This window comes from Xyrauchen texanus, chromosome 12 (assembly GCF_025860055.1).
Source record: "Xyrauchen texanus isolate HMW12.3.18 chromosome 12, RBS_HiC_50CHRs, whole genome shotgun sequence".
Classification (NCBI taxonomy): domain Eukaryota; kingdom Metazoa; phylum Chordata; class Actinopteri; order Cypriniformes; family Catostomidae; genus Xyrauchen; species Xyrauchen texanus.
In genome coordinates, this window is record NC_068287.1 from 30,592,877 (window position 1) to 30,664,965 (window position 72,089).

A 72,089-nucleotide genomic window follows, 5' to 3' on the forward strand; every position below is an offset into this window, starting at 1 on the left:
ATTTGCATAAATGTCATTAACTTCCTCAGTTTATGCCATACAAATTTGATGGAAATGGTGTTTTGAAAATGACTCCTGACTGTGGAATGGATTCCTAGATTACTTTCACAGCAAGCAGCATTTCCTTGGCTGTTGTGCACAAAACAAGGTGTGATTTGTTGGCCAGGTTTGCTGGCAACACACGCTGCCCTTACATAATATTGCAGTCCAGACAGTATGGTTTGTAGATATATTAACAAAGCAAACCTAAGCTACACCGGGGAGGGGAGCTACAGACATAGACACAGAATAAGATATGGTTCGCTTTTATTAAGATGGCAACAGTTGTCTGACCAAAGTGCTTTAGAAGAGAGGTCACATCTGTTTGGCAAGCTCTGTGGTCAGAATGGTGAATGTCAATTTCACATTGTATCAAGGGTTTACGTGATACTTACAGATCATCTGCAGATCTTTTCGAGTGTCAAGTGTTTTAGAGGGGTACTAAGGCATGACTGAGTGAAACTGAATTCAAAAGGACAGTCAGGAAAGCAACACCACCACCTGCCTGTTTACCAGTGTGTTAAGCTTAATTTGCTATGGCTTTCAAGATGAGTTTCTATGTTGCTCTGTTTCATGAGCTGATTCATCTTCTCATCTCTTCTCAACTTAAAGATTAATATTTTAAAATCAGCAACCATAAGAGTTTTTGTTGCTCTGAAATCTCAAGATGTTGACACATGTACTGCAGGGTATAATTGGTCTAAAGGCCCTCTGGGATAAAAGGCACTTTTGATTTTATTGTCTCCCAAAACACTAAACAGCAACAAAACTACCCTTAACAACACACTGCAAAATATTCCTGAACCACGAGATCATGGATCCTTTTCACTGACCTATTATGACATGTATATTTAACAGCGTAAACGTAGTAAAAAAAATGATATTTCCAATTTTGTTATATTATATATAAAATTATATTAGGGTATTATATTACCCTGTAATAAAATTAAATTAAATCACTTACCACAGCTGCGATTAGGCTTCTAACACAGCTGCTTCGGAAGTGACAGATAATTTGGCCTAATTCTCTCTTCTTACTGCTGTTATCCAGCATTGCATATTTTTCTCATCTTTTTCAAAGCTGTGAAAGTGTAATCATTGATTTTTTATTTTGATGTGGGCGCAAACGGGTAAGTAAAATGTAATTTGCTGTGGCCTCCCATTCAAATTTACTCAACTATACGTCTACTTCCACTCTCCAAATATGTGAAAAGGGTCTAATTTGATCTAATATTTAATAATTTGTTAATGTTTAAAATATATGTAGCTAATGAGAATCCCTGAAATTATCAAATTTATTTTTAAACAAAATACTTATTTGTCACTTTCAGTTTTGCTCAAGGTGGTTAAAAAAAGTTTTTAAATAACTGTCAAATAAGTGAAAGTATAGTGTTTGGGGTAAAAAGCCCCGTTGCAAGGGTTCCCATAAATACCCATCATATTTCTTAATTGGGGCAAATAGATTTGTAATGAAAAATGATCAAAGTAGGTTCACATTGACTAATCCAATCACAATGGAGATACATTTTTTAAAGAATATTTAACATTTATGAAATGCCAAATGTGATTAAAATTAACAGAAAATGTTTAATCCTTTTCTGGGTGGGAAGCTTGATGATAGAAATATGAACTTCAAAGCGTCTGCTAAATTTGTACTTGGTGGAAATTGTATTTAATGATAATGATTGATGAGAATGATGAGGAACTTCACATCCCACGACAACTAAGAAAACATTAGCTGCACCCTACTGTGGGCTCCATCCTAATGAAGTGTGTTAAGATGACCACATATCAGAAGGTCTAAGCCACACACTTGCACAAGTGGGCTGCAGCAGCTGATCTCTTAACATGGTAAAGAAATCTTTAGAATGAAGCCGTTATAAATTATATAATTTGTATTACTGTGCCAGGGCATCTCTGTACAGCATTGCATATTAAATATACATATAAAGAAATCCCAATTATGACAAGTTCATTATCAAGATCTGAAATCTTTACAAATAGCCTACTGCAAAGAAAACAATGTTTACAAAATCAACAATGGCTGGACCAATTTTATTGATTAAGGAAGAACTATACAATTGTATGTGATGAATTCTTGTTGTGAGTGGTCTGTCTGAGATAGAGGTCTGTTTTTTTAATCAATAAAAGCTGTTTTTTCACAGTATGCACATTTTTCACATTTCACATATTTAAAGACCCTATGGGCAATAAAACTGATGTTTAGATTAATGAGCCAATAACCACAAATATTGAATTCTCACTATAAAATAGACCGATAATCACATTAGCTATATAAAACTGTTTCCACATAAGTCATATTAGGGATCCTTAATATATGGATGGGGTGTGTGTGTGTGTGTGTGTAGAGAGAGAGAGAGAGAGAGAGAGAGAGAGAGAGAGAGAGAGAGAGAGATCACAACTGTTAGACCCGAGTAGCCTACTTCAAAGATGCCTCAGAGATCTTCCTCACTGCAGTGACATCTGACGGCATGTTACGCTTCACGCGTCTTTAAAACCTGCACGCGCCCATCTGAAGAGTGACGCTCATTTCTTATGTGTAAATCCAACCTGTCGCTGTCATTGTGGACCGGTGAGCAGAGGTGAGGTGAGGTGAGCGCAACCGCTGCGCTTTCCTTACCACGTTCTCCCATCGTCCTCAAAGCAATCAAATATTTTTCAACCCGGTTTAGAAGAACTCATGAAGAACTATGAAGACCACTCGAAAATGCCGCGCTCTGCTCTCTGTGGGTTTAAATCTGTTAGCTCTTTTATTTTCAACGACGGCGTTCATCACGACCTACTGGTGCGAAGGGACTCAGAGGGTCCCCAAACCCAACTGCAGTAAGGAAAGACGGCATAACTGTATTGACTATGGGGTGAACGAGACAGACCCTAGCAAAGTTCACTATAGCTGGGAAACGGGTGACGACCGTTTTCTGTTTAGGCACTTTCACACGGGGATCTGGTACTCGTGTGAGGAGAATATCCACGGAGGAGGTGAGAGTTCGATAAGATTTCAACCGCCACTACATTTAAATTCTAACTGCATTTCTTGAGACTAGCCTACTCTCTGGGCTTTTTTATTTATTTATTTTTTTATGTAATTTAAATGTCAAATAAGTAAAAAGGAATTACTTTTAAACGTAACCCTTGTTCATTTGTTAAAGATTGTTAAAAAATAATGCGAAACGGGGCGTTCACTCCGAACAGTTCTTGCGTTAAAAAGACGCAGCGCGACAATTGTAACAGAACGCAGGTATCTCGAGACTCGTTTCTAATGATTTTGATCTTGAAACGGCGTCTAAAAAATCGCGAGACTGTCAAAAAGGCGTCTGTCTAGCGCATTTTACATATAGCGTAAACGTTCGGTGTGAACAGCCCCTATTGCATTCACTTGCTTGCTTATTTTGTCTGCGAGGAAAATTTTATTTTTGCTAGAATATCGTATTCTGTCTAAATAACGAAGTGGTATGTATGCTTTTAAATATTATTTTTATATCTTCTGGTATTTTTGCGCAGTGTGGAAACTTCAACAATGTGAATGTGTTTCGCAACGGATGTAAACGACAGAATGATTGCGCGCCACCAGCTTTGGAAACATCTGTCAGGATTTACTCTACTCTCGATGAGTTTTGAGGAACTTTATAAAGGACACCTTTAGGTAACAACGTTCCCTGTCGAACAGTGTAGAATAAGTAGCTCTTGGACAGCCTGTTAGCTTCATATTGAGGATGCCCTTATTTTTTCGCAAACTCAGTCAGGTTATTGTCACGAATTCTGTTTAGAACTTCAGGGTAGTGTTTGTTAGTGGAATGACAAAAGATTAAAGGACATCCTGCAAAATGGATTTGAACATGCATTGTCATTCTCTTTATCTGTATCTCTTTCCTTCACACGTTTAATTCAATGTTATTTAATTGGTACTGAGAACCATTTTTAATATTTATATCCAACATTACAGAAATTTGGTGCTTCAATTCAAACATTGAACAGCAGTTGGACAGAAAAAGACAATTCTTACCTTTGGCCTGCATGATGGGCTTGTATGGATTGATTAAGATATCAAATAGAGGAAAAAAAGGGCTTTGTTTTCCAAAAGAAAATGTTTATTCATTATTCACTCAGTAGTGCTCTCTCTGAGAGACTTATGAGAAATAAGAGAGAAATATGCAGTTTTAATATTTGGGTTTGACAATATGATGCTATTCTTTATGCAAAGTTTGTAAAGACTAAAAAAGTCAATATGATTTCAGTTTGTCAATGCACTGTAGTATGAGGGACTTAAAGGACTTGGAAAAAAAATATTTTGTTGTGTATTTAAAATAGCAGACAATATTAAGTTCTTTCTACATTTATTTTAAGTGTGAACTTGAAAATATTGAGTAAATTCTATATTCAAACATGTTAAAATTAATAGCTTATAGTTTATGAGTAACTATTATTTATTGGTTATTATTTTTATAATGTGTCATGTATTAATCCTAAAGTAAAAAATCTTGTCATATTTATTTGCTAATTTGAGTCAATTTCACTGTTAAATAAAATATGTAAAATTTTACATAACTTTTCGAAGCTGGTCCCAGCATGCACAGGGCTTGAATAATTAATGAGCTTAATGTTGGCAAGTTTATTTACACATTTTTTAAATTAATTTTGTTTTTACATTTGGTAACTTTTTGTTTTGTGCATTTCTTATTTCATTTTCTACTCCAAATGACCCATTCATGATCACTATAATTACCATTTGATTGTCACCATCATGGTGTTTTGTACACTAAGTGTTGAGGTCTGTATGCACAGCTTTTTATGTTGTATTCATTGCTAGTAATACAGTGTGATGTGGTCTTATAAGCTTCATTAACATGCAGGTTTATAATGCAATTATTATATGTCAAGGCAAATTGGAGATTAAACTGTAGCTTGGGTAAATAGTATGTTTATTATATTTTGATAATGCAAATATTCAGAGAAATTATTATTGCAGCTAGACATGAGAAGTACCAGTTTGACCAAAGTGTGCCATCGCTGCTGACGGATGATGTTACACTCAACCATAAGTACATACACATTGCGAAGCAGAAGAAACTGTACCTACGTCTTGGCTTCATGCGAAACGTCAGTTCCTTGCACTGTTTTTCAACTTTGGTGCTCTCCCACTGCAGAATCTACAGCCCCAAGTCAAAAGAAAAAATATTTCCTCGAGTTGTGAATGTCCGTTTGCAGTCTGAATTGAATGTTGGTGAGATAAAAAGACCATATCGCAAAATAATGGCAAGGAAACACGTCTTTTATTGAGTTTGTCGTCGCAGAAGGAACATATCAACATCAAGCGTGCTCAGTGTCCAATTTAAACAAATTACTCTTATGAACCGATTCTTTTTAGAGAATATATATATATATATAAACACATTAAAACATCACATTTCTTTGTGAATAATCTGAGATTTGATTCCTTATACAGTTATGGACAACATTTTTGGCACTCTTGGTAAATATGAGCAAAGAAGGCTGTAAAAAATATCTTTATTGTTTATGCTTTTGATCTTCATTCAGAATATTCACAAAAATCTATCCTGTAATGAATATCAAACAATTGAAAAAACACCACAAGTTTTATCAAAAAATTATTTGGACAAATATATGTTTGGCACAATTATTGACACCCTTTTATTCAATACTTTGTGTAACCTCCCTTTGCCAAGAGAACAGCTCTGAGTTTTTTCCTATAATGACTAATGAGGTAGGAGAACACACGGCAAGGGATTTGAGACCATTCCTCACAGAATCTCTCCAGATCCTTCAAAATCTAAGGTCCACGTTAGTGGACTGTCCTCTTCAGTTCACACCACAGGTTTTCTATAGGGTTCAGGTCAGGGGACCGGGATGGCCATGGCAGAACCTTGATTTTGTGGTCAGAGAAGCATTTTTTGTGTGTGTGTTGATTTTGATGTTTGTTTTGGATCCTTGTCCTGCTGGAAGATGCAGTCAGGTTTAGATTTTGTTTATCTGTTGGTATTTGATAGAGTTCATGATTCAGTGTATTCGAACAACATGTCCAGGACCTCTGGCATAAAAACAACCCCACAACTTTCAATGCTTTAGCTATTTTCTTATAGCCACTTCCCACTTTGTGAAGCTCAACAACATTTTTCTCCACACCATAACTATATTCTTTAGTCTCACCCATTGTGATGGAGGACTAAGGGAATTTGGCCTGTGTGTTACCTCATATTTTTACCCCTGTGAAACAGGAAGTCGTGGCTGAACAATTTCATGTTCCTAGTCTCTCAGGTGTACTAAAAATGTAAAATATGAATGGGAATATACTTCAGATATATATTACTCATAAGAATTTGTAGGGGTGCCAATAATTGTGGCAAACATGCTTTGGAGAAAAAATATTTATTTAATTATGAGATTGTTCCCCCCTTTCAATTAGTTTACTTCAATTAAATTATACATTTTTTTATATAGGGTATTAGTTTACACGTAAATGTAGCCATACAGTAGACTAAGTTGCATGGATTAAGTTTCCCTGTGGGAGGCTTCCATATGTTATGCAGTACATGATTTTTTAAAAGGAAAATTAAAAATGCGATGTGTTCTAATGAGATGTTTCTTTATATGTTACTAAATTAATTTAAGCACTATGTATTGTACATCCTATTTGTAAGTAAATGTAATTGAATTTACTGAAATGTTTAGGTTAAATTTACACTTTGATCAATATTACATCATAACTTAATCAGATTTTACTTAGTTTTATACCATTAAGATTTAATTGTGTGCAAAAACTTGAGAAATACAGATTATGCAAATCTTACTAGTAATTGTTTTCAGTGCAGGAAAGGCATCCAGTCATCAGACAAACACAAAATCAAGGGTTTCAATGTACAATGACCAGTGTTGTCACTGATGCTCTGTCAAAATGTCCTTAATGCACAGACAGAAATAGAAAAGAAGTACAGTATTGTACTAAATTTAATCCAAGAGACTTTGTCAAGGGAGGGAGAGAAGGTCAGTGTATGATTGTGCTGATGGAGATTAAGTTGTAACTTGATGAGTTTTTTACCCTATTTTTGTCAGCTTTGTTGATGTTGCCACTCTCTAGGATCAATGGGATTGAGGATTAATCTGACAACAGTGTCAGACAGGCTTTGTGCTGCAAACTCATCACACATTCATGCAAGCAGCTCAGATGAATCTCTGCTTAATGATGTTTCATCATCATTGCCATAATATTACAAACCTATTACATTTGTGTATGCATTCTTACCATGCAGACACTTCTGTATCAAAACAGCAAGTACATATATTTGTGTTGTTGTTGTTGTTGTTGGTGTAGTGACAATACTGAAGATGATTCAGTTAATTGAGTTGCTTATTCAAGTGCAAAGACAAAAGCCAAGAAGAGCTTAGTGCTTTTATACCAAGTGCTCTTGTCAGTTCTTTGAACATCTTGGTGAGTTTATGATTCTTTATGAAAATACAGAATCAGTTTAAATGTGGAATATTATATTAATTTTTAGCTCAGAGTGTAAGGTGGTGGAGTCTATGAGCAGACAACTTAAAAATAACATAGAATCTATTCTTATCTCCTCTGTGGAGCATTGTTACATTTGAGATAATTGTAGATTCTCAGGTAGACTGGTATCATAATTGGGAAGTATAAAATGCAATTACTGTAAATTTGCAATGCTCAATGATTTTATTTACAAGCTGTATATTGCATTCATTTGAGCTTGTTCAAAACATGTTTAACATGCTGATTATAAATTACGTTCCCAAAAGGCATCAATAAGTGTAAAGAGTTATGTTTATTTGAACCTAATTTGATTTGCCCCCATTGGCCCTTATCAATCATGGCCTCCCAATAATTCCCATCCCTGAATTGGCTATTTAACTGTACTCTCTATTTTCCACCAAAAGCTGATATGTGGTGAGCGTACTGGTGCGCTATGGCTGCCATCGCATCATTCTGGTGGATATTGCACATTGGTGGTTGTTGAGGAGAGTCCCTGTTCAGTATGTAAAGCACTTTGAGTGTAGTGTCAGAAAAGCGCTATATAAATATTAATTCTATATTAATTTATTCATGTTATGTATCAGCAATAACCAATGCCCCATTTTAACTGAAAAAGTCTCAAGAATTATATTTTATTCAGAGAAATATTATAGTCAAATTTAAAGACAAGATGAAAATGTGGAGCAGTAATTAATAATAAGTACTTAAAGATCTTTTCTCTGTGCACAATGCCTGATCATTTAGTATCACAGAATAATGCTAATGGCCACCAAATCATTTATTCTCATTACCAATGCTTTTACTCTCCACCAACCCTAGATAGCAGATTAAGCACATTAGAAGCCAATCAAAAGCCAGGGCTCTTTCAAATGGGGTATTGGAAGAACAGGAATGGTTTGAATGAAGATGATTAGAGCTTTTAATTCCATAATGAGTGGGCCAGCCTGTCATTCTGCTCGCTCTGGGTAGGCATTGGCAAATGGATCGCATGTTTTTTTTCCATATGTATTTGATGCTAGGGAGAGCCTTATCATTGCACCACATGTTCCCTAGATAATATTTAGCTGTTAAAAGCATATAGATATAAATATAATATACAGTATGTAGCATCAATGTTATTTCAAACAGTTCTGAAACATTTAAAATACCTCTATTTAAACATGAATGCCTAGTCTACAAATAAGTCTGTATATTTAAATAAACTGACTATAATTGATCATTGTAGAAATGTCATGTCATTGAAATGAATTAAATGATTACCACAAGTGACTCACCTAACTGGGGAAATAAAGCCCACTAGAAATTCAATTACTCACGTTCTTGCATCACTAGCCATTTTGGAATTGCTTAATATATTTCTCCTGGTGCAGTGAGATTCCCTTATTTAAACTGAGTAGAGGTTACCATGGGCCAATTATTTGCCTGGCAGAAGAATTAAGCTCCCTCCAGGGCCGTATTTACTAAGAGAAAAACTCAGGGAAGATTTAACAAGAAAAGAAGTGCACTTAGAAGGTTCAGGATATGAAAGCCGGAATATGAATCCCTGTCCTGTTCAATGCAACATAAAGTGCAATCAGTCAAATTCTAAACCTAGATGGTCCTGAGTTTATATCTGGTATCACTCTGGGTACCACTAGTGGCAATTCCTTCATCCTTATTTTAATGTTTCTAATGATGGAGTTTCACTGTTGTGTGTCAAATTGATTGAGGGTGCTATTTATCAGCATTCATTTGAACCTTTTTTGTACTTTGGCCAAGTTAAAATGCTAGAGTAAATCTTGACTTCTGAAGGTAATAAAACTTTGAAATGCTTGTGTGGCTTGTTATGTACAGTAGATGATGCAGTACATAAAGTTTTGTATACTGACTATATGAGTGCTGTCTGCATCTGACAAGCCCGGAGTTATGACTGTTCTGTCTGCAAAGTTGTGTCTTGCGGTAATGTGAACAGATTAAATGTATTTTCTGAACTGGGGCACAGTGCAGCAAAATTTCACCCCACTTATTGTTATTGCTGTAATGTCAGGGCCAAATATATGAAACACAGTCACAATATATGAATTATTTTGGGAAATTATTAGTGCAGCTTTCGTTGCATACTTGTAAGATTTTCATCATAAATAGTGAGAAATAGTGAAAAAGTGTTGTGTTTATAATAACTCCACTTTAGACCTGGGGCTATTCTAATATTTCAGCCTTATTTCTGCCTCATACTTTATGTACTTGAGATGTTATGGCTTAGAGAATTATTACTTGTTTTGTTGTGTGTCTGTTTTTCAGTAGTAATATCAGCAACAGTGGCATATTTGGTTGGATTTTATTGTGTTATTTCATTTCAAAAAGCAAATAAAATAACAAAGTGGTCAAAAAAACATAGATAACCATCTTTCCATTTACCTTCAGGCAACTATCCGTCCATGACAACAGCGGAAAATTACTAAAACATACTAAGATCTAAAAACAATTCTAAATGCAAATGTAACAGTTATAATGATGATAATAATCACTGAAATATAAATCATGGTTTGAGGTGAACATGTTTTTTTATTATTTTATGATTTAATCACAGATGTATAGTCTATATATAGAGTGACCCTGCAGAGTTACATTCACAACGAACTGCTCTGTGGAAATTAAGCGAACTGAACTCAATTAACCTCCTGAGGTGAGTTGGTCTGAGGGCATTTGCAGCATTGTCATAGACGATACTATTCTTGGCAACAAAAAAAAATTCAGATGACTGAAATAAGTGTGAGAATCCTGGGAATGGTGGTGGCGTAGTGGCTAAAGAACAGGGCTGTTAATCAGAAGGTCTGTGGTTCGAACCCCATGGTCACCACCATTGTGCCCTTGAGCAAGGCACTGAACTCAAGGTTCCCGGGGATCGTCCCTGTAATAATTGCACTGTAAGTCGCTTTGGATAAAAGTGTCTGCCAAATGCATAAATGTAATGTAAATGTAATGTTCCACACAAGACTGCATGCCTTGAACAAACAGTGCATCAGATGGCTTTTCTGTCATCTGTTCTTAAAAATACAATAAAGTGTGTTTCTTCAAGAGCATGTCTGTGAGTCTAACAGCACTTCTTGTGTCATGCCGAATCCAAGACGTCTTACAGTTACCCAGTATGCACAATATATTCACTACCTGTAATTAAATGTCTTCTGTCAGTGCGCATACTTTGCTGCCTGTATAATTTGATACGTTGGTAAAGAACTTTTTATCATGGGTTGCATACTCTTCATCAGGCAACTATTCTTACCAAAATTCGAAACACTGCCCCCAGTGACCAAAGTGGTTAGTGATGTTGGGCATATGGGCATATGTGAGCTTTATTTTCTTGGTGAAATGTCCATGGAGCGTTGCAAAAACCGAGTTGTGAATTTAGATGTTTTCAGCTGTACAGGGTGTAATACAATGAAGAAGAATTCTTATTTTATATTTGGATTTAACTGAACACCCAAACCCCAAACCTAAACCTAACTATCCGTGGAGTGAAAATATAATGGATGAAAAATGCAACCTCCAATTTGCACTCGTCACTGATAATGTTGCCAATGGTACTGGAACTCTCAGAAACAACATGCCAACTTCCAGTTTGATGATGTTGGAACATACCAAGGTTGATACTTAAAGGGATGGTTCAACCAAAAATACAAATTCTGTCATTAATTACTCACCCTCATGTTTTGTATTACTTTTTTCTTCCATGGAGTACAAATGGAGATGTGAGGAAGAATGATAGCTTCAGTCACAATTAGGGCTGCACAATTAAAAATAATCGAGATTACAATTACAGCTGCTTCAGTTAACTAATCGTGAAGTGTAAATTATGTCTTTCAATTTAGATCTATTCCCGTAGTGTCAAGATTTTTTATTTAAAACATTTTTGGGTCCATTATGTGCATGAATGCAGCAGATAACCAGAAAATATGTTTAAATTAGTCTATTTGCATATCAGAAATGACATAGTATTCTAGTATTGTTGTGATGCGCCCTTTCTGTTTATAATTTACTCAAAATGTAAAACAAAAGATGCAAACACTTGTTTTTTATGCAAACAAGCCATTCAGGAACAATTCTCAGCGTGTTCTGTATGTGTAGCCTACATAAAGTATATGGCATGCAGTTGCACTACCAAAAGTATTTAATCTAAACGAATAATCGCAATTTCAATATCAAGCTAAATAATCAGCAATAAAGATTTTCGTCATAATCGTGCAGCCACTCACAACTCACTTTCATTGTATGGAGAAAAGATGCAATAAAAGTGAATGGTAACTGGGACTAACATACTGCCTAAAATTTCCACTTGTGTTCTAACATGAGGGTGATTAAATGATGACAACATTTGTATTTTTTGGTGAACAATCCCTTTAATCTGACAGTTTTTAATGATTGGAAAATGGAGTATTCAGATTAAAATAACCTCTGCCACATGTTGCCGCTGTGTTCCGTCAATGTGAAGAGAGATCACATTAACAGATTTTTAGGGGGCTGAGATGAAAGACTACCATGAGGCGCAGGAGTTCTGTTCTGTTTCTCAGCTTTTTTTTAATTTTATTTCTGTCTTCTCTCTTTTAGGCACAGCTTAGGACCTTCAATCCTTCTCTATGGACTAGTTTATCATTCAAAGTTGCAGAGTAAAGTTTTATCAAGCAATAGCCCTGAGCCTCAAATTATCCTCCCCAATTTAATTAAAAGTCCAAATTGAAAGGGGCAGAAAAGATGCACCAGTAGCTCTACAAGTGTCTTTCAGTTCTAGCCCAGAGACTCATAGGACTGTCTTTTTAATTAAACAGTTTAATTTGTTTACTCATTTTTGGAGTATACAGTATCTTTCATGGAGCACTAAGTCTAGAGGTGTGCAGGCATCTACAGGGCTTCTACACTTTTAGATGACAAATTTAACATGACATAAAGAAGTCAAAAGTTCTCGGTTGTGAAATTAAACATTTCTTATTCAGAAATAACAAGAAGAGATTTAATTGTTGTGACTTTCTCCTGTCCCAGCTTAAGAGACAATTATACGTAAGTACTTCATACATTGATTTCCCCAAAAAACAAACACTGTAAACACTGTGGCTCTTTGGTGCAATCAGAAAATTGCTCTGTTTGTTTGACAACCAGCCAAACATAGCAGCATTGGCTCAACAAATGGTGTGAGTTTTGGCCAGGCTAATCTGGAAAAATGGGGTAGTGGTCAGGAAAACGTCTCGGGTTATGACTATAACCCTTGTTCCCTGAGAAGGGAACGAGACACTGCGTCGTTGAAAACGACTCTTTGGGGAACGCTCCTTAGCGTACGCCTCTGAATTATGAATGAAACTATTCCAATCTTGATTGGTGTTGCGTCATGACGTAACATGTGACGGCATAACCGGATGCATAAAAGTGACGCCGGTACACATACACATTAGCCTAGCGATGAAGCAAGCCGCTCTCAGGCCTTGAGGGGCGTGGCAGGACGACGCAGTGTCTCGTTCCCTTCTCAGGGAACAAGGGTTATAGTCATAACCCGAGACGTTCCCTTCCGAGGGAACTCGCACTGCGTCGTTGAAAACGACTCTTTGGGGAACGAATGCCCACTAGGCCACGCACCGAAAAAAAGGCCTGCCCTAGGGTGAAACTGAACTCAGGCACTCAGCTAGGACGAGAGCACACGTGCGCCAGGCGTACTAGGGAGGTGCAGACTGTAAAACCTGATGAAAGTGTGCGGGGTAGCCCAACCGGCTGCCTCACAGATCTCCTGGAGGGGTACTCCCGATAAGAGAGCCCTAGAGGACGCCATGCCTCTAGTTGAATGAGCCCTCACGGCCAAAGGTGAAGGCAAATTGCGCACCTTGTAGGCCGAGATAATAGCCTGAACAATCCAATTACTAATGGTTTGTTTCGAGGCAGGGAGCCCCTTCTTAGGTGACCCAAAACACACTAACAGTTGGTCCGACCTCCTCCAAGAAGAGGACCTCTCGAGGTTAAACACTCAAATATCTGACAGGGCAGAGCAAATGGAGCCTCTCTTCTTCTGCCGACACATGAGGTGGAGGATAAAAAGCCTGCAGGACCGTAGACCGTGCCGTGTTAGACGGCACCTTAGGCACATAGCCAGGTCTCGGGTGTAAAATGGCTTTAACTCCGCCAGGGGCAAACTCCAAGCAAGCTGGCGTCACTGCCAGGGCTTGAAGATCACCCACCCTCTTTAGAGAGGTAATAGCTAAGAGAAAAGCCATCTTGAACGTCAGGTCCTTGGGCGAAGCCGACTGAAGGGGTTCGAAGGGGGCCAGGGATAACCCTTCGAGAACCACCGCCAGGTCCCAGGCAGGAACCCTGGACCTGGTTGTCGGTCTCATCCTCCATGTACCATGGAGAAAACGAATGACCAGCTGGTGCCTCCCCAGAGGCCCATCACTCAGTGGTGCATGGAACGCCGAAATGGTAGCCACGTACACCTTAAGTGTGGAAGGGGAGAGACCCGCAGAGAAACGATCTTGAAGAAACTCCAGAACTGAAGCCACCGGGCAGTTAGCTGGATCTAATTCATGTTCTCTACACCAAGTGGAGAACACATTCCACTTGAGGCCATATAATCTCCTAGTAGACGGAGCCCTAGAGCCAAGTATGGTTTCAACCACCCCCGCTGATAGACCAGCATTTAGGTACTGAACCCCCTCAGGGGCCAGACCCACAGTTTCCACAGCTCTGGACGAGGGTGGAAGACTGTGCCCCCCGCCTGAGACAACAGATCCCTCCTCAGAGGAATCTGCCATGGCGGAGCTATCAGGAGTGAAATTATGTCTGAGAACCATACTCGGGCCGGCCACATGGGGGCAACCAGAAGTAGACTGATGCCCTCTTGGCGGACCCTTTCCAGGACTCCCGGGAGCAGAGCGATCGGGGAAATGCGTACAGGCGAAGCCTCGGCCAAGCCTGTACCATGGCGTCCAACCCCAGTGGGGCTGGATGTGAGAGGGAGAACCAAAGTGGACAGTGGGACGTCTCTCGAGACGCGAATAGATCCACTTCTGATGGTCCAAATTTGTCCCATATCAACTTCACCACCTCTGGATGAAGTCTCCATTCCCCGGGCCTCAGCCCCTGCCTCGACAGGATGTCTGCTCCCTGATTCTGAACCCCGGAATATACATGCTCTGATAGACAGTATTTTCCCTTGGGACCAAAGAATTATCTGATGCGCCAGTCTGCACAGAGGGCGCGATCTGAGTCCTCCTTGTCGGTTCAGATAAGCTACCACTGATGTATTGTCCGAACGTACTAGGACATGGTAACCTTTGATGTCTGGAAGGAAGCTCCTCAGAGCCCTGAACACAGCCAACATCTCTAGACAGTTTATGTGCCAAGAATGATGATGGTCCTGCCACAGACCCCTGGCAAAAGCGGCCGTCCATGACCGCGCCCCAGCCAGTGAGGGAGGCGTCTGTCGAAACGGTTTTCCGGCGACATGACGCTCCCAACACTGGCCCTAGGGACAGGAACCAAGGTTTCTTCCACATTAGCAGAGAACGAAGGCATCTGCGCGTTACTCTGATTATACGAAATGGATTCCCCTTGGGGGAAAACACCTTGGCTTTCAGCCACCACTGGAGGGGCCTCATGTGCAGAAGGCCCAAAGGTATCAAGTTGGATGCCGCTGCCATGAGGCCCAGCAGTCTTTGAAACTGCTTTACAGTGATGGCCTGGCCTAGTTTTAACCCGGACACCATCGCCAGAACGGACTCGATACGTGCAGGAGACATGCGTGCCTGCATCGTAACCGAGTCCCACACAACACCCAGAAACGTTGTGCACTGGGATGGTTGTAACACACTCTTTTGTGTTGAGTCTCAATGCCAAACTTCGAATATGGCCAAGGACGACATCTCGATGCCGAACCGCCATTTCTCGAGACTGGGCCAGAATGAGCCAGTCATCGATAAAATTCAGTATGCGGATGCCCTGAAGTCTCAGAGGAGCAGGAGCTGCATCCATACATTTGGTGAATGTGCGGGGAGAGAGTGCTAGGCCGAACGGAAGAACCCGATATTGGTAAGCTTCGCCCCCGAAAGCGAACCTCAGGAACCTCCTGTGACATGGAAGGATGGGTACATGAAAATAGGCGTCTTTTAGATCTATCGTGACAAACCAGTCCTCGGATCTGATCTGACTCACGATGACAGGAATGGTAAGCATTTTGAACCTGAACCTCCTCAAAGGCCGGTTCAAAACTCTGAGATCTAAAATCGGCCTCAACCCCCCATCCTTTTTTTTTTTTATATGCAGGACCCATGCAGATATGTTGGGAAGATGATTCCATGCCTCTACAAAATCTACTACGGGAACCAGCCTCTCGAGGCTGGTCTCGGGTGTTTTTCGAGCACTGTTCTCGACTTCCTGAAGCGAGATACCGGCAGGATTTAGTCGATACAGTCCTTGTGACCACAATTGATGTGTGTTTTTTATTTTTTGACGCGAACGGCACGGTGTGCGTTCGCTGGAAATTGATGTGGCCCGAAGCGTCAGAGACGGCGGGAACCGACACCGATTTCCTGAGAACTCCGCGCTGCGAGAGCAACCTCGGTTGCTCTGCAGCGGGGGAGACAGCCCTCCGAGGTTCTACCACCTCGGTAGGACCTCTTTCCCGAAGCTTCCACTAAGGGAACCAGCCTCTCGAGGCTGGTCTCGGGTGTTTTTCAAGCACTGTTCTCGACTTCCTGAAGCGAAAGACCGGCAGGATTTAGTCGATACGGTTTCTGTGACCACCATTGATGCTTGTTTTTTTTTTTTTTTTTTTTTTTACACGAACGGCACGGTGTGCGTTCGCTGGAAATTGATGTGGCCCGAAGCGTCAGAGACGGCGGGAACCGACACCGATTTCCTGAGGACTCCGCTGCGAGAGCAACCTCGGTTGCTCTGCAGCGGGGGGGGACAGCCCTCCGAGGTTCTACCACCTCGGTAGGACCTCTTTCCCGAAGCTTCCACTAAGGGAACCAGCCTCTCGAGGCTGGTCTTGGGTGTTTTTCAAGCACTGTTCTCGACTTCCTGAAGCGAAAGACCGGCAGGATTTAGTCGATACGGTTTCTGTGACCACCATTGATGCTTGTTTTTTTATTTTTTGACACGAACGGCACGGTGTGCGTTCGCTGGAAATTGATGTGGCCCGAAGCGTCAGAGACGGCGGGAACCGACACCGATTTCCTGAGGACTCCGCCGCGAGAGCAACCTCGGTTGCTCTGCAGCGGGGGGGGGACAGCCCTCCGAGGTTCTACCACCTCGGTAGGACCTCTTTCCTGAAGCTTCAACTAAGGGAACCAGCCTCTCGAGGCTGGTCTCGGGTGTTTTTCGAGCAGTGTTCCCGACTTCCTGAAGCGGGAAACCGGCAGGATTTAGTCGATACGGTTCTTGTGACCACAATTGATGCTTGTTGTTTTTTATTTTATTTTTATATATTTTTTTATTTTTTGACACGAACGTTCGCTGTGCGTTCGCTGGAAATTGATGTGGCCCGAAGCGTCAGAGACGGCGGGAAACCAACACCGATTGTGTGCGGCCATGTAAGCCCTACTTATTAAAGCAGATGTATCTCTGCAGGGCTTACTAGGCAGCGCCGGGGTTTTAGCCCATATACCGTGCCCCCAAAACATCGTCTGTAATCAAACACTGGGGCTGGAGATACGGGACGAATGCGGTTTACCCCCGATCTCGTTTTAGATATCTTTGTGGAGATCGGAGAAAAACGGCAAACCCCGGCGCTGAGTTTGTGATCTGTGCCGCAGGAAACGCACGTCTAATTTTCAACTTGCGTTCCCTGCTCATTTTGTGGCCAGCTGATATTCAGTCTGGCCACGGCACGCGTCACAACCTCAATCAGCTCCTCATAAGCTTGGCCAAAAACTGGCGTGCTTGGCTCACGGTCGTCCACATCGATGCTGAGCATATCCACTTCCTCGGAAGCAGTGAGCTCAAGCAAGGGGACCTGATCATGGGCAGAAGAAGCCGCGACGCGGGCTTCTGCACCACTCACAGTAGGCTCGGGATCCTCAAACGAAGAATGAGAACGTGCCGCAGCAGTCTCATTCTCATCTGCAAAATCCCGCTGCGAACCCCGCGATTTCAATCGCCGCGCTGCCTCAACAGACGCGGGACCAAAACCGTGGGGAACGCGAGCCTGACCGTGCTCATCGAAGCACGCCAACCAGGAGCGCAGCACTCTCATGGGTAGTGCTTCACAACTTTCACAGGCAGATCCCTCGAGAGCTGCCTGTGCGTGCTGTGCTCCCAAACAGTTCACACATAAAGCGTGCGTGTCCCTACCCGTAATGAAACGAGGGCAGGGGTGCACGCACTTCTTGAACTGTTCGGTGGCCATAATATTTTTAAATCAGACAAACAACACCAAATAAGACAAACAATTTCAACATAGAGCGCTTGCTGAAGAGCGAAAGCTAATGTGTATGTGTACCGGCGTCACTTTTATGCATCCGGTTATGCCGTCACATGTTACGTCATGACGCAACACCAATCAAGATTGGAATAGTTTCATTCATAATTCAGAGGCGTACGCTAAGGAGCGTTCCCCAAAGAGTCGTTTTCAACGACGCAGTGCGAGTTCCCTCGGAAGGGAACTGATTAAACACAGTGATTATATTTGCAAAACTGGTTGGTGCCATTAGAGACACAAACATTAGACACTTTTACAGCCCAAGAAACACCTCAAGACACTTCAAGTGCTAGATTTACCCTATTCCAGGGTCAAGTAAACTGTAAATAGCTCAGTCTTTTCACTGGAAAGCAGCACTGTAAAGATGAAGTTGAGTTCTTTGACTCTTGACTTTGTGATTGGTTTACAACGAGTTGGTGGAGCACAGATGTTAATTCTTGGATGTCTTGTGTCTTTGCAGGTGAGAAATGCAGGAGTTTTATTGATCTGGCCCCAGCATCGGAGAGAGGTGAGTAATGGCTATCATTAGAGTAGCGTTCAGGTTTGTTTGACAGCACACACCGAAACATGCAAATGACAGATCTGTTGTCTCAACCTTGAAGCATCCCTGCTTTATTATTTTACGCATGCAACCTGTGTGCTGCACGTGAATGTGTGAGCATGTGTATGCATTTGTGATTTTATGTGGATGTGTGAGTTCACATTCTTTAGGTCAGTGTGGCTTGAAACTAAATGCATGATGTTTGAAAATTGTGAAGATTATTTGTTGTGCAGTTGGAGTTGTGGCTTCATAGTCAGTACATGTGGTCTAACACATTAAACTGTGGTGCTTATATAGGTGACACTAGTTTGAATCTGACTTATGGGTGAGGGGATACAAATTTGAAATAAATACAAAAATACAAAATTTAAGATTCAACAGGTCAAATTCTTGGAAAAGTCATCTTTGAATCCATATTGGAAATCCTTGTCCATACAATTTAAAAAATAAATAAATAAATGTTATTGCATTTCCTACAAAAATGTATATACTGACTTGTAATGTGGTATAACCATCAAGTAAAGGTATTGAAATACTTTCCTTGCACCTTGAATATACATGAGTGAACGTTTTTCAAATAGTAATCTTATTTAAAAATAAAATAGTTTCAATAATTTTTTATATAAATAATAATAAAATATTATTCTGCATTACTCACACCAATATTTCTTCAAGAATCTCCGCTTTTAATGAGATGTATTTATTTATTTATTTGTTTACTGTGTCTGGACAGTTACACCACGTGACATTTTTTACTTTATGCCCCAGAAAAAAATATTAAAATTTGAACTCTGTAATTTAAAACATGTTCATCATAGAAATTCTACATTTAAGTAATTGTTGTGTGTGAGTTGCATTTTTGAATGTATTTTTGAATAATTTAATGGATCTGGACAAAAAACAAAAGAATTAAAAATATTAGTGTCATGTCATTGACCCTTATGAAGGTTCCAGATCAGGTTTTCTATTCGTTTCCCCATAATTTCCTGTTCCATGAATGATACAACACTATGCTGCAATAACATTAGCCTTTCTTGTTTTGAACAGGATTATGAATGGTTCCAGTAGCATTTCCACTTGAAAAGAATTCGGCACGGCATGATTACAAACTGTTCTCGGCCCGGCTTTCTTGGCACAGTTAGCTAACCATGCTTAACCTTCCTCAACTGTACTGGTGGAATGCTTTAGTGCGTGGCGACTCATGGTAACTGATAAAGGATGGGCAAGGGGGTGGGATCCAGCTGAACAGTGAACATAAAGTTTAATGGTAAACTTAAACCAACATAAAACAAACATAAACAAGCACACACATGCAGAATGGCCACATGCGTCTTTCTCTGTCTGGCTACCCTTTATCTCGCTCTCCTGCTGATAAGCTTATTCAGCGGCGACCGCGCATCATCACTGCCTGGCCACGCCCTTCTCCTCGTCACACTCCTCCCCCACCCGATTCAGACCAGAGCACCACCGGTTTGACCAACTTTATGATCCTTCTTTGTGTTCGTGTCCGGTGACATGTACAACCCCATCAGCAAATAATGATAAACCTCTCACCTTTTTCTCTTTTCTTTACTTCTTGTGATATGGGACATGTCTTTCCTGTGCCTTAGCAGAGTAAAAAACAGGGGGAAAAGCAGTCTTAAAAACTGGAATATGCTATCATCCTGCAAGCGCAATTGCTACAATGTTTACCTCTCATGCTGTCACTTAATGACATATTTGTTACATACCTTTACGCACTACAGTGGACAAAGAAACTGTAAACATTCCAACTAGCCTGGATCAGCATGGAACAGCACGGTTTTGCAACGAAAACCGTTTGGCCTTATGGTGGAAAAGTAGCTATTCTTTTGTATTGTTTCATAATTTAAACAAATGAGTGATCTCATATGGACAATGTTTATTTTTCTAAGGTGCGGTATGTAAGATTCAGAAACCCTTGTTATTAATGACACCTGTGGCCGTTAAGTGAACTGCAGCCAGCTACATGTTGCTAGTGCCCGCGCTCGTGCACATACTCCATAGGGACGTGAACGAGTGAGCATCAGCCAAATGATCCACCGGCATCATGCTGACAGATGAGGTAGCATAATTAAAATTACACAGTTATGATTGTTTTACTACAACTTTGAGTCTAAACTAAAACTACATATCAGCTAACATACCATACTGATACACACATACAGCTACATAAATTGACAGTTTACTGTTGCACTGCAATGTTATGTTGCACTATTGTATGTTTTGTATGTCATATGTTGTACTATGAATAAGAAACCAGCGTATTTGCTCAAATTTATCCTGTATACCTGACATTTAGTATAAAGACAAGATTGTTGAAATTATTTGAAAGTTACGAAGCAAGGTAGCTTGCAATTCGTCAGCGTTAGCAGGCAAGATCAAGTTAGCTAAAATTACACAGATAAATCCTTATGGCACTACATTTCACATGCTTTGCAGTTATGTAAGCTTTCCTGTACAATAAGAACAATGCTAATTCAGGGTCAGTTTTGATCCTCAAACCGAAAGAAGGTCCATCCAGGAATCAAATGCCCTGCCGATGTTCACTCTAGATTTCGCTCGACCATGATCATGTTCCCACTTAGCCAGACTGGATTCAGTAATTGTAATTTTTTTTGGCTTACTCTGAGTTTGTGTTGGAGTCGGTGTTGTGCTGGGAGGTGGACCTTTGCTGGATTCCATCTCTAAGATAACATTACCTAGTGTTGCAGTTTGTTGTTGTTGTTGAATAGTGGAAAAGAAGATATTACTGTCTGAGGCAAGGCTCTCGGGAGCGTGCATAAACGTCACATCTTATGGATTTTCTGGGCAAAACCGACCCACTCCCTTGTATGAAAATCAGTATACAGCTTTTAATAGGCAAAATAGGAAGTCTGGGAAGGGCAAATTTTTTAAGTTGTGTTACAAGCTGTTCACACATTGGCAAAAAAAAAAAGGTGAATATTATATGAAAATTGTGACATATTGCACCTTTAAAAAATATTTTATAACAATGTGTTTCTTTACAAAAATATTTTTCAAAGGCCAACTTGAATTTATGCATATTCATGATGGCAAAGCCTTCATTGGGGAAATTTAATGGAATTTCATTTCAGTTTAGGGCAAAAAGGGAAATAAATTTTGCTTGCAAATTACATCTGCCACAGTTTCAAGAGACAATATTTGCAAGGGAAATTACACCATTCCCTGTTCCCTTTAGATGTTACAAGTTATGACTCTGATGGTCTCCAATGCTAGTCAAATTTGACACATACATGCCAAAACTTATGGAAAAAGCCGAGTACATTTTGATTAAATGTTTTCAAATTCACCTCTCTATTTAAATGTTTTCTTGTATACAGGCTTGTCAAGAATTGTTGGTGCAAAAATTAAAGAGAACATTTTGATTTATGACTGTCAAATATGCTCAGGTCAAGCCGACAGAAGTAATTTAGCTTGCTTCTATCTCTGTCATCCTCTTTCGATGAGGCTACAACTATATGATCCCCTCAAACAGTGCTTTTCTCTGGGACTGCCTCAAGGAGCCTCCAAGAAAATTGACACGTTGTTTATAGTTGCCTCTGGAGAATGAAAGGCAGACTTTCAAAGGTGCCCCACTGTGTTTGAACTCTTGAAGACAAACACTCCAGACAATAATACTGCATAATGCCATCACATTTCAGGTTAGGATGCTTTAATCGCTCACTGGCTGCTTTGCTCTTAAAGTTTGCCATTTTTTCACCATTACGGTGAGAGATTGCATCGGGAAGCCAGAATCTTCCCTAAATTTGGTGTGAATAAAGGATATTCTAGGTTTTCACATTCAATTGCATTGGCCTAGACTGAATGTAAAGTTGAAAGTGAGTGAGATAGTGTTGTGTTTGCTGTGTCTCAGACCAAAACAATCCTTATTCTCTCTGCTGGAGTGCTCCTCTGAGGAGGCTGTGTGGCAATTGGGAATTCTGCTAATTAGGAGCTGATGGCTGTTCCGGAAACACCCTAGAGTCAGTCTGATCAATACAGATAGATGTTTCCTTAATCTCTCAAAAATAATTACAAAATAAATAGAAATTGCTAAATAAACCCTCTTTTGAGAAACAAAAGCAGCTTTAATTTTCAAATTGCATATGGTGCTGCCATGTCAAGTCTGACTGCCTCTAATGAGAACGTCATTTGGGAGAACATAAAAGTGTTTGTTTATTTGTTTATTTCTCCTTTTTGGAGTGGGGTCCAAAAATCTGAAATCACTTTGAAAATCAATTTAAACCTGGAAATAAAAAGGGATTTTTAAAGGTTTTAAACAATTAACTATTGTGTAAAATGAATATGAAACATTTTGAATACTTTGTACAAAAGGTCAGATTTTCTTACTTCAACTGAAGCACAAATTATGCTCTTTGGAACATTCTCAAATCATGCTGGAATAACATTGGTCATGTTTTGCACATAACTTGTGGAGTCCATAGTCATTAAAACAAAAAGTGGGCACACATTTTTATATTTTTAGTTTTGATCTATTGGAGCAGATATTATAGAGGGATACTCGTTTAATCTATACTTAGTGAACTAAAAGCAGACATCTGCTCTTTACAAATTGAACACAACGTAAAGAAGGATTATGCAAAAACATTTCCAATGCATACCCATTTTACATTGATACAGACAGAGACTGGGGAGAGTTGATAAATTATCTCTTGTACCTGACTGTATGAATTAAACTGACAGACAGAATTATGGGGCAACAGTAGGACATTTTGCTCACCAGTGTGCATGTGTGTGCGTATTTCAGGTGTCCTTTGGCTGTCAGTTGTGTCTGAGGTGCTATACATCATGTTGCTGGTTGTTGGCTTCAGTCTGATGTGCTTGGAACTTTTTCACTCCAGTAATGTGATCGATGGACTCAAACTGAACGCATTCGCTGCAGTCTTCACTGTGCTGTCAGGTAAGCCTCCACCCTTGTCCCCACCTCACACACTTAGAGAAACTAATTATGCATTTCTGTATTGCATTTATTACCTTCATGAAGGCATACTGCCTTGTTCTCACACTCATTCGGTTGCAAATAATGGTGATACAAAATGTTCCAGGCTTGTATAATGCAAAACATATTTTATGTAAAATTGAACTCCTTGTAGAACTTCAGAAATTATTTAGTAATCAGTAATTCTCTTCCAGTCTTTTCAATGGCACCCTCTCTGTAAAACTTCAGCCCTCATCAGACATGACATCCAATTGGTTGCCAGCGAACACCTAAAAGACAGAGTTTCAAGTTTTATAATTGACTAAAAAGTCACCTATATTAGTGATTTCTTTCAGTTAGTGGTGACAATTTAGGCATGGTATTCCAAAGGAAAAACAAAATCACTTTCTGCACTTTTTTGATTTGGTAACACAGTTCTGATTAATATCTTAGATGACATCACCAAACTCAAAGAAAGACAAACAGAAACGGATAATAATTTCACACACAAGACACACTGATTTAAGAATAAGATGATGTGGAAAACACAGTGGTCTCCACAGACTACATCTCATCCTGCAGCCTATTGCGATGTGGGTAAACCCCAGGAATCTTAAAGCCAGAACAGCTGTTGCTTTTTAATTTCTGAGTCTTTGGTTTGCTTAATACCCCACAGCTTTGTTCATTTGGGGCCTTTATGGTCTTTAATTCTGTCAGCAGCATCAGTTAAGGGCCTCAGAGAGAGTGTCTTTCGATGAGCCAGTGGAGTCAGCTGACATGTTCACATAGGCCCAACATAAGACCATCAATCAACATAGATCATTCTGTCAAAAGGTGTATACAAACCTTAACCTATTGTATCATATTTAATGATAAAAGATCTCTTCATTTCTTTTAGGTTAACTGATGAAGTATGTTAGCATGACAAAGAAAATATTGAAAATTTCCTTGATTAGCGAATTAATGCGCTTAACCATAAATTAGTGTTTCTAAATTGGTGGGTTGCGGCCTAAAAATGTTTCACAGATTGGGTTTGTTATGTTGCAGGCAGCAGGAAACAATGTCAAATGCAAATAGAAAATGCAAATTTCCTTGTAATTGTGCATATTTATGAAAGCAAAATAGATATATAGACTTTTAGTAAAACACTTCCCATATGTTTTTTTTATGTCAAAGGCTATGCGTACAATCAAACTCTATGATATTTTGGCGCAAATGCCTCTGCCACTTTGTAGAAGCTAGCTAAATTAGAAAGATTCAAACATAGGCAAGTTGCTTGACATCACCACCAAAACAGGGCACTCTGGGTGCCAAAGGCTTAAGAAACAGAGTCAGCCAAGACCAGGCCATCAAGAACCAAGGCAACCAGGTTAAGTGGGCATTGTCCAAGGAGTGGTGGAGTTTCTCATTTTTCTTTGGTGACGCTTCACCTGTGTTATGTATACCTTGTCTTGTTTCACTGTTGCCCTTTTGTTTGCCATTTTTGTCACTTTTGCACTCCTTAGTTTTCACTTTTGTCCCTTGTTTAACTCCATAGTCTCCTTGTTAGCGTTCGTGTTCTCTGTCATTGTTTTCACCTGCCCTTGTTAATTTGCCTTTGGTTTCTGTTAATCACCTTGTCATCTAGTTTGTGTTCTGTTTGTTCATTGGCCCCTTTGTCCCATGTTTTTGTATTTATATCCTGGTTTTTGGTTCAGTCCTTGTCTGTTGTTGAATGTTTGTGAATGTTTGTTGTTAGCCTGGTACGTGTTCCCTGCCCGAGTTCTCTGTTTGTTTTCATCGTGTTTAGTTTTCAGTTTTATATTTTATTTCCCCATTGAGGGTTGTTCCTTTGTGTTTATTTGATCATTCAATAAAATCTAAACTGCATTTGGATCCGCATCTCCTCGTCTGCCTCGTTGCTCAAGCGTTACAGAACGACAGAACACCATGGATCCAGCGGTTTTACGTGCCAGATACCACCTGCTCTGCCTGAGGCAAGAGGACCGTCCGATTGAGGCCCACGTCCGCGACTTCCTTGGTCTTGCGGCTGTTGTGGACTTCCCAGACACCTCCCTTGTGGTCTTCTTCAGGGAAAACCTGAGTGGCTGGCTGAAGGAGCGGCTGCCGCCGGCATCACGCGGCTGGACTCTCCGCGACTTTCTGGAGTTGACCTTATTGTTGTGCGGCTCCCCGTTCACTGTGGGCCATGCTGGGAAGGACCCTACCTCCCCACCTACTGTGGAGACTCTTCAGCCGTCCCAGGCTCTCCCTGTTACGCCTGCCCCGGTCTGCGAGCCAGAGCCCACGCCTGCCCCGGTCTGCGAGCCAGAGCCCACGCCTGCCACGGTGAGCGAGCCAGAGCCCACGCATGTCACGGTGAGCGAGCCTGCGCCCACGCCTGCCCCGGTCTGCGAGCCAGAGCCCACGCATGTCACCGTCAGCAAGCCCACGCATGTCCCTTGCCATCCACGGCCAGCGAACCTGAAGCCACGCTGACCAGGAACAGCATCCCAGCTTCGCCAGTCGCATCAGCCCGGAGGAAGAGAAGGGGAAAGGTCTCTGCTCTCCAGCCTCCGCCTGCCGCAGCCCCGTGCCCTAAACCCCTCTTGGCTCTGCCCTCAGCGCCCAGCGAATTCAAGCCGGCGCATACCACGGTAACCCAGCCAGAGCCTGTCGCCTCAGAGGTCAGTGAGCCAGTGCCTGTCGCCTCAGAGGTCAGTGAGCCAGTGCCTGTCGCCTCAGAGGTCAGTGAGCCAGTGCCTGTCGCCTCAGAGGTCATTGAGCCAGCGCCTGTAGCCTCGACCGTCCCTGAGCCAGCGCCTGTAGCCTCGACCGTCCCTGAGCCAGCGCCTGTAGCCTCGACCGTCCCTGAGCCAGCGCCTGTAGCCTCGACCGTCCCTGAGCCAGCGCCTGTAGCCTCGACCGTCCCTGAGCCAGCGCCTGTAGCCTCGACCGTCCCTGAGCCAGCGCCTGTAGCCTCGACCGTCCCTGAGCCAGCGCCTGTAGCCTCGACCGTCCCTGAGCCAGCGCCTGTAGCCTCGACCGTCCCTGAGCCAGCACCTGTAGCCTCGACCGTCCCTGAGCCAGCGCCAGTAGCCACGACCGTCCAAAGGCCAGCGCCAGAGGTTGCGCCCGTCCAAGAGTCAGCTCCTCTCGAGCTTCCCAGTGCTCCGCCTTCCGAGCTTCCCAGTGCTCCGCCTTCCGAGCTTCCCAGTGCTCCGCCTTCCGAGCTTCCCAGTGCTCCGCCTTCTGAGCTTTCCAGAGCTCCGCCTTCCGAGCTTCCTAGTACTCTGCCTTCCGAGCTTTCCAGAGCTCTGCCTCCCGAGCTTCCTAGAGCTCTGTCCTCCGAGCTTCCCGGGTTTTCCAGAGCTCCGCCTCCCGAGCCTCCTAGGGCTCCGCCTCTCAAGTCTGTCGAGTCTTCCAGGGCTCCGTCTCTCAAGTCTCTCGAGTCTTCCAGGGCTCCTCCTCCCGAGCCTCCTAGGGCTCCGTCTCTCAAGTCTCTCGAGTCTTCCAGGGCTCCTCCTCCCGAGCCTCCTAGGGCTCCGTCTCTCAAGTCTCTTGAGTCTTCCAGGGCTCCGTCTCTCAAGTCTCCCAAGCTTTCCAGAGCTCCTCCTCCCGAGTCTCCTGGGGCTCTGCCTCTCAAGTCTCTCGAGCCTTCCAGGGCTCCGCCTCTCAAGTCTCTCGAGCCTTCCAGTGCTCCGCCTCCCAAGTCTCTCGAGCCTTCCGGGGCTCCGCCTCCCAAGTCTCTCGAGTCTTCTAGGGCTCCGCCCCTCAAGCTTCTCGAGCCTACCAGGGCTCCGCCCCTTGGGCCTCTCGAGCCTTCCAGGGCTCCACCTCCCACAGCTCCGCCTCCTGAGCCTCCCACAGCTCCGCCTCCCGAGCCTCCCACAGCTCCGCCTCCCGAGCCTCCTACGGCTCCGCCTCCCTCCGCTCCGCCCCTTGGGCCTCCCTCGGCTCTGCCTCCTAAGCCCCCCACAGTCCTGCCTACACCTCCTTCGGCGCCGCCTCCCAAGTCTTCTACGGCTCCGCCTCCGAAGTCCTCCTTGGCTCCGCCTCACGCGGCACCGCCGGCCCCTATCCTGCGGCCACCACCCAGGCCTCCTGAACCTATCCTTGCCCTGTGGCCAGCTCCCAGGCCACCTGAGCCCGTCCTTGCCCTGAGGTCAGCTCCCAGACCTCCTGCACCTGTCCTTGCCCTGCGGCCAGGCCCCAAGCCTCCTGAACCTGTCCTTGCCCTGAGGCCAGCTCCCAGACCTCCTGAACCGGTCCTTGCCCCATGGCCATCTACTAGGCCACCTAAACCGGCCTCTGTCCTGTGGCCACGTCCCAGGTCCCCTGAACCGGCCCTTGGCTCACAGCCATCTCCCAGGCCACCAAAACCGGCATCTATCCTGTGGCCTCCTCCTAGGCCCCCTGAGCCGGCCCTTGCCTTATGGCCAGCCCCCGGGCCATCTAAACATGTCCCTGCCCGGTCGATACCTCCCTGGCCCCCTAAACCTGTCCCTTTGTGCCCCCATAGACTGCTTGCCTGTCCTCTCGGCCTCCTTGGACTGCCTGTCTGCCAATCTTTGCCCCCCTGGACTGCCTGTCTGCCACTCGTTGCCCCCTTGGACTTCCTGCCTGCCCTCTGTGCCCCTTGGACTGCCCTCTTGCTCTTGTGCCCCCCTGGTCTGCCTGTCTGCCCCTGGTGCCCTCATTTTGTTTTTTGTGAGTTTTTGTCCTTGGTTTTTTTCTTTAGGATCGTCTGGAATCAGATCCTTTGAGGGGGGGCTCTGTTATGTATACCTTGTCTTGTTTCACTGTTGCCCTTTTGTTTGCCATTTTTGTCACTTTTGCACTCCTTAGTTTTCACTTTTGTCCCTTGTTTAACTCCATAGTCTCCTTGTTAGCGTTCGTGTTCTCTGTCATTGTTTTCACCTGCCCTTGTTAATTTGCCTTTGGTTTCTGTTAATCACATTGTCATCTAGTTTGTGTTCTGTTTGTTCATTGGCCCCTTTGTCCCTTGTTTTTGTATTTATATCCTGGTTTTTGGTTCAGTCCTTGTCTGTCGTTGAATGTTTGTGAATGTTTGTTGTTAGCCTGGAACGTGGTCCCTGCCCGAGTTCTCTGTTTGTTTTCATCGTGTTTAGTTTTCAGTTTTATGTTTTATTTCCCCATTGAGGGTTGTTCCTTTTGTGTTTATTTGTTTATTTGATCAATCAATAAAATCTAAACTGCATTTGGATCCGCATCTCCTCGTCTGCCTCGTTGCTCAAGCGTTACAGCCTGAACCAGGTCTGTGGGAGGGACTGACAATGACTCGGAGGTGGGATAACTGTAGATGGGTTCCCATTCTGCGAGTAGGATCTCCTTCTCTTTAAGTTGAATGATGTGGTTGACCTCCTCCCTTAAGGTCCAATCTTTCTGATCGCCAAGCACATCTCCATCAAAGGGCTCATCAAGAAAAAGTTGTATAAGGCTGGCCTCACCAAAACCTAGCCCCTAGCCTGCATTAAGGAGTGACTGGGCATACACCCTAGAGAGTTGATAGCCCTGTCAGCAATATTACAGGGCGTGTCTTTGGGTGTTGACACCAGCTGGACCGGTGCTGGGAGAAGAAAAAGTCCCATTGGTGCAACTGTCTGTTAGGTTCAGAATTGGCAGTTTCGTTCTGTCTGTTTTGCAGAAAGAACCCAAACAGAGAGCATCCAAAAACTTTTTTGTAAGGGTTTTCTTTTTTATAATATAGTTTTTGGATGCACACTGTTTGCGAAATCAGAGAAGACAAACCTGTTGATCTGAACTCACAGCAAATCACAAAAATGTAAGAATCACACTTCTGTTGTTGTTATTTATGCATTAACAAAATTATCAATTTTCCTATTCAAGGTACATCATGTTAATCATTTTGCCTATTTTTAAGGCTTTGCAGTTTATAGTTATATTTTTATTTACACAATACAATTACTGTATTGAGCATCAGTTAAAAACTAAATGCAAATGTTATTCAAGTGATATTCTGTAGTTGCACAGCTTCATAATAAATCCACCTGATTTAACCCTCAGCCATGCTTTTGTGTCCTCGACTGTAGAGACAATAGACATACTTTACTGATCCTACTGGACAAAATGTGATTGGAAACAGATGGCATCTACCTGAACATATGCAGGGACTTTCTCATGTAATCCGGAGAATCAAAGACTAAATAATAGTGATTTTCTGAACTGTAAATCTGTGTCAAAACTGTGTGTGAACTGTATTTGACTGTGTACATGTGTGGGTGTGGGTGGGTGGGTGTGTGTGTGTGTGCGTGTGTGTGTTGATTCCTCAAAAGGTCTCTTAGGGATGGTGGCTCACATGATGTACACACAGGTCTTCCAGATCACAGTCAGTTTGGGTCCAGAGGACTGGAGGCCTCACACATGGGACTATGGCTGGTCTTTTTGGTAAATACTGTATATCTTAATCTGATAGATAATTAGCAGTGAATGTGTTGATCACGTACAACATCTGTTTTATCGTTAAAAATTCACACATGAATAATAATTTACATGCTCAAAGTGCTTGACATATCAGAAAATAAAAACATTAAGAAAGGGATTTGCATAAAAACAAAATTATAAAATAAAACAATAAGTGTCAAATAAATAAAAAGTGAAGTGGAAATTCAGGGGAATAAATAATAATGAAAAGACAATAAAAAGACATCTTTTAAAATATACAAACATGTGAATATCATCTAAAAATTATTAAGTTGAGCACATATTTTTTAATTCTTAAATTTAACTTGAAAATGGTAAATTGTAAATCTAGATTGCTTAGCAGTGGTTTCACAATTTGACTATAGGGATTCAATTTGTTAATGATATTTTAAAGTGGTATTTTAAAATCACAATTGCTATAAATTCAACCTCAGTAGTTTCTGATCAATAATAGAATGGAATTCTCCAGAGTGGCAGCTCCATTTGAAGACCGTCCCAGTGCTCTGTGCTTTTCTTTGCATCCTGTGTCATTCAGTATAATTCACAGAGGCAAAGAGGGGAGGCTGCCTCGAAAGTCACAGATGTGTGGGTGTCTGTTCCTCATTCTGCGACAAATGAATCTAGCTCTTATGGACCCATTTCAGTTTCACTTTCTCCAATATGAGTGCTCTCTTCTCAGTATAAGTGACATCCCAGAGGGATTAAAAAACAACAACAAATACATTAACAAATCAAAACATTTTCCTCAGTTTCATTCTGTATACTGAGGACACATTGACCCACATCTCTGTGAATGGGACTACAAAATAGAGGTGAAACATTGTGTACAAGCTTTAAATAAAGCTTATTGAGATGAAAATGAAAATTCATATTTTTGTGTTATATTGTCTGTAGTCACCATAAATGGAGTTTAAACTAAAGTTTAGGAGGAGCCTGCTCATCTAATCTGCCAATCAACCTGCAGGCTGCAGAGAATATGAGTCGCCACTTACCTCACTCTAGCGACAATCTTTCCAGCTTCCCTCCACCTCTCAGTCTCCATCCACAATCTTCTAAGAGTTCCTGTCCTATAGCTTATTCCATATAGTAAGTAGTCCCATAGAGGGTGGTAAATTTAGAGGTTGAGTTGAGCCTCTACCTTGAGCCTCTCCTACGTGGACAGCAAGCCACTCAAAGATTTTCTCACTCAAAGATTAATTGGGCAGACAAACTCATGAAACTGCTATTGCATGAAATTACTGAGAACAACATTTTTTTCACAATTTCTCCCTTTGTTTTAAGAAAAAGAAAGTAATATAGGTTTATAACAACACAGGGGTGAGTCAATTATAATATTATTTTAATTTGTGGGTGAAATATCCCTTTAAGAATAAATAAATAAATAAAGTCTTAAATGGAACCTTTTGCTTTATGTTGCATGTCAGATCTACAGTGAAATTTTGTAGTGATCTTAAGCTAATTTCTTGAGACCATGCTTGTCTGTTAGACCAGAGATAGAAGGGCTGTACTGGTTCTCCCAGGAAATGATTTGTGTTATTTTGGTGCTTGGATATAAGAGACATTCGTTGGGGTTCTGACAGGCATGAAAGTGGTATTTACATTGGCTGAATTACCACAAATGGTTGCCTGGTATCCATTAGTCTAGGCTAAAATTGCTTCATTTGTCCTCTGCCATCTGGCCAGTTTCTTGTTTGTTTTTATGTTTTTTTCTCTCTTTCTTTACTATTTACTACCTTTCTGAAAATGTAGGCAACTGTAAATCAAAGTGTAATTGAAGCTTGAGCATGTTTAAACACTTCAAGGTTTAATTTACCCAGCTCACAAACACAAATGATGCAAATGGTTTCTGATTGGAAATTCTGGTTAATTTGCTGTCTATCCCCAGCCACTTTTGGGGGAAGATAACTTTTATACCCCAGTTAACAGGAATAAAAATAAAAAATAAAAACAAAACTTAAGTCCGTAGATAAAAAAATTAAAATGAGAAAAACATACATGTGAATTGACCATACTGTACAACAGTATCACAAATTAACTTTTTTAATTAAGGGACACTATTTGCCCCTGGAATGTATTTTTCAATGGGGGGGAATGGGGTCCAGAATAACGTATAAATAATTTGGGTCCTTGAATAACGCATAATGTGTGAGTAAGGGCAGCCGGTGGACTTTCTGGTGCCCCCTAGGGAGTTGGTGCCCTACGCAGACAGCGTAGTCTGCTTATAGGGAGCTGCAATACTTAAATTATTGCAATACTTTTTATAATATCCTTGCAATTCATTTGATAAATACTACAGTTAAATACTGCATGTAACAAGTCTTTTTATGGGATATTTTACTACAAGCAAATTGCCGAACCTCACTGCTACTGTTAATGCCATGAGACTATAACCGGCACAGTGATATACTGAATAATGTACATAAAGACAAAACACCATAAGTAGAATTTCAAAGACTTATGTTTGCAGTACAAAGGGTTCATGAACTGCAACTATTTATTTTTAAGTATATCATTTTGTGGGGGGGGGGTATCAGCTGCAAGTTCAAATCCAGTGTTTGCCAGTTGTTTAGCGCCAGCAACACAGCGACTCTGGAAAAATATTTCATTGGTCAGTCAGGTTTCATCGCAGTCCAAAGAAAAAAAATATCTGACCACTCTGTAAAAAAAAAACCTTCAGATGGTCGGCAGATGATTTGTCGGACCCGTTTTGAATAGTGCCATGGGAATCCATTGTTCCTATTCAAAAGCTTGTTCAGAACAAACAATTGCACAGATAAAATGTTTTGGGTGTGAACAGGCCTTAAGCCGGCATGTCATACATGCTTGATGCAGCATGGCATGTGTTTTTCTAAGTTTGCAGAAGCAGTATGCCCACATACTTAACTCAGTATGTCTGTGTATGTTCTAGCAGTACTTTCTGTACTTCTGTACTTGCTATGTTGTAGCAGCGGCATAAAAGATCTAGTCCACCAATTCCAATATCCTATAAATATGTCACACCTACATTAACATGCTTAATCTTTCAGAGTTGTCATCACTGAAATACATTTGAAATAATTGGTCTGTCTCTTTGTTAAATCATACAGCTCTCTGATGTCTACCGCCACAGAATATCTTTGTTATCACTGTATCAAGTTGTTAGAAGTGTTTTCTTCACATTTCACATCAGAGCTGATTTAATGTTTTTCTTAGGAAAAAATATGGCATATTAGCTACACATTCTAACATTTACTAAACCCATAACTACTACTAAAACCATACTTAACCCATAACTTACTAAATATGTAGGCCTAGTAGAATACATTGAAATATATAACATGATTTATAACAGATAAGTCATGATTCATTTCTGACCCTGCCATTCACTATGCTAAAAATACTAAGATTAGGTAACTACATAACCAAAAGTATCCAATTTAGAATGTAAAATCATATTGTCTTTGTACATAATATTATGTATGTTTTTGTATTATCATAGTATGGCCTGGGGCTCCTTTACATGCTGCATGGCTGCATCCGTCACCACCCTCAATTCCTACACAAAGACGGTGATTGAGTTCCGACACAAACGTAAGCTCTTTGAACAAGGCCTGCGAGAGGAGCAAACTTTCCTGGACCCGGATGCCTTCCATTATTTCCGTGACAGGTCTGTTCAGTCCATCTCCAGCTCCGTAGACGTTTACCCAAGCCACGGGAGCAGTCATGGAAGCAGTCGTGGGAAAATGCATTCCCCACCGCCTCCGATGGAGCAGGGAGACAACACAGAGTCACTGGGAGAAGAACAATGCTGAGTGGAGATACGTGTGATACTGCACAGGTGGCCTTGCTCTGACCGGAGAGCTCTTGGGTGGATTTCTTGGAACACTGCTTAACTGGGATTTGTGGGGAGTTGGGGGGTTGAAAATGTTGATTTGACTTGTTTTAATATGAAGTTCAGCTTTGAGAGTTTGATGACTGTTGATCAACCAATATGGGTTTTTCAATGCCTGATCGGGGACGATATAATGGCAATATATACACTACCCGTCAAAAGTATTGAAACACTTTCTCACTCTTTATTATATTTTTTTCTTCTTCACATTTTAGAATAACAGTAAAGTCATCAAAACTATGAAATATCATAAATGGAACTATGGGAATTATGTTGTGACAAAAAAAGAAAAATCCAAAATAAATCATAACTGTTATATTTTAGCATCTTCAAAGTAGTCACCCTTTACCTAAAATTTGCGGACATGTACTCTTGTTCCCTATCTGTCACTCACTCGATGTTGTGTCGATGTAGTGACACTAGGAGTCGCTCTTGGGAGCCCCAAACACCTCAGATCTTTGAGGAAAGGACAATGAGAATTGGCGAGTGGAATTTGCATGCCACTCCCCCAGACATACGGGTATAAAAGTAGCTGGCTCAAAACCACTCACTCAGATTTTTTATTTGGAAAAGCGGTTGTTTTTAACAAGCTGAATTCTTCTGCAGGTCCATTCACCTCTAAGAAGCGAATTGCTGTTGGATATATGGCACATTTCAGCAGCTTTCTCTTCAGATTATGCCCCTGGGCGCTTCAACAGCCTAAGAGAGTATATATTCCAGCAAAAGAGTATATTTTCTCTTTCTCTAATTGAGCAAACACATTGACGAGAACGTCTTTTAAAAGGTGCACCTTGTTAAAGATGCCCTCCTGCCTCTGTGTAGTTTTGCGTGGTTGCTATCTCTCCACCTCTGATGGCCACCATCACTGCCTCACGTGTCCGGGCCCTAATAACCTTGAGGAAGAGTTTGTGGATGGTTCAAGTTCTCATTGAGAGAACATGACCATGACAATGTTGCGGTCATGGCTTTCTTTCTTCCGGGCGGAAAGCCATTTCAGCCGCCCCCTCACGCCGGACCTTCTACCTACGGATACAAGGCTGGCCCGGTCGACGCTGGAGGCGATTTGGGGGCTCCAATGGGTTTGGTTCTATCGGATTAACCCCCACGGACCACTCATTCCCCAGCACGCTCGTTCGTTCTGGTCCAGTTCTGGGATGAAACAGGCAGCTCGCCTCAGTGCCAGCCTAATTGCTCTTTCAGAGCTCACGAGATGGATGAGATTTCGATTGCTGAATCGGAGCCTTGGTGATGTCAGATGCCGAGTACTCGACTGATCTTTTTTCCCTTTTGTTTTGTGTTCGCCGCACCCCAAATGGGCTGCGGTACCCACATTGTCAAAAAAGAGCAATTTCCTCTCTCCTTGGGTTACACAGCCAGTGCCCACGGCAACAGGACACCAAGCACTCATAGCCACTCGTGCGGTCCCCCAGCTTTCACGCGTTCGGCTGCACCACATAGACCACATCCCTGGCCAGCTACTTGTGAAAAGGCCCTTTTCCTCAGTCACTGACTGGCCCTATGCCGGGTACGCAGAGCAAGGTAACTGCTTCGAGGTTCCCCTCAGCGCAGCCACCTCGGGAGGAAGCATTACTCCTCGACGTGGCATTTTCTGCTCACCCCCCCCACGCCGTGAGGTAAGTCAGATGCGCGGCTAACGCATTCCAACCCACCGCATTCGTCAGGCGTCTGCCCAGTTCCGCAGTGTCCACTTCATGGTGGTGAAGGGAGTTGAGAACCTTTGAGAGTTGCTGTGTGCACACAGGGACCTGGAGCTCACGCACCTCAGCCGTCAACTGGGCTTCGGGTCAACTGGGAAAAGAGCAAGCTCTCCCCAGTTCAGAGCATCTCTTTACTCGGCTTGAAGTTAGACTCGGTCTCAATGATAGTGCACCTCACAAGCGAGCGTGCGCAGTCAGTGCTGAAATGCCTCATTCAAAAGTCATTCAGGTGCAGGACAGCAGTTCCACTGATATACTTTCAGAGGCTCCTGGGGCATATGGCATCCTCGTCGGCGGTCACGCAACTCGGGTTGGTGCATATGAGACCGCTTCAGTACTGGCTTCAGACTGGAGTCCCAAGGTGGGCATGGCAACGAGGCACACATTGCGTGGCCATCACGCCAGTCTGCTGCTACTTGTTCAGCCCTTGGACAGATCTTGCGTTTCTACGGGCAGGAGTCCCCCTACAGCAAGTCTCCAGGCATGTTGTGGTTACGACAAATGCCTCCAAGTTAGGCTGGGGCACCGTGTGCAGCAGGCATGCAGCCGCTGGCTCCTGGAAAGGACAGCTACTGTGTTGGCACATCAACTGCCTCGAGTTGCTGGCAGTACTGCTCGCCCTGTGGAGGCTATTGCCTTGGATCCAGGCCAAGCACGTGTTAGTCCAGACAAGCAATACTCAACAGTAGCGTATATAATCGCCATGGTGGCTTACGTTCTTGTCGCATGTCACAATTCGCCTGACATCTCTTAGGTTGCTGCAGGCCACTCATATCCTGGGCAACCTCAGCACCACAGTGGACACGCTGTCACGGCAGGTGACACTCAGGGGAGGGTGGAGACTCCACCCAGGTGGTTTAGACATACACAGACATACCAGAGGTTGAACCCTCCTAGGCCACGCCTCTTTCCCTCATGGGACCTCTCCATGGTCCTTCTGGGCCTTCGTAGAGCCCTGTTCGAGCCCCTAGAGTCAGTTGAGTTGAAAACCACCCTCCTGACCATGCTCACTTCTATCTAGAGGGTCGGGGACCTGCAGGCGTACTCTGCCAGTGATACTTGCCTGGAGTTTGGTCGAAGACACTCAAGTCATCCTGAGACCCTGACAGGGCTATGTGCCCTAGATTCCCACAACCCCCTTCAGGGATCAGATGGTGAGCCTGCAAGCGAGGCAGACCCAGCCTTGTTATGTCTGTGTCCAGTACGTGCTTTGCAAATCTACTTGGACCGCACGCAGAGCTTTAGGCACTCTGAGCAGCTCTTTGTCTACTTTGGCGGACAGCGGAAAGGGTACGCTGTCTCCAAACAGAGACTTGCCCACTGGATTGTGGATGCCATCGCTTTGGTATACCAGGCCCAGGCCCAGGCCGTGCCCAACCCCTTGGAAATTTGAGCACACTCTACAAGGAGTGTGGCATCCTCGTGGGCACTGGCCAACGGCATCTCTCTAGCAGACATCTTCAGGGCAGCGGGCTGGGCAACACCCAATACCTTTGCAAGATGTTACAATCTCTGGGTTGAGCCAGTTTCATTTTCACAGCTGGCCGGGTGTATCGCTTGCATATAGCGCCTTTCCTCTCCATGAGGCGAAGACGTGTGCTCCTTCCCCCATGCAAGTTCAGGAACCCGTGAACCCTGGACGTCCTTCCTCCCTAGCCCTCTGGCTCGCGAATTTGGCAGAGGAATTCATAGTCGGACCCAGTACTTGTGCTAGCATGCCCTCTAATGGGGTAGGTGCTCCACAGGTGCCGGTTACCCTGGTAACCCCCTGTGATGTATCTTCTATGGTACAGTCTCCCTATCGGTAGACCCGCATCACCCTTTGGCAGAGCCCTCTCTGCGTTTGTGTTTATAGAGTTCCTCCACTTCAAGGCAGGACCTACCACCGTGTTTCTTCCATGTGCCGCTGTGAGCCCACGTGATGTATTTGCCACATGTTAACCTCCCCTTCGGGCAGGAAATGGTCTCCAACAGAGTCTTTTCCCCCTGAATGAATAGGAAAGGAAAAGAACACCTTCCCCGAAATAGGCCCCAGCCTAAAAAGTACTCTGTGGAGAGAAGACATAGAGAGAAAAGGCCGTGGCTGGCACAGACTACTCCTATACTAGATACGTCTCTCCCCATCCACCTCCCCAGGGATATGGGGAAATATAAGACATTTTTTGGGGCGTTGGGGGAGGCTACGTGCAGTCCGAGTGCATCTGCTATTACGCACACCGTAGCCTGCTTGCACCTGAATCGCAGTCCATGTAACACAGTTCTGTGGCGTTTTGTATAGGGACCCTAGTGTCACTACACCGACACAAAGTCAAGTGAGTGACAGATAGGGAACATCTCGGTTACTCTCGTAACCTCCATTTTCTGATAGAGGGAACGAGACATTGTGTCCCCCTTGCCACAACGCTGTACTATCCACTGAAATGTCTGGGACCCTGTCTCTGCTCCTCATCACAAATCCTGAATGAGTGGTTGCGAGCCAGCTTCTTTTATACCTGTATATCTGGGTGAGTGGCATGCAAATTCCACTCGCCAATTCTCATTGGCCTTTTCTCAAAGATCTGAGGTGTTTGGGGCTCCCCATAGCAACCCCTAGTGTCACTACATTAACACATGTCTCGTTCCCTCCATCAGGGAACAGAGGTTACAACAGTAACCGAGATGCTTTTTAAACAGTATTGAAGGAGTTCTAATCTATGTTGGGTACTTATTCTTTTCTTTATTATTTGCTCCCAAGTCATCAATTTCAAAAACTTTTTTATTAATTAAATTTTATTTTATAATGAAATAAATTAATATGGTGGCACAATTATATTTTTGTCTACAAAACTAATTTCAAACATTTAAGCATACGCCTTCAGATGAAAAGATTTTTACAATCATGAGAAACATTTCAGTCAATTGTTTCAAAGCATTTGACCGGTTGTGTATAAAACAATGTATTGTTCGAAAATGAATCTTTGAAACTTTGTTTCAAAATGAAAATGTATTTACAAAAAATTATCTAAAACATGAAAATATTTGATCCATTTTCAAAGTTGTCTGTAGATTTTGGAAGTACTACATGAGCAAACATACTGATCACACTGTGAATTCAGCGACAGTTGCTGAAATGGGTCTGTGCTTTCCGAAATATGAAACCATTGTCCCCAGTGTCCAAAGCTGGCAGTGTTCTTGATGTGAAATGTCCACAGCATTGCATCAAAAGTGAGTTGTGTTTTAGTTGTAAATTATGTAATACATCATACAGGAATGCATATTTGCTTGAATGTTCCATTGACAGATAGCTGAGGTAGGCATGGGCAGGTGGGGAGCAAAACTACACACACTGCCATAAGGACTGTGCAGTGCACGCAGTGGTCTGTCTGCAACTCAATTGAATCAAAGCATCTTTCATCCCTTACCCTTACAGCTAGACATGCTTCTGAGTATTTACCAATCTTACATGTGAAATGCCCTCCTCCCTTGGTGAGATCTGCTTGAATATGCCTTCATGTTATAAGCAGCAAATTATAGTACCATAAATATCCTGCCTTCAATACTGCTGCAGCCGACCACAGGAGAAGCACAGTCCATTTCAGTTGCAATATCCACTAGGCTGTATTAAAGGTTATTGCACTTGAATTTTGCCTGTTTCTGTTGTTTTGTCATGCATTACTGGGGTTGATTAGCAGCAGTCAATGACAAGATCATAAACCCCCACACCCTCACTTTATATTTCTTTTTAGAACATATTAATGTTGATGTACAAATAATGAATGGAACTCTGTCTATTATTGAATGTACTAAATTATATATTTATCTATGTATGCAGTATAATCCTGTCTTTATCTTTTGATAAAACAAAAGAGCTTCAAGATTGTGATCTTGATTATTTTACATTCAGTGATTATTTTAATGCTTTAGAAGTTATTGTAACGTGGAGTGAAGAAAAATACAGATTTATAACTAAAATGCTCTTTGCTCTTAAAGGGATAGTTCACCCAAAAATTATTCTCTCATTATTAAATCACCCTCATACCATCCAGATGTGTATTGATTTATTTCTTCTGATGAACACAAATTAAGATTTTTAGAAGGATTTCCCATCTCTGTTTGTCCATACAATGCAAGTGAATGGTGACCAAAACTTTGAAGGTCCAAAGACACATAAAGGCTGCATTAAAGCAATCCATATGACTCCAGTGGTTAAATCCATATCTTCAGAGGTGATACGATATGTGTGGGTGAGAAACAGATCAATATTCAAGTAATTTTTTATTATAAATCTCCACTTTCACTTACACATTATTTTTCTTTTGTTTTTGGTGATTTACATTCTTTATGCATATTCCCACCTATTGGAATGGGAGGAGAAATTATAGTAAAAAAGGACTAAAATATTTATCTGTTTCTCACCCACACCTACCATATCTCTTACGAAGAAATTGATTTAACCACTGGAGTCTTTTTTGCTGCCTTTATGTGCTTTTTGGAGCTTCAAAGTTTTGGTCACCATTCATTTGTATTTTACGGACGAGATATTCTTCTAAAAATATTTGTTTGTGTTCTTCAGAAGAAAGAAAGTCATACACATCTAGAATGGCATGGGGGTGAGTAAATCATGAGATAATTTTAATTTTTTGTGCAGTATTTCTTTAAAAGTCTCCTGTCGCATGTCACAACTCGCCCATCGTCTCCTCCTTTGGAGCCAGCAGCGACTCAAGTAGCTGCATGCCACTCACATCCCGGGCAACCTCAACGTGGTAGTGGATGCGCTATCACGACAACGCTTGCTCAGTGGAGAGTGGAGATTTCACCCAAAGTCGGTCCAGCTGATCTAGGAATGGTTCGGTAAGGCCCAGGTAGACCTGTTCGACCTCCCGAGAGACCTCCCACTGCCCGCTCTGGTACGCCCAAACAGAGGCTTCCCTCGGGGCAGACGCGCTGGCACACAGCTGGCCAGCAGGGTTGCGCAAGTACGCATTTCCCCCAATGAGCCTGCTTGCACAGGTACTGTGCAAGGTCAGGAGGACGGGGAACAAGTCATTCTAGTGGCTCCCTATTGGCCCACTCGGACTTGGTTCTCGAATCTCATACTCCTCGTGACAGCCCCTCCCTGGCAAATTCCCCTGAGGAAGGACCTTCTTTCTCAGGGACGGGGCACGCTCTGGCATCCGCACCCAGACCTCTGGAACCTCCACGTCTGGCCCCTGGAAGTGATGCGGAAGATCTAGCTGATCTACCACCTGCTGTCGTAGACACTATCAACCAAGCCAGAGCTCCCTCTACCAGGCAACTTTACGCCCTGAAGTGGCGCTTGTTCGCAAATTGGTGTTCTTCCCAGGCTGAAGACCCACAGAGGTGCGCAGTTAGGTCAGTGCTTTCATTCCTGCAGGAGAGGTTGTAGGGGAGGCTGTCCCCTCAGATGTTTTCACATCTGACGGCAGGGGAGCGGAGCTTATCCCCACTCAGGATGGGACCAAAACTTGTGATGATGGAGTGGAGGGGGGTGAAAACATGGAAGTATGCAAACAATGAGAGACAGCTCTGCTGGCTCTTAAAGCAGAGGCTGAATTGTGATCGGATGAGATGCCTGATAGAATGCATTCTGAAATCTTACTGTTTGAACTACGGTCCCGTGCCTCACTGTAACCCAGATGTTTGCTTTTTTAAAGGAGGAAAAGTTGAAATAAATTTGTGTGGTAATCAACCAGTTTTGTAGAACTAAAGGCTAGATTCGAGACCATATTTTTATGGTCATGTCATGGACTTGAAAAAATTCTTACTTGACTTACACTGGATGGAATATAGTAGTGTGATTTAAGAAATTATAAACACATTAAAAGTAAAGGTTTTGGTTCACTTACGACATTAACAGTTTACATTTAATACATCATTGTTAGGTTTAAGGTCATAAGGAACCTTGGATCTTTAATTTGAGGTTTTTTACTGAAAGACTGCCAACACTACACCAGTGTCATAATTTTATTAAAATTGTGTTCACTTAAAACGTGAGTTCCCCCAATAATTAAAATGTTCATCATTTACTCAACCTCATGACATCTCAGATGTGAGTGACTTTCTTTCTTCAGGAGAACCCAGACAAAGATTTTTAGAAGAATATCTCAGCTCTGTAGGTCCATACAATGCAAGTGAATGGTGATCAGCACTTTAAAGATCCAAAAACCACAGACAATCATGATTAAAGTAATCTATACGACTCCAGTGGTTAAATTAATGTCGAAACGTTCGCTTTGGTTGAAAAACAGATCAATATTTAAGTCCTCTTCACTATAATTGTTTACTTCCGGACAATCTCCGATGCATGTTCACAAGTCATGTTGGTATGTTCTGATGCGATACAATCAGAAGTGCAGCTTGATTTTTACAAAGAGAATGCTGTTCACAAACTTCATTGGTTTTGCTTTCATTTGAACATGCCAGCGTGCTTACGTCATGTATCGGTCTCAATTTTATATCTTTGGATTGCAGGGTTTTGGAAAGAGGGGGTGTGGCTAATTTAAAGTCTCAGCTTGTGGAAATTCCAGAACGGCTAAATCTTCTTACAGAACCTTTAAGCACTTATTGGAGTAACAAGGTATTGTGCTTGCACATTTGTGTGTGTGTGAGAGAGAGAGAGAGAGAGAGCGCTAGAGAGTGAACTTTCAGGCATGTGTGATATTACTTGCGTCTACTACGGCTCACTTCAGCTGTGCTCTTTGAAATAACTTGAATAATACATAGAAGTGATATATAACCGTTATGCAGTCAAGACCTGGAACTGCTTCATAGTGGTGCATTTACTGAAAAATAATTGCACACCTTAGAATGTTCATCAACCAATCAGAATCAAGCATCATGTTTATAATATATATATTTCCACATATTAAGAATCATTTCTACAGTGTGAAAAAACAGTAAGTGTGATATTATAAAAACAGAAACAGTATGAAACCATAATATGTCAAATTCAGTCAATGTTAACAATATTCTTTTAAAACTTTTGTTTTCTCTGAAATTTTTCACAGACACCAGTTTGAAACCTCTTGTAATAGAACACAATTAAAAACACTGAATTTCTTTTAATTTGACACTGCGCTTAAATACCCTGCACTCATGGGTCAAGATGTTGAATGAAAAGCATTACAATGGTAAAAGACGTTGGCTAAATCTAGCGCAAGTTTACATAGAACATTAAAATAGCACAGATGGACACAAGAGTGTATCCTGTTATATCCTTCCATGATAGTATTCTCATTTGCTGCCCATTTTGAATGTTTACAAAGAGCATTTAGTGCATTCTCTCTATAATCAATGCATGGGTTAAGAAATATGGAACAAATATGGAAGACTTCCTTTGGTCTTGATAAGCACATACATCAGTGAAGAACTTCCTCAATATGGATAGTGGGTGAAATCTACAGTGAAGAATCTATAGTGGAGTGTTGTTTTCCATGCTGTTCAATTGAAGATGTGCCATGGAGTGACACACATCTGGCAAAATCTGGCCAACATCCATTCATCCCTCATCCATCATCTTTCATTTCCACTAGGCTGTTTTGTGAGCACACCTGTCATCTGCCAGAGTACAGTGTGATGCTTCTGATCCGCTTTTAGATATTATTTCATGCAAGTTTGCCCCTTCACTGGAACCCTGACCTGTGCATGACTCTTCAACTATTGAACACAGATGAACCTCACCTTAAAGTGAAAAGCAATTACATCTATCTCCGTATGGCTCAAACTCATTCCCTCTACAAAACAGCAGTGCAAAGAGTCATTTAAATTAACACTGCAATGCACTAGCATTGACAGCAGGCAAAGCAGGCTCTTTTTCTTCAAATTCAGTTTTCCAAAGCACACAATACCTCTTTCATTACATCTTACAATAAGGGTCATACAGTAGCTCAATTTCAGCCCTGGAGATGAAATACAATGAGCTGGCATTTGGGGCAAGAGATAGCACTGAGGGAGAGGAGAAATAAACCATGGTTCGGTGATAAATCATGGAGAGGGCATCACTAATTAAAGTGCATCAGCAGTGAGTCTCTTGTCTTGCAGCATTGTTTACAGTGTTATAAATTTCAGGACTGTGAATTATGTAAAAAAATAAAATAAATAATAATTTGTCAAAAGTCAGAGGAAAAGTGTTGACAATATCATCCAAAACTTTTTCTTTTAGCCACATATTCTGCAGGGGAGATTGGGGCAATTGTAAGTGGAGACAACTGTAACACCCCCAAATTTCTTCAATCACAAACAAGTTATAGCGATGACACTTCTTCAACATATGCTCAGTAAACGTCTAGGTTAGTATTGTAACCTCTGTTCCCTGATGGAGGGAACGAGACGTTGTGTCGAATGAAGTGAGACTAGGGGACTTTCTTGAAGGCCTCGGTTACATTTGAACTTGAGAAAAGGCCAATGAGAATTTAGCAGACAGAATTTTCATGACCCTCCCCCGGACATATTGATATAAAGGGAGGGAATCATGCATCTGTTCATTCAGGTTTTGCACTGAGGGAGCCGAGAATAAGGTTTGGCCATTGCAGTGGCTTGGTTCAGCTTTGTGGCCGGGTGGGCACAACGTGTCGTTCCCTCCATCAGGGAACGGAGGTTACAGCAGTAACCTAGATGTTCCCCGTCTGTCGCTCACTTCGAAGTTGTGTCTAATGAAGCGACACTAGGGGTCCCTATTCAATCACGGCATGCGCTGAACCGTGTACATGAGTTGCTGATGCAGGTGCGGGCAGGCAGTTGCGTGACAAAGCAACAGGCTGCGCTCAGACTGCACGTACCTTTCTCCAACGCCCCATAAAAATCGTCATAAACTTTTTAGGTTCCTGGCATCCCAGAGTGTGGGAACAAAGCAACATGCCAAGCATGGGAGCAGGCCGCTCCAGCCACACCTTTTCTCTCTCTATGTTTCACGCATAGAGTTTAAGCGGGCATGTAAAAAAAAACTTGGGCATGTAGCCCGGTCATGGTCTTAGGAGGACATGGGTGTCTGCCGGACCGAACTCCAGGCAAGTTTTGCTGACAGAGAATTCTTGATGGAAGCAAACGTGATCAGGAGGGCCGTTTTCAATGAGAGGGCTCTGAGCTCGACTGATTCTAGCGGCTCAAAGGGGGGGTCTCAGAAGGCCTGAAAGGACCACGGAGAGACCCCATGAGGGGAACAGGCATCGCCTGGGAGGGTTCAGCCTCCGGGTGCCTCTAAGGGACCTGATGGTCAATCGTGCTTCCTTAGGGACTTACAGTCCACTGCGTCGTGGTGAGCCAATATAGCAGCTACATAAACCTTCAAGGTGGAGGGGAACAGCCTCGCCTCCGGCCTCTCCTGTAGGAATGAGAGTACTGACCCGACTGTGCATCTCTGCGGGTCTCTGGATCGGGTAGAACACCAATTCGCGAACAAGGGCCACTTCAGGGCGTAAAGTATCCTGGTAGAGGGAGCTCTGGTTTGGAGGCCCCATCCCTGAGAAAGAAGGTCCTTCCTCAGGTGAATTTGTCAGGGAGGGTCTTTCGCGAGGAGCATGAGATCCGAGAAACAAGTTCTGTGTGGGCCAATGACTTGTTCCTCATCCTCCCTGACCTTGCACAGTACCCGTGCAAGTAGGCTCACTGGGGGAAATGTGTACTTGCAAAGCTGTGTGCCAGCACGTCTATCCCGAGAGCAGCCTCTGCTAGAGAGTATCAGAGCAGAAAGTGGGAGGTCTCTGGGAAGCAAACAGGTCTACCTGTGCTTTTCCGAACCACCCCCAAATCATCTGGACCGCCTGGTGTGGAGCCTACACTCTCTGCTGAGCATGTCCTGTCGCTGAGGTTGCCCGGGATATGAGTGGCACGCAACGACCTGGGTCGCTGCTGACTCCAAATGAGGAGATGGCACATGGCAAGTTGCGACATGTGAAAAGACCGCACGCCGCCTTGGCGTTTATGTACGCTTTCATGGTGGTGCTGTCTGAGCGAATCAAGATGTGCTTGCCCTGAATTAGAGAGATAAACCTCCACAGGGCAAGAATTTACAGCAACTCTAGGCAGTTTATGTGCCAACCCAGCCACCCCCGTCCAGGGACACCTGCTCTAGGGGGACACCTGTCCACAGAAAAGAGCGGTCTGTCTAAGGGTTGGATGTCTGGCAGCAGAAAGAGGTGATGAAAACACGCTATGTGCCGCTACACCATGCCCATCTCGGGTCTCGAGTCTGAAACCAGTGCTGAAGCAGTCTCATATTCATCAACCTGAGCGCCGTTGCCACCGCTGAGGATGTAATTTGCCCCAGGAGCATCCGGATCTGCCACAATGGAACCGCTGTGCCTTGTCAGAGTGAACACCGGCTGCGTGTGCCTGTTTGTGAGGCGCACTATCGTTGAGACTGAGTCTAACTCCATGCTGAGAAAAGAGATGCTCTGAACCAGGGAGAGCTTGCTCTTTTCCTCATCGACCTGAAGCCCTAGACGGCTGAGGTGCCTGTGCACTTGGTCCCAGTGGACACAGAGAATGAGCTAGAATCAGCCAGTCGTTGAGGAAGTCGAGTATGCGGACGCCAACTGCCATTAGCGGGGCAAGGGTGGCATTTGCGACCTTCGTGAAGACACGAGTGGACAGGGACAAGCCGAAGAGGAAGACCTGGTACTAGTACGTCAGATGTGAGCCATAAGAAGGGTCTTTGCCTAGGCAAAGTGAGATGTGAAAGTACGTATCCTTCAGGTCTGCCGCTGCGAACAAATCTAGATGCTGGACACACGTTAGAATAAGTTTCCGCATGATCAACTTTGAACGGGAGTCCGTGTGAGGCACGGTTCAGAACTCGCAGGTCCAAGATTGTCTGCCACACACCGCCTGTCTTGGATACGATGAAGTGAGGGCCGTTGAACCCTGGCTTCATCTCGGCTGAAGGGACGGCTCTACCGCACCCCTGTGGGGTGAGTGCCTGGTGAACTAAATTGCGTAGCCGAGTCGGGTGGTCCCAGCGACGCGTCCAAGCTCCAAGCGGAGGGCACTAAGTGGACGATCATGTATGACGTACCCGGTGGGGCTTCGCAGCGGGGGGAGCAGGTCATGTGTCGGGGAGCAAAGTTGCGTCCCGAAACAATTGTGCTGAGAAAAGATAACTCAAAGCACTTACCTTGCTCCGCGTCCCGGCTGGGGGCAGGAAAGTGACTGAGAAGGAGGTCCTGTGGAGGCGTCCTCTAGACTCGTCAGAACCGGCCTGCTGGGAGTGTACCGTCGAGAGCGTGGATGCGAGGGGGCCACGTCCATGGTGCCATGACTTTAGGTGCTTGGTGCCAGACCGCCTTGAGAACGGCGTGGGGGGGGCACCGATTAGGTGACCAAAGGATTGGGGGAACCGCTCTCTTTTTCCTAGCAATGTGTGTACCGCGGTCCGTTGTCCCACATCTCGACCAGTTTCAGCCACAGATGTCGTTCCTGTACCACAAGTGTGGGCGTCACCTGTCCGAGTGCCAGCACTGTCACCTTTGTGCCCGGGGGGCACGATCAGTCATCGAGCGCATTTCCTGATGTCCGGGGGAGGGATTTGCAAATTCTGTCTGTCAAATTCTCATTGGCCTTTTCTCAAGTTCAGAGGTAACCGAGGCCTTCAAGAAAGTTACATAGTGTCGCTTCATTTGACACAACGTCGAAGTGAGCGACAGATGGGGAACCTCTATCTCTGCCTAAGGGTTAGTGTGATTTTTTTTACATAAAACTGATTTAGTCTAAATCAGCCTTTAAATTTAAACATATTTCTATTTTTATCTCTATCCAGTTGAGGTAATGGCATATTCTTACAATGCTGCTGGTAGCTGCTATACCATACAAGATTTCATTATGGCTGTGAAGTCAGGAGCAATTCTAACAACAGTTATGAAATAGAAATTGTTGGAGTGAATTGAAAGATTTAATCTTTAAAATATGTCATGAACATTATTACAATATGTAGTCTCTTGTTGGAGATTGTTTTTGACGTGTAATATAATCAGAATCATAATAAAAAGGATTTCATCATTTTCAAATAATTATAATGTTGACCCAATCTACACTCTCAGCTTTTAGGAATAATGTGTTTAAAGTAAAATAATTTGCAACATATAAAAGCAAAAATGTTTTAGTAATATTAATAAGTATTAAATTAATGATATTGTTACTTAGAGGTGTGCTCGTATTGGAGACACAATGGGTTATTGTTTTTCAAGCATTTTTTATGTTTTAAAAATAGGGTGATTGTTACATTCTGACTTCTTGTATTACATTGCATTGAATATTGTGACCAGGTTTTTCTTTATGTAAAGTTTTAAAAGATACTAATATTATTGGTTATTCAAAAGATGGCAAGTAGATTTGTTGTAGGCTGAAAAAACTTGCAATTGCCCCAGTCTACCCTAAGACATCATGCAGAAATATTTTTTAGTGCATTTACATAACGTTTAGTCATGGTAGGTAATGAAATGCTGCTGAACGTGATTATGAGGTGCACCTGCTTGGCTGTTCTGAGACTAGTGCTGGACGGGTCATTTGTTTAATTTTCATTTGGTGCACAATGCAATTGGCATTCAGGTCGCCATGATACAGCTACTTCTGAATGTATGTCTACCCTAATATCTAGCATTATTCTGTTTTACTCATATTCCAGATGAGAGGTATCTGTCCAGTTTCCTCTACCCGATTTTGTTAAATAAAGTAATTAAGACATGTAAATTATAATAAATTATGTTCCTCACAGTGAGCGAAATGGAGGTTGACAATATGTACAAAATTGCATAAAAACCAGAGAGACTAGCTGCAGGGTTGCGTTCATTTCCGATGATATGGCAAGAATCATTACTGGATTGAATAAATCAAACATCTTTCAAGTGTAGGATGGTGATGAGACCATAAAGAGTGTATATTCCTATCACCTAAAAAGTCATTATTTAATCACCCTCTTCTTGTAGCAATGCTGAATGCTGTTTCCATGAAACAAAACATTTGACATTTGGAAACTTTATCAACAATTTTCAGTGTTTGGTTTATTCCGATTACAAAGTAATTATTTACTAAAATCAAATTTTACTTTTTAAGTCAATAAATATTGTTACACATTATATTTAAATTCTTGTAATCAGATTACAGTTACTTACTCTCTGCTCATTTAATTACTTGTAAGTACATTAGTAGCAGTGTAATCCACTACAACTGACACATTTTTTTGGCAAAAAGTTTAATCAGATTACAAGTCACATTACTATTTACTTTACTTTTACGTTACTTTCTAAAACACTTTTCTGCTCAACAAATTCAAAATAATGTTTATATTTCTTTCTAGTTCATTATTACACACAAGTCATACTCTCAGCACCTCACATTTTTCCTTCACAGTGACTTGTTACAGGGCCATACTTCATGCATTCTACATAAATAATATTTACATTTTACATTTACATTTATGCATTTGGCAGACGCTTTTAACCAAAGCGTTACAGTGCACTTATTACAGGGACAATCCCCCCAGAGCAACCTGGAGTTAAGTGCCTTGCTCAAGGACACAATGGTGGTGGCTGTGGGGCTCGAACCAACTTCCTTCTGATTACCAGATTACCAGTTATGTACTTTAGACCACTAATATATTAGAAATAAACATAACCCTATAATATACTTAAAGGTAATTAAATGAATTGAAAGTCAGTAGCTGTAATCGAATTACAAGAATTTAGAATGTAATTCATTGCACTACTTTTTTACTTAAAAATAATTTTATTACAATAACTAATTACTTTGCAATTGGATTACACCCAACACTGATTTGAAAGGTAACAACACATTTCTACATTTCTAAAATAATACTATTTTTATCAGGAAGACTTGCAGACTTGAGTGAAATTCAGGATGACATTTATTTGATGAATATAAAACAGAAAAGTAATGTCTATCTTTGGCGTAGGCCCCGTCTGGCGGTCCGAAGATGTTGTACTCGGAACCGTCATATCCTGCCAGAAATAGGAGGCAGGAGCGAGGAGCTTACCCCTGTGCAGGACAGGACTCAACTGGTGGTGGTGGGGTGGTGGAGGTTGCCCTGTTACCACACTGAAACAGCAATGTGATAGATTGTGAGAATACTTATAAAGCAATGGCATGCATGTGATTGGCTGGGAATTACCCAGCTAATGGTGCGATGATGTACAGCTGCTAGTCTTCCCACTAGAATTACGCTGCGCTTATATTTTTATCAGGAAGATTTGCAGACTTGAGTGAAATTCAAGATGACATTTATTTGATGAATATTAAACAGTAAAAAGTAATGTCTCTTTTTGGCGTAAACCCCGTCTGGCGGTCCGAAGTAGTTGTACTCGGAACCGTCATATCCTGCCGGAGATAGGAGGCAGGGGCGAGAAGCCTACCCCCAAAAGAGAGAGAATGTAGAATACTACCCCCAAAAGAGATGATCCAGTTGGGTACGAGCCAGGTCTTGTGTTCATTCTGGAGAAGAGGTGAGAGAAAAGAGATGTGAACACCTAGATTTGATATGAAATGCACGATATCTCTGGCATGGTTGTGCAATACCTTTGCAAAAGGAAAAGCCGTGCAATAGGGAAAGCCGTGCTTTTTTTTTTTTCCTCCTTTCTCCTTGAGTTTGATTTTTTTCCTTGTGCATTTTTTTTTCCTTTCTCCTTGGGTTTTATTTTGTCCTTGTGCATTTTTTTCTCTCTCCTTTTCTTTTTCCTCAAGTGTGATTTTGGGCACTCCGTCGAGGGCCCCGATTGTGAATCTTTGCCAAAGATGGTATGCAGCCCTACGTTAGGCTGGCGTTGCTGTGCAGTGTCTTTGTTGAAAGATAAACAACATTTGATTATGAGAACACTCCGATGAGGGACAGAGTTGTTTGAGGTATCTTTGCCAAAAGGTGAACAACGTAGCATAGAACAAGGCCGGCCGTTGTTTAATGGTTATCTTTGCCAAGGTGAACAGCATACATAAAGCCATAAGATAATGGCGATGTGTCGTGCAATACCCTGTTGAAAGATATCCCATTATAGTGTGAGCTTTCAAGCAAGGGCGTCAGGCTTGTGCAATACCTATGCAAAGGAGCCATTCTTGAGATTATGGAAGCCCTGGCGAGGAGGGTAGACATAGTTGTGCACCATCCTTGCGAACTATGGGCATGCTTGGATTGAATCATTGTGTTCTCCATGGTCCTGGAGGAACGTTGTCTCGTTTCACTGTGTACTGTACTAACTGTATATTGTTGAATGACAATAAAAACCACTTGACTTGACTTGTATGGAAGGATGTGCTGGGAGAGAGCCACCAACCACCACAAGATAGGTTTGAAAACTTATGGCTGATGGAGAGTTGAGCTTGTTTGATGATTTGGGTTAGGTCGACTATATTTCAGGTAATATTAGGAAGACCAGCGCCCGAGCATCTTGAAAGTGGATTCCAGTATACCTCGAAGAGCGCCAGTAGAAGCTGCTCCGATGTGAAAGGAATACCCAGAGAAGACATGACGGGAGAGACCATTATGTTTTTACCAGTGGTGGTACACTGGATGGATGGAGTGATGTGTATGGGAGGAAATTTGAGATGCCTAGTGAGAAAGCAAAAGGAATTGAACACGCACACTGGGAGATCAGAATGGAAAATAGAGTAAATAAATGTAGTTCACCAAGGACCCTTTACGCAAGACTTTAGTGAAGGCTATATTAAACTGTGATGCCATGCTCCCTCGAGTGCCCACAGCTTGAGCTCTGTCTTTCCTAGTGAGTAGGGCGTAGGGATGAAAAAATTGTATTGGAAAGCATCCACTACGTGATTAGAGCGAAGGCGACCAACAAAACAGAGATATCTTACTGATAGGACCCCGTACAATAAGCACTGACTGTACATGATGATATTCCTGATTAATGATCTTAATACCCCGATGGGGAACACTCAGACATGCAACACGGTGAATGACATGCGAGTGAACTTTGACCAAGTTACCCTCATGCGATCACGCTGTGAAAGCGTGATTGCCTGCACTATGAGAGCGAATGCGCTGTTGACATGAAATACTGATATGATAAGAACTTAGCTTATTTCTGATGGAAAACCATTGCTGCCTGAGCCGTTGATTTTGACGGACTTGGCAAGGAGCGCATTCCTTCCGTGTTGGCTCAATTGAGGGGGATCTCCTAGGTGAATGAGACATGGATGAAGATCCGGGTTTGCTGGTTGTTTACTCCCCATGGGTTTGATGTGGGCACAAGTTGAGATGAAGTGATGACGTCGTTGGAAAGGGAAGGCAGCCTTCCTGTGCACTGGTTCTCCTGTGACCAGGAGAGGTCGGAACATGTCTATTATGATTCCAGGAGGGCGCGATCCCACTGAGAAACCAGAAATTTGCAGACATGTCTTGCGCGGGGACAGCTGCTACTGGATGAGAGGTACGGAGCAGTGAATAAGTCTGCGTCCATGCAGGATGTTAACTAATCAGCAAATAGGACTCTATGTCAGACAGTGCTATAGAATGATGTTGCCGTGTTAGCACACTGAAACAGCAATGTGATAGATTGTGAGCAGACTTATAAAGCAACGGCTTGCATGTGATTCGCTAGGAATTACCCAGCTAATGGTGCAATGATATGCAGCTGCTAGTGTTCCCGCTAGAACTACGCTGCGCTTACATTTATGTAGAAAACATTTAAAATATGAATTATGTTCATATGTGTTTCTGTGAAATTGGAAGCGATTTATTGTAAGGGAGAAATGTGTGGTGCTGAGTGTATGACATGTGTGCAGCAATAAACAAGGGGGAAATACAGACGTTATTTCTAATTTGTTGAGCGAAAAAGAGTTTTAGAATGTATCTTAAAAGAAAAGTAATTATTAATGTGATTACTTTCTAATGAAGCTATCAGTAATCTTATTACAATTTTAGAGAAGTACATTGTTATTTTAAGTGGATTACTTTTCTGAGTAACCCAAAGCTGACGTTTTTTCCAAATCATGACAGTTCATGGTGACAGTTGTCAAGCTCCAAAAAGGACCAAAAAGCATTATTAAAGTAGTCCACACGACTTGTTTACAAAATTCCAAGTCTTCTAAAGCCATACAATAGATTTGTTTGAGTAACGGACCGAAATTCTTTTTTTTCTTAAAAAATTCTCCAAAAATGTACTGTGTAGTGTGGGTATTTGATTTCCATCTGTTTGATTTCCATTTATTTAACTCAACATAAACCAATGTATAGGACCCAAATGCTGTTATCTACACAAGAGGCTCTTTAATTTGAAATAAGATAGACTGTTCTCTCAGTCATCATGGGGTTTCAAGTGGTCTCTGAGATCCTGACATATGCTCCAGATGGCGAATAATCAAAGGTCTTGTCAGAGTTTGATGGATGTTCAAATCAAACAAGTCCATCTGTAGGACAGGAATATGCCTTGGAACCTTTCTCTCTCTCTCTCTCTCTCTCTCTCTCTCTCTACACACACACACACACACACACACACACACACACACACACACATACACACTCTCTCACTCTCTCTATGTTAGTATTTATTCAAATGACTGATTCTGATTCTGCTTTAGTTAACCTTGCAGTGACCTGTCTGTGGGGATTTAATGACTTTTATGTCTTGGTGGGATTTGTTTCACAGTGTCAATAACACATGTGATGTATTTGGTTTGGTTGGGTGAGGTACAGTGTAGGCGGATAAGGGGGGACTTGTGTTTTGCACTGCATCACTGACCACCTCTTAATGGATATAGGAGATTTATGCAAGCAGTCACGAAAAATGTGACTGTGTATCGCTCACAAAGCTCAGCTTCAGAGTGGCTCGTCTGAAAATCTCTGCATATATTTTATCTGTGCCAGCTTTATAGCAGCATAAGTCTGAGGATTTTAACTGAACTGCTGATGGTTTCTGTAACACAATAGAGCCACATCTGAACCATTTTCCAAAACATTAATTAGTTTATACAATCATCTGCTGCATCGTTTTTGAGGGCATTATCAGTATGAATAAATGTTTATGGCAATTTAAAGGTTAATTTTATTTTATTTCTACCCTATTAAGCCAGATTGAAAAAATACAAGGATTTGTCTGCAAGCATTTTCATGTGGAGTTCAAAGTGACGCTTTACGCTGCTTCACGATTGTTGTAACAAAGTGAATAGCTACAGTCCATCGGCAGATTATTATTGTGGAGGATGAGAGTTTAAGAGATTTAATGCCTATTATAATTAATATGCAAACTATGGGGGGACACGTTTTTTAAATTAGTCAAACTCCCACTCAGACTTTGGGAATTGTTAATGTTACTTGAATTGGTGTTGTTTTAGTGCATTTTTATCATGATACTGTGGAAGGCTTCATTTAGAAAATGTTAATAAAGCAATGTAATGTTTCATATTGTTTTGTTTTCTTTCATAAGAAGGAAATACGTGCATTTTGACAGGAAAAGAAATATGTTTAGAGTCAAATTCAACACTTTCAAAGTCTGCAATTAGCTACAAAAAAATATCATATTAATGGCGATTAAAAACAATTATCAGCTGACAGCACTAATAATACATGATCATCATCCAATTTCATTTGCTTCTTATTAAACGTATGACCAGGAATAAGTATCTATCACAATATATATTATAGCTATGATTACAATTATTTATGAAATGGTATAACGCATTACAATGTTTATTACAGTATAATGCATTCCGATTACCTTTATATGGCATAATGGTACATAAAGTATTACAAAGCTGTCTTTTATTTATTTATTTACTTTATCCCAGAATTGATCAAATCGTGTTTGAGAGCTGTAACCGGTTCCGTCACAGCCAGTGTCACTGATAAAAAAACTTGATGAAATCTTTCTTCATTCTACAATTCTCCTTTTTCTATTGATTTGATACAGAATGAGACAGAGTGCCTGTGACCTGATGAAATATGTCAGAAGCAATTTAGCTCTAAGTTCTTTTTGAGAGTCAGAGAGAATTGTGCAGGCTTGATTTATCTGAATTCATTCGCATTCGGATCCTTCAGATCCGAGGGCCTGTTCAAGGGCACAGCAAATGTAAAGAAATCAAATAAACGTTAATATACGGCAGAGGAGAATTTTTTTACTCTTGTACCCTTATTCCAGTAGCTCTTCAGTTTCTTTGAAAATCTATGCAAATGCTTGTCATTAGCAACATAAACAAACTAAAGCTATAAAACCTCCACTTAGGAAAAGGAAATGGTGCTTTGTAAAAAATTAGAGTGCAGAGGTATTTGTAATGATACACGCTAATTTCTAGCTCTAGAAGCTTGCGATCAATAGCTTAAATCGCATGAATTAAACTCCCCTCATAATTTCAATGTGTTATGCAGTCACATTGTGAGATACATTTTGTTTTGTTTTCTTAATTGGAACTGATGACGCTCCAGCCCATTTGTCATTTGTTAACGGCGGTGCAGTATCTGCAGACTCACTGGAATTCTCTGTCAATTAGATCAATAGATTGATCAATCCTGAAGAGCCACAGATGGTTCTGGTGGACTGAAATCTGCTTAACTAGACAGAACAAGCTCTGATAGTGTATTCCACCAGTGCTTGTCACAGCTTTTTTTTCTTGCTCGATCCTTTTAGAACCGATTATGTAAAACTGAATGTTTGAGAGCTGTGCTGAAATTCTGTGTCATATCATATTTCCAGTTTTGGGCAGATTACTTCTGAAATGTAATCTGGTGCTGATTACAAATTACACAATTAAAATTGTAATCAGTAAAGTAATCTTTTAGATGACACTTTTTAAAATAATCGAATCAGATTAATTTGGATTACTTATTGCATTTTTTGATGAAAATCATTAATTTATTTGTATTAGTACCAATTTGCACTCCTTTGATTACACATTAATATATAATAAATCTAACAGCAATTTGCTATTTGTCAGTCCATGAGTCCAATAGTTAAAAAACTATGGTTTTAATAGTATTTCCATAGTGGCTTATAAATCACATGTCCTTACAAAAAAAATTATAATTTGGTAACCAAAGTTTACACCAAAATATCACATTTAATAGAGTGAAAGTATAGTAACCTGGTACAAGCGACCACTGTCATCCAAAAGAAATTACAGTATTATTCTGAAAGCATTCTTGCACTGTTTGAAAGGAAATTCCATATCATTTTAATATGGTTTTACAGTTGTAAAGAAAACTGTAGAAATCTTGGTATCTTGACAAACAATTGGTACATTTTTGTAAGGGTATGTACAGTATGCACATTCCTTGTTCTGATTTTACTCTTGTGTGACTTCAGTTACACTTAAATTAGGTCATATATCATATCACATGGGGTTTTAGTATTCATATTAGTAATTAGTATTTATATTTTGACATATTCTCATTCATATAATTGATGCATATAACATACTGTGCCATATATCGACAGTACGCCTTTCGTAGCACTAGCTATTATGCACTCAGCTAATGTACTGCATTCATTACAAAGACTTCCACAAAGTTCATTTTCACAGTTCCTTCTTAATGTGATGCATGAAGCAAAATGTTGGCTGTCATTTGTCATGATTGCATATTTACACATTTTAATCATCTATGCAATAGTTTCCTTATCATGCCATGAGTTCACATTATATGATGTAATACTGTGGCACAAGTATAATATATACTTACTGTACACACATTGATTGATTAGTGCTGAAAGATTATGTGTATTTTTACATTGTAACTGAGCTTGCAAATCCATTGCAGCAGTGTTAAAGATTTATCAAAGCTGGTTTATTGGTTGGGTTATCTTCAGCGGGTTTCTCTCAGACACCATTTGCTGGGTTCTTCTCAGGAATATCCTTTGAATGCAACCTGCTGTGTTTCTCTAGTTTTTGTTATCAACAGTGTTGGGGGGGTTACTTTTCATATGTATTCCACTGCAGATTACAGAACACATGTTGTAAAATGTAATTTGTAACATATTCTTTTACATTACTCAAGGTCAGTAACGTAATCGAAGTACTTTAGATAAATGTAGCACTGGTAGATTTTGTTCACTTGTTTTGACTATAAACAAGTTAATAACAAGTGGAAAAATGAAATCTGCCAGTGTAGTTGGACAGTTTACCAATATTAGAAATACATTCTCTGAAAAAGCCTAAATATCTTATGCAGTGTTGCTTCTAAATTAAGATAAAGCAAATTGATCTTGTTTTAAGGATTTTTCTTGATAGGTAAAATATAATCGTGCCTTGGACAGGTGCATGTAAGGGCTAGAAATAGTATTTTAGCTTAGCATAAAGCTAAATGTTCACATGACAATTTATACAATTTTATTCTCTTTCAACTTACTTCAAACTTACAGTACTTCTCTGTCTGCTTGTATGAATCACATCTTAATAAAATTAAGTGTTTCACTGTTGTTCAAATGCTCCTCATTCACAAATGTTTTCCAACCGAATAGATTAAGTGAAACAAATTACAATAAAATGCAAAGTAATCTCTTCAGTAATCAAAATACTTTTTGACTGTAACTCTATTCTGATTAACAATGATTTCAATTGTAACTGTTGTGGATTAGTTACAAATATTTTGTATTTTAGATATTAAATTCCATTACATGTATTCCGTTACTTTCCAACCCTGTTATCAGGTATAACAGCTTTGTCATACAGATAGTTCCTTGGGCTAAGATTCAGAAAAGCCATGCTACATGATCATCATCAATAAACTCTTTTCCCCACAAGCACTTGGTCTGTTTTACTCTTCTTTATGTAGGCTATTTGAAAAAGTCTGATACATTGGCGAGCCACCCAACATCTGGTCTGCCAAATACAAGATCTAACAGTGCTAATCAAATTCTGCATATGGTGAGGTTGATTACTGCTTAATAAATAATGTGAGGTCTCCACAATGACATCGATCAATTCACATTGGTCAGTTCTCATTAGGTTTTGTTGCTCTGAGCTATGGAAGGGCAGACAAACATAATGGATTTTACTTGCTGCCAGTCTGAGGTTTTCTCCCACATTTTACAGGGCTGTTTTGGAGTCTGGCATGGGTTGAAGCCCCTGTGATAGGTGAAACAGCTGCCGTGCCATATCGTACTCTCTAATAAGCTAGTTTGCCAGGTGAGGCCAGTCCACTGCAAAACACCTCCACCTTAATTACCGATCAGTAACCTTGTCTGAGACATCAAACCCATCATCAGAGCTTTTAACTAAACCATTGGCCTGATCTGGGGACCACACACTGTTAAAGAGATAGCCAAGATATTAGATTTTAATGTTATGAGGCCAGTGTAAAACTCAATATGTTGATTACAATCCACATGTTCTAGGGGTGAGTGAAATGGAATATTTATTTAAGTGATACTATTTCAAAGTATTTATACTGTGACATCATTCAACAACATTATATTACATGAATTTTCAAAATGAACGCTACTGGTGCTTCTGTAAACTTAAAGTACAATAACTTATAGTGTTTGATGGATTTGCAACCACCTGCTGAATAATTGTTTTTATAAATATATAAAATAGCATCTGTTCCCCTTCTGTCATTCACTTGACATTGTGTCAGCTGTAGTGACTTAAGGGGTCTTTCATGAGAGCCTTGTGTGTCTCTGAACTTCAGAAAAGGCCAATGAGAAATTGGCAGACAGAATTTGCATGACCCGCCCCCAGACATACGGTTATAAAGGGAAGCGGGCGTGCGTCTGTCATTCAGATTTTTTCTTTGGAGCCGAGCGGTTGTGTAGCAGGAAGCTGAAGTTCACAACTGTTCCACTCAGCTCTGTTGGCAAAGCACTAATGTTGGATCTATGGCGCATTACCAGTGGCTTTCTCCCTCTCTGCACACTGTGCAGTCCACGCCCCTGGGTGCTTCGACAGCACTTCTGTCTGAAAGAGTGTTCTCTCCTAAAAGAGTATATTTCTCTAAAAGAGTTTCATTTTCACTCACAAAAGAGCAATACACAGCAGGTGTTGATCATTTCCTTTTCAGGACACGTCTTTTTAAAGATGCTTTTCCACCTCTGTGTAGTTCCTGTATGCGGTCGATATCTCTCCAAGACTGACGGTCATAGAAGCTGCCTGGTGTGCCTGGGTAGCGATCACACGGAGGCAGTGTTTGTGGATGGTTCATGTACTCACTGCGAGAACATGACCATGGCAGTGTTGCAGTAGCGGTTTTCATTTCTTAAAGTGAATGCCACTTCAGCTGCCCCCCCGCGTCGCTCCTTCTTCCCACGGGATTGAGGACGACCCGGCTGGCGATGGAGGCGATTTAGGGATGGCAGCAGGCTCGGTTTCAACAGGTAAATCGAACCACCCGCCCCGGCACGCTCGCTTGCTTCCGTCCAGGCTCGAGGTGAGAGTGGCTTGAGTCATGGCCAGCCAGTGTTCTCCCTCGGTACCTTTCATCCCAGAAGTGCATGACGATTTGACTTTTACTGCTCGGAACCGGCCTCCTCACTCGTCCGCTCTCACTACCCTTGACGGTGGGGCGGGACACGGTTACCCGGAGGTCCTCCAGGTGGACAGAGTGGTTGCGATCCACCTGTGCCCCGAGAATGCCGCCACCTTGCCGGATCGCCTGGTACTCCCCTCCAAGGCTTGTAGGATGACAGCGCCACCGGACAGGCCACCTCCACCCTGCATGCCATGGCTCTCCTGCAGGTCCTCCAAACCAAGGCACTTAAAGAACTGCACCTGGGTAATCCCGACCACAGGACTGCACTCTGTCACCGACCTCGCTCTCAGAGCAACGAAGATCACAGCAAGAGCACTCGGGTGGGCAAGGGTCCAGGAATGCCACCTCTGGCTGAACTCGAGATGCGCAGCGTTGACAAGGCCTGCGTTTTCAACGCCCCTGTCTCCCAGCTTGGCCTCTTTGCCCAGCAGTTTTCTGCGGTAAAGAGGCAGATGGATGCTATCTCTCACACCATGGCGCGGCACTGCCCCAGCGCAGCCTGCGCATCCCCCTGCATCCAAACAACAGGCAGCTCTGCCTCAACCCGTTCCATCTATCAGGGAACGGAGGTTACAACAGTAACCATAATGTTTATCTTTCTGTCTTTCAGCTATGTGTTAGAGAGTGTGTTAGTTACAGTATATTACTAACTGAGAAGGTAAATAACATACAAAAGAGTCTATAACTGGGCAAATCCATTTCTTCAGTTCAATACAACTTTAAATGGTGAAGAGCAATCTGGGACATTGGGTAAATTAAGACTCTTAAGATCTGGTTGGAGTAAATTGCACAAGTCGTAAAAGCAAAAATTACCCTAATACTTTCAACAAAGGAAAATATATCAACGCAGGGTTACAGGACTCAAGCCTGAAATCCCCAGTGAACAAGCAAAGTAGGTAGTGACATGGAAAAACACTATGTAAGGATAAAACTTTAAGGGCAATCAATACTCAAAGCTGTGTGAAAGCTTTTTCTACTGGTGACTTGGTAAAATAAGTGTTCAAATACATTTAACATACACAATGGTTGATCCTGCTTTAATAGTGTTTTATTGAGGAAAAAATAGCCAAAATAACAATGGAGGGCCAAATATAAATGGATGCAAACTATTGCTTAAAACAGAATACAGGGGTTATTTATTGATTATTTAGTGATTTCTTCATTAATTTGATGATTTTATAAATTTTTATTTATTTGCGCTCAGTAACTTTTTGCTTATTTCATCTAGGACTTGCAATGACACCTAGTGGTGTGGTTGCAGCATCATTCAAACTCAGTAGTTTTCAGTCACAGATGCCATTGTAGAAATTAACTATTGGTAATTCACAGCCAGCCATGATTCATTTAATCCAAGAGTGAAAGTGTCAAATAACAGGCTGGTTACTGGGATCAAGCGAGTAGTATTTGACTGATCATGTAGAATAAAACTTTTATAAAGTTACTGATATGACTGGATTCTTCATTGCATGTGAGAGCTCATGATTTTATATATATATATATATATATATATATGTGTGTGTGTGTGTGTGAGCGTGTATTTATCACTTTGTGGGGACCAAATGTCCCCATAAGGATAGTAAAACCTGAAATTTTTGACCTTGTGGGGACATTTTGTCGGTCCCCATGAGGAAAACAGCTTATAAATCATACTAAATTATGTTTTTTGAAAATGTAAAAATGCAGAAAGTTTTCTGTGAGGGTTAGGTTTAGGGGTAGGATTAGGTTTAGGGGATAGAATATAAAGTTTGTACAGTATAAAAACCATTATGTCTATGGAAAGTCCCCATAAAACATGGAAACCAAACATGTGTGTGTGTGTGTGTGTGTGTGTGTGTGTGTGTGTGTGTGTGTGTGTGTGTGTGTGTAAAACTTTTTTTAATGAGGAAAACATTACTGAGTGCCCCTTTAAATATTTACGTAATTATTTAATTTTGAGTTATTTGGCCCTCCATAAATAGCTGCCCATATTGTGTGTGAAAAGTTACTTAATATTAACTTCTTGTTTATACATCTGTTGTATAAAAGCCATTTCACATGTACAATTGTGCTGCTGTATTACTGTTGTATTATGGTGATCCCAGTTATCAAATAGTCTCTCAGAGTCAAATAATGTCATAATGATTATAAAGATGGTTCAGTAACAGCTGGCCAGAGTAATAAATATGCACAATATCCAGCAGGGAGAGCACTCCTGTGGGTTAACCTTTTTTTTTTTTACTATCAAGAACCATATGCCACTTATGTCATGTTGTCTTGTTTTCTTTATAGGTTTGATGTTTAAAGAATCAAATAATTATTTTTTGTTAAACCAGTGTGGGCACTCAATGTTCTGATTAAACAGAAATTTTACAATAACACAACTTCTTATAGCCACAATTGCCCATTCACGCACGCCACTTTCTCCAAAACTGAGAGCAATGAAATACAAGTAACGGGAATGTGTGTTTAAAATACAAAATATAAGTAACTGTATTCCACTACAGTTACAATTTAAATCAATGGTATTTAGAAAATAGATACATTCAAAAAGTATTTTGATTACTGAAGAGATTACTGTGCATTTTATTGTTATTTGTTTCATTTAATTTTTAATCCTTTCAGATGTAAAAATGTATAACTATAAATTATGCAATCCAAAGTGCATTTGAACCGTGGTGAAACACTTTCTTATGACGTGTTACATTCATACAAGCAGACAGAGAAATAAGTCTGAAGTAAGTTTGGAGCATAAGAAATAGAAATACACCTTATAAATTGTCAGCTTTATGCTAAGCTAAAATGCTATTTCTAGCCATTTTACATGCACGTTACAGTCACGATCAGATTTTTTATCAAGAAAATTAATGTTGGATAATCATTTCTTTTTCTTGTAAGACCTTTGATATTAGGACAAAAGTCATATTCTTGATAATAGTTTTTGTATTTTTTTCCTGTTAAAATATCTAAAAATCCTTTAAACAAGATCAATTAGATTAATCTTGTTTTAGAAACAACACTGTATAAGATATTTAGGTTTTACAGAGAATGTATTTTTAACATGTGTATTTTGTCTTACTGTACTGGCAGAGTTTTTATAGTCAAAACAAGTGAAAAAATCTACCAGTGCTGAAGAAGTAATCCAAAGTATTTAGAATATGTTACTGACCTTGAGTAATCTAACGGAATACATTACAAATGACATTTTACAGCATGTATTCTGTAATCTGTAGTGGAATACATTTCAAAAGTAACCCTCCCAACCCTGTCTATCTGCTGCATACATAGACCATTTGTTTGTTTGGTTCTTGTGGTGGTTTACTGTGCGGAGTACTGGGAAATGACAGTTCAATCATTTCTTTGAAAAGCTTCTTGTTTGATACTGAAATCACACAATGGATTCTGTTACAAGCTGACAGCAAAAATCTGTTGAACAGAGTGGAGAGGGAATCTTATTCCAGACAAGCTATCAGAATTCTGAGTATGACTCTCAAAAGCATCCCAGGCTCAGAGAGCTGTGTATTCTTTCTGCTTGTTTATAATAAACAATGCATCAAGATTTTATTCTTCAGCACATTTTTCTTTCCCTCTGGTGGAAACATAGCACTCTGTTGAGTATTGTCAGAGATGGATACACATTGGAGAAAGATACCCTGCTTGCTTGACAGGATGCCCAGTCTTGGAGACTGAAATGGGTAAGTTTAGGGGTAGGATGCCTTTGAAATGATCTGCATTACTCTGCATGAAACTGCAATTTGTCAGAGGTAGCTTGTTAAGCTAAAACAAGGATCATAAGCTTGCAAAACCTGTACATAACTACACACACAAAAGAAAAATCACATATGAGATCCCTATCACAATTGTCTCTCCTATACACCAAGGGGCGTAGATTCCGGGGGAATCCATGATCAATGGAAACAATGACATTAAGTGAAGAGCGAATTGAAGTATCCTGCTTCTTGGATCTCAGTTTGTATTTAGATTTTCCAAGATACAGTCTGCAATTAAACTGCAGAGATTTCAATGTGAACTCAAAACAAATTCTTCAAAATCTAATTATGTGGACTATTCAGGACAATGTATAGCTCTATCTGTACTATTACTGTCAACAATTGTCTAATTTGTGTCTAATTTTATTTCTCCAAAGAGAAACATCTGAAACCATTTTTATACTTCAATAAACATAAACTGTGATGTCCATTGCTTTTTCTGAGCTACGAGAAAGCAACCTCTGAGCAATTAAACTTTCCTCTTGGTGAGTAGCTTTCTCTCAGTGTCTTCATTACCATGACTGACTGAGCAGAACAATTTTTCAGTCTGAAAAGAAGATCAGTGCTACATGTTAGAGACAAGGAGGAGACTGCTCTAGAACAGGTAACTGTGAACAACGGAATGGCTGAGAAAAAAAAAGAAAAGAAAAAACTACAGATGACAAGCATAAAAAATTCCCAGAGAACACTTTACCTCTGCTGCCATCTACTGCCAAGACAGAGTCAATTTAAAATGATACCTGCAAAAAATAATAATTTAAAAAATATCAATAGCTCAAGATTGCTATGGAATGGGGGGAATGTCACCATTCTTTCTTTCATGGACTCAAGATGAACATACATTATTGTACTTGAAGTTATAATAATATAAGCAATCAGCAATATAAGTAGTACACAAAAGATATCTTTCACAAAAAGAACAAATAAGTCTTTGCATACAGTATTCCAAGTGCTTACTATTTAATTAATCAATAGTAGCCTTTTTTATGCTTTTTATTTTTGCAAAAGACTATGTACAAATTGTACATCAAGAAAGAGGAATAATACAAAAACCTGATGTTATTTTGAATAATCATATAACCATTCTCAACATATTCTACAAATAACATGTGCAATTCATTCATTTACGTTATATTTTATTTCAAATAAAGTGGAAAGAAAGGAAAGGCATCGTTTCCTTTTTTTTATATTAAATGAGATTGGACATCATACCTCATATTTTAACTAATTAAAAAAAAAAAAATCAAGAATCTAAAGGAAACAATATCTAAATCAATGTATATTTTGAAGCAAATCTCATTTATGTTCACATTCCAGAATTGTATTATCAATTATAAATGTTCTGGCTTTCTGCCGCTTTTTTGTAATCTGTTGCAAAGCTACTATTCTGATTAGCTCAAATATGTATTATGTTCAGTTTTATTTATTAAGGATAGTGGCATTTTACCCAAAATAAGCATTTCTAGTTGTATTTCTATTGTAAATAATAAATTATCCTGTCTAATCACTTCATTCATAAGTTCTCAATTTAGAGCATCTGTATAGAATTTGACTGTAATGAGCCTTTTTTTCTCCACAATTTCTCCAACAATCCCCTTTAACCATGCTTTTGTATTTACTTTGAATAACATGTGTTATAAAAAAATCTAATTTGTATCTTCCAAGAATATTCCCTCCAAACACTGGATTAAGTATGAAATTTATAATATGATATTTCTTCCGAGACTTGCTGATTAATTCGTATTTTTTAATTCATCCTCCCACCTTCATATAATTTTATTGTGTGTCTTGGATATTTCATTCAAACATTTGTATTGAATTAGTTGTTTGTATCAATTATATAATGTATAAATTGATGCATTTCGTTTTTTATTTATTTTACTTCAACTTGTAACGAACCCCGCCCCTTCAGTTCGCCCCGATCTCACGAACGTGCACGCTCGTTCTGAGCCCGCGAGCGTTCACGCTCGTTTTGATTCCTCGAGCTCTCACGCTCGCACGCAATCTCTCCCCGCGGGCTCACATGCCCGATCCCAATCGCCAGAGTATTGATTACACCTGCACTCGTCCCAATCACCACATCATTGTTTACACCTGCACTCACCTCTTTAAATACCACAGCACATTCGTCTCACTCTTGTTGGTTATTGTTTAGTTACCCCTTCACTTTGCCAGCACTAGTGTTCCCCTAGCTCCCCCTGTTTATTCTACTTGTTAGATTACTGCGTTTATTCTGATTACCCCGGCTTTGACCCCTTGCTTTCCTTGACCACTCTATTGTAGATTTGCCCTTTTGTAATATCCTGATTTTCCCGGCTCTCGACTCTACGCTTTCCTCGACCATTCTCCCTCTGGATTTTCCCCACTGTACCTTCGCCTGCTTTTTATCTAATAAAGCAGTTTTGACTTGCATTGTGACTGTCTCGTCTTGTGTGTGTGTGTGTGTACGGGTTACAGAATAACCAACCTCACCGCGGACAGTCTCAATGGAACCCACCGAGGATTTCCGCAGCTCATTAGAGCGGAATTTCACGGCACTTTCCGCCCAGGGATCTACGGTCGGCCAACACGACCAAACACTCGCGGCTCAGGGACAGCAGATACGGGAGATCCTGCAGACAGTACGTGCGATTTCTGATCAATTTTTGCCTGTTCCGCCTGTACCTGTCCCTGTGTCCGTTGATGTGCCCACTGTATTCCCCAGCGCACGGCAATGGGCTACCGCGTTGCGGGCCGTGGAGAGCCCTCTATTATTATCATACAGCCAATTTTGTCACCAAATTGCCGTGGTCTTTGATCACCCGGCAGCTGGCCGAGATGTCGGCAGCCGCCTCATGTTTTTAAAGCAGGCGTCGCGCACAGCCGCCGCCTACGCACTTGATATTCGCACCCTTGCCGCGGGTAGTGGGTGGAGCGACCCGGCTCCGTTGACTGTGTACCGCCTGGGGTTGAATGACCGGCTCCAGATGGAGTTAGCGTGCCGCGGCGAGTCACTGTCCCTGGAGGACTACATTCAGCTCTCCATTACCGTTGACATCCTGCTTCGGGACCGTGCTCTTCGGAGCCCCCCTGTCGTTCACGAGCCTTTGGCGGCTCGCAACCCTCCTAAACCCGTGACTCCCGAGCACTCTTCCCCAGCCGAGCCCATGCAGCTTGGCTGCGCCCCACTAACCCAGGCGGAGCGAACCAGACGGATGACGCTGAACCTCTGCCTGTACTGTGGCAACCCGGGGCACCGCGTTGATTCCTGCCAGCTCTGCCCCCGGCACGCCCTCTGTAGAAGTCAGGTGAGAACGTCCGTTTTCCTCAACATTACCCAGAAGCAAGTCTGCCTTCCAGTAACGTTGACTTTTAATGAGGTCTCTTTTTCTACCCCAGCCCTAGTTGATTCCGGGACAGCGGGAAACTTTTTAGACGGTGGCTTGGTCCAGGAGCTGTCCATCCCCCTCTGTCCGGTCGTGCCTCCCCTCAGAGTCAACTCTCTGGATGGGGCACCCCTCGGATCGGGTCTCATCACCCTCCGGACCATGCCATTGTCCCTCCAAGTGGGCCTTTTCCACATGGAGGTAATCCAGTTTTTTATTATACACTCCCCTAGAGACCCAGTGGTTTTAGGCCATCCCTGGTTAGCGCTCCATGACCCCCACATTTCCTGGTGCACGGGGGAGCTGTTGTGCTGGACGGACCACTGCCTATCCCACTGTATTTCCCTTCCTGTGTCCTCCACCTCGGTAGAGAGCCCCGAAGTGGAATGAACGGTTACCATCCCGCCAGAGTACTCTGCGTTTGCTGACGTGCTCGCGAAGACCCAGGTTAGTCTTCCCCCCCCACCGTAGTGTGGACTGTGCCATTGAGCTCCTTCCGGGGATCCCACTCCCCAAAAGCCGAGCCTACCCCCTCACATTACCAGAAACCAAGGCCATGGAGGATTATATCAACGAGGCGCTCAAGCTGGGCATCATCCGGCCATCCACCTCCCCGGTGGCATCCGGTTTCTTCTACGTGGGCAAAAAGGATGGCGGACTTCGCCCCTGCATTGACTACCGGGCCCTAAACAAGGCCACCCTGAAGTTCGCCTACCCCCTACCTCTCATCCAACCGTCCCTCGAGCAAGTCAGTAAGGCGAAGGTCTTCACGAAGCTCGACCTCAGGAGTGCATACAACCTCGTGCGCATCCGCAAGGGGGACGAGTGGAAGACGGCGTTCATCACCACTAGGGGGCACTATGAATATTTGGTGATGCCGTACAGCCTCGCCAATGCCCCTTCCGTGTTCCAGTCGTTCATGAACGACGTCTTCCGAGACATGCTAGACCTCTTTCTCATCGTCTACATTGACGACCTGCTGATCTACTCCGCCATGCTCTCGGAGCACACCGTCCACGTCTCGAGGGTGCTGCAGAGACTACGTGAGCACGACCTGTTTGTCAAGGCCGAAAAGTGTGCCTTTCACGGCCCCTCTGTCTAATTCTTGGATTACGTCCTGTCAGCGGGAACCATGGAAATGGAGACCGACAAGGTGGCTGCGGTTCTGTCTTGGCCCGAACCGAGCACGCTCAAAGAACTCCAGCGGCTCTTGGGCTTCGCCAACTACTGCCGGCATTTTATTAGGGACTTCGGCAAAATCGCCACACCCCTCACGTCCCTCACACGGGGCAACCCGAAGTTTCTCACCTGGGACGCACCTGCCCAACAAGCCTTCCAGGCCCTTAAGGAGGCCTTCACGACCTCACCGGTCCTTCAGCAGCCTGACCCCACTCTCCCGTTCGTGGTGGAGATAGATGCCTCTGAGGTAGGGGTGGGAGCTGTACTCTCCCAACCTCACAGGACTCCTGCCAAGTTAAACCCGTGTGCGTTCTACTCCCACAAGCTGCCCCCCGAACAGAACTACGACGTCGGGAATAGAGAGCTGCTGGCCATCAAGTTGGCCCTTGAGAAGTGGCGCCATTGGCTGGAGGGCTCTAGGTTCCCCTTTGTCGCCTTCACCGATCACAAGAACCTCGAGTATCTCCGCGCAGCTAGCGGTTAAACCCTCGACAGGCCCGGTGGGCTATGTTCTTCACCCGGTTCAACTTTACCGTAACCTTTCGACCGGGCTCCCAGAACCTCAAGGCGGATGCCCTGTCTCGCCTGTTTGACCGGGGCTCCGAGACCCCCGAGTCAGAAACCATCCTCCCCACGTCGTGCATCGTAGCACCCGTCCAGTGGGAACTGACGGAGGCCATCCTACAGGCTCAAGACGAGGAGCCCGCGCCTCCTCAGACCCCCCCAACAGGGTATATGTCCCCACCGCTATTCGCCCCCAGCTCATACAGTGGGTACACACCTCACTTTGTTCTGGCCACCCGGGGATTACCCGATCCACCCAGCTGCTCGCTAGGAGATATTGGTGGCCCTCACTCAAGGACGACATTTCCGACTTTGTCCTCTCTTGTCCAGTTTGTGCCCAGTCCAAAACGCCCCGTCACCTTCCCGCAGGTCTCCTCCAGCCGTTGCCAGTACCTGACCGTCCGTGGTCCCACATAGCCATGGACTTCATCACGGACTTGCCCCCCTCCGACGGCCGGAATGAGATCCTTGTGGTCGTTGACCGTTTCTCCAAGATGTGCCGCCTCATCCCTCTGCCCGGGTTGCCCAACGCATCTCAGCTGGCCGACCTGGTGATCACCCACGTCTTCCGGAACTTCGGCATTCCTGAGGAGATCACCTCTGATCGGGGTACCCAGTTCACCTCTCGCTTCTGGCGAGCTTTCAGCGACCGGCTGGGTATCCAACTCAACTTCTCCTTGGGATACCACCCTCAAACCAATGGCCAAACCAAGCGCCTCAACCAAGAGGTAGGCAGGTACCTGAGGGCCTACTGTGCCCAAAGCCAAGGCAGCTGGCACACCTACCTCCCCTGGGCCGAGTACGCCCAGAACAGTCTGGTCAGCTCGTCCACACACCTCACTCCCTTCCAGTGCGTCCTGGGCTACCAGCCACCTCTATTCCCATGGGAGGCTAACCCCAGCGACGTTCCGGCGGTGGATGCCTGGGCCCAGAGAAGTGCCCAGGTCTGGAGAGCCACCCATGATCGGATACAACGCTCTGTCCAAACCCAAAAGGCTAAGGCAGACCGCCGACGCCGTCCTGCCCCCCTGTTCCATCCGGGCCAAAGGGTTTGGCTCTCCACCCGTGACATCCGCCTCTGGCTGCCGTCCAAGAAGTTAAGTCCCAAATACATCGGCCCCTTTAAAATATTGTCACGTATTAACCCTGTCACATACAAGTTACTTTTACCACCCCGCTACAGAATTTGCCCTGTGTTCCATGTATCCCTTCTCAACCAGTGCACTACAGCCCCATGTTCCCACCCACGGCAGCCCTGACACCCCCTCCACCACTCGATGTCAGTGGTCAGCCCGCCTATACGGTCCGGGAGCAGTCCTGAGGAGCAGTCGTGGGTACGATCGAGAGATGTCTTGGATCCAGCTCTTAAACTGGACTACCACCGCCAACATCCCGATCGTCCCGCACCACTTCCCAGAGGTCGCGCTCCTTGCAACCAAGCGCGGCCGTCAGGAGCCGTCCGTAGCAGAGGGGGAGTACTGTAACGAACCCCGCCCCTTCGGTTCGCCCCGATCTGGGCCCTCTCGTTCTGAGCCCGCGAGCGTTCACGCTCGTTTTGATTCCTCGAGCTCTCCCGCTCGCACGCAATCTCTCCCCGCGGGCTCACATGCCCGCTCCCAATCGCCAGAGTATTGATTACACCTGCACTCGTCCCAATCACCACATCATTGTTTACACCTGCACTCACCTCTTTAAATACCACAGCACATTCGTCTCACTCTTGTTGGTTATTGTTTAGTTACCCCTTCACTTTGCCAGCACTAGTGTTCCCCTAGCTCCCCCTGTTTATTCTACTTGTTAGATTACTGCGTTTATTCTGATTACCCCGGCTTTGACCCCTTGCTTTCCTTGACCACTCTATTGTAGATTTGCCCTTTTGTAATATCCTGATTTTCCCGGCTCTCGACCCTATGCTTTCCTCGACCATTCTCCCTCTGGATTTTCCCCACTGTACCTTCGCCTGCTTTTTATCTAATAAAGCAGTTTTGACTTGCATTGTGACTGTCTCGTCTTGTGTGTGTGTGTGTGTGTGTGTGTGTGTATGGGTTACACAACTTCTGTTAATTAATATCTTCTTACCTGTAAACAATTAAAAAAATAAATAATAATTTGGAAGCTAAGACATTTTTGCTAGGTTAGAAAAGGTATCCATTCCTTTATCAGTGAACAGTTGGTGATATCTTTTCAGACCTCTATCTGCCCAAAACTTAAATGTAGTATCTAATCTATTTTAAGAGAGCACATGTTACACCACTCTTTGTCTCTCTCCACTGGCTGCCGGTTCATGCACGTACTAAATTCAAGGCCCTGATGCTGGCATACAAAACAGTCACTAGGTCTGCTCCAGCATACCTAAAAACATTTATGCAGAGCTACGTTCCCATCAGAAGCCTGCGGTCGGCTAAGGAACGTCGCCTTGTCGTACCAAAACAAAGAGGCACCAAAACACTTTCCCGGACTTTCAGTTTCATCATACCACGGTGGTGGAATGACCTTCCAACTCAATCCAGGAAGCTAACTCACTCTCTATCTTCAAAAAACGGCTAAAAACACATCTTTTCCAAAAGCACTTAACCGGTCACAAAAAAAAAAAATAATAATAATATTTAAATTTCTTGTTGCACTTAAATCCGTTTTGTATACTATTCTGATGATAGTGAAACTTTGTAGTATGGCACTTTTTGTACCACTGTCTCCTTAAGATGATTCACTGATGTTTTTCCTCTTTTGTAAGTCGCTTTGGATAAAAGCGTCTGCCAAATGAATAAATGTAAATGTGGCATGAAATCAGTGTCTTTAGCAGTTTCTTGTAAATTAACTGTATCTTTCTTAGTTTTACTATTTGTATATATATATATATATATATATAACCAAATTCAAAAAGTACTATTAATACAAATATTATCTATTGATTTAAACATGTTACTTTGTAGAAACAGGGATGTAGGTTCCCCATTTGATACATTTCCACCTTCCTCCAGTTCACTTTAGATACTTCATGAATTAAAATCAATATATGTTGAATATATGTTTCCCTCTCCGGGAACCAGCACCTTATCGTGGTGGAGAGGTTTGTGTGCCCTTATGATCCTGAGGGTTGTGTTGTCTGGAGCCATGTGCTCCTGGTAGGGTCTCCCAAGGAAAAGTGGTCTCAGGTGAGGGGCCAGACTAAGAATGGTTCACAAATGACTCATGGATAAAACGGTAAGAGGAGGAGTTAACCTGCCCGGAGGAAGCCCGGGGCCCCCGTCTGGAGCCAGGCCCAGATGGAGGGCTCGTCGGTGAGCGCCTGGTGGCCGGGCTTGTCACGGAGCCCGGCCGGGCACAGCCCGAAGAAGTGACGTGGAACCCCCTCTACATCCCTTGGGCCCACCACCCATTGGAAGAACCGCAGGAGTCGGGTGCGCTGTCATATGGGCGGCAGTGAAGGCCGTGGGACACGACGGACCAGACCCGGGCAGCAAAGGCTTGCTCTGGGAACGTGGAATGTCACCTCACTGGGGGGAAGGAGCCGGAACTAGTGAGGGAGGTGGAGCGTTACCAGTTGGATCTGGTGGGGCTTACATCGACGCACAGTTTTGGCTCTGGATCCGTACTCCTGGATAGGGGATGGACTCTATTCTTCTCTGGAGTTTCCCAGGGTGTGAGGCGATGGGCGGGTGTGGGGATACTCACGAGTCCCCGGCTGAACGCCACTATGTTGGAGTTTACCCCGGTGGACGAGAGGGTCGCCTCCCTACGCCTACGGGTTGTGGGGGGAAAACTCTGACCGTTGTCTGTGCATATGCAGTATATCCGAACATCAGTTCAGAGTATTCGGCCTTCTTGGAGACCCTGAATGGAGTCCTGAATAGGGCCCCAGTAGGGGACTCCATAGTGATGCTGGGTGACTTCAACGCACACGTGGGAAATGACAGGGACACCTGGAAAGGCGTGATTGGGAGGAACGGCCTCCCTGATCTAAACTCAAGTGGATGTTTGTTATTAGACTTCTGTGCTAGTCATGGATTATCTATAACAAACACCATGTTCGAACATAAGGATGCTCATAAGTGTACGTGGTACCAGAGCACCCTAGGCCGAAGGTCGATGATCGATTTTGTAATCGTGTCCTCGGATCTGAGGCCATATGTTTTGGACACTCAGGTAAAGAGAGGGGCAGAGCTGTCAACCGATCACCATCTGGTGTTGAGTTGGGTCAGGGGGTGGGGAAAGACTCTGGACAGACCTGGGAAGCCCAAGTGAGTAGTGCGGGTGAACTGGGAACGTTTGGAGGAGATCCCTGT

At 42.6% G+C, this 72,089-nt stretch overlaps 1 protein-coding gene across 1 annotated transcript; it reads left to right on the top strand.

Annotated features, from left to right (window-relative positions):
* The first annotated feature begins 2,653 nt into the window (after positions 1-2,653).
* On the top strand, positions 2,654-38,264 carry LOC127653071 (germ cell-specific gene 1-like protein). Its single transcript, XM_052139581.1, has 5 exons — positions 2,654-3,039; positions 18,463-18,510; positions 23,333-23,485; positions 29,800-29,911; positions 33,426-38,264. The coding sequence occupies exons 1-5, from the start codon at positions 2,751-2,753 to the stop codon at positions 33,736-33,738; spliced, it is 915 nt and encodes a 304-aa protein (XP_051995541.1). The 5' UTR covers positions 2,654-2,750; the 3' UTR covers positions 33,739-38,264.
* Positions 38,265-72,089: the final 33,825 nt, after the last annotated feature.

What these genes read in the sequence shown, in the direction of transcription:
- LOC127653071 (XM_052139581.1), top strand. Translation starts at nt 2,751, where the DNA reads ATGAAGACCACTCGAAAATGCCGCGCTCTGCTCTCTGTGGGTTTAAAT. An exon ending in GGAGAATATCCACGGAGGAG is followed by an intron (nt 3,040 to 18,462) that starts GTGAGAGTTCGA and finishes GTGTCTTTGCAG; the next exon opens with GTGAGAAATGCAGGAGTTTT. An exon ending in GGCCCCAGCATCGGAGAGAG is followed by an intron (nt 18,511 to 23,332) that starts GTGAGTAATGGC and finishes TGCGTATTTCAG; the next exon opens with GTGTCCTTTGGCTGTCAGTT.